This window comes from Melozone crissalis, unplaced genomic scaffold (genome assembly GCF_028551555.1).
Source record: "Melozone crissalis strain CALT ecotype California unplaced genomic scaffold, PUWL_Pcris_2 ptg000231l_1, whole genome shotgun sequence".
Taxonomy (NCBI): Eukaryota; Metazoa; Chordata; class Aves; order Passeriformes; family Passerellidae; genus Melozone; species Melozone crissalis.
Genome location: NW_026535993.1, coordinates 2,848,822 through 2,920,321, shown reverse-complemented (window position 1 = coordinate 2,920,321; position 71,500 = coordinate 2,848,822). Strand labels below are relative to the sequence as shown.

Below are 71,500 nucleotides of genomic sequence, written 5' to 3'. Positions count from 1 at the left end.
AAAATGGAGAATGGTGGACCCCTGATGGACAGCAAATTTTAAATAAAGCTCCAGCCCGAAAGGTGATGACAGAGTTATACGAGTTGACCCATTGGGGAATACAAGGATTATGTGACCACTTTCCAAGGGATCATATGTGCATGGGAGTATGTAACATAGCAAAGGCAGTTACCAAGGGATGTTTAATTTGCCAACAAATTAATCAGAAAGTAATGAGAAGAGTACTGTCGGATCTGGGGGAAGAGAGTTGGCCTTGCAGCCGTTCCAAAGTGTGCAGGTAGACTTCACAGAAATGCCCCCTGTCCAGGGATACAGACACTTATTAGTTACCGTGGATCACCTCATCCATTGGGTAGAGGCGTTCCCGACCAAAAGAGAGACAGCCCAAGCAGCCACAAAAGCAATCCTAGAAAACATCATTCCCCGATATGGGTTGATAAATAATGTTGATTCTGACTGAGGTCCACATTTTACTGCCCAAGTCTTACAACAAGTTGTTGAAGCCCTGGGAATGAAATGGAGGTTGCACAGCCCATTGGCATCCCCAGAGCTCCAGAGGAGTACAAAGAAGGAATAAAACCATCAAAAACGGGTTAACTAAATTAGTTACAGAAACCCAGATGAATTGGCTTAATGTTTACCCTTAGTACTGTTACAAATTAGAACAAGGCCTCAATCAGGCATAAGAGTCTCACCTTGTGAAATGATGTTTGGACTCCCCTTCTTGATAACCTCATATAGCAATGGAATTTATCCAGAAGGAGAGACAGCCACCGAAAAATAGGTAAAGGCCATAGGAAGGAGATTCAAAGATCTTAGGAAAAAGGACTATGTCCTTCAAACCTCTCCCTTAGACACTAAGGGACATAACATCAATCCAGGGGACTGGGTGTTAGTTAAATCATGGAAATCTGGACCTTTAGCCTCTAAGTTTGAAGGTCCTTTTCAGGTCCCACTCACCACCAATACAGCCATATGACCCAAGAGAGGGGGTGGACACATATAACCCAGATTAAAGGACCTGGACCACCTCCCACTGAAGAGTCAAAAACAGCCACATCCCCTACTAAAGTCTTCTAATGAATTTATACGTTAAATTGGATTCTGAGATTACAAGTAGCACTCGAGATGGTATCGAACCGAACCTCTCTGGCTTTAGACCACATAAATGACCAACTATCCCAGGCTAGAACTGTGAGGTATCAAATCAGACTAGCAGTAGATTATTTTTTAGCCCATGAAGGAAGCACATGTGGAAAATTTAACTCCTCGAGTGCTGCTTAGAAATGGATGACTGCAGTGAAGTCATTGGAAATATCTCAAAGGAAATCCGGAAGTTAGTTTATGTTGGAACACAAGAGTGGACCCCTTCATTTGATACCAGCTGGTGGGACAATTTCTGGTCATTAAAAGGAAACTGGTGGAAAAAAATGGCCTTTTTCATCATATGTGAAATTATTAGTTTAATCCTCCTACCTTGCATGCTCCCCTGTATAATCTGAGTTGTAACATCTGCTGTACAAGCAAGTTTAATGATACCAAAAGAGCTTAATAAGAAAGAAGTAAAAGTAATCATGGTAATGAATGATCAAGAACATCCAGATGCCAAGGAAATGTACAACCAATATTAAAAATTGTACTTTCAAGAAGAAGGAATTGCTAATTGAAGCAGGCTTGAGCCCAATTGAACAATTAGAGGGGGAATTGAAGAGAATCGATTGTTAAAGGAGTTGATATAAAGTTCATTGTTAAAGGAGTTAATATAAAGTCGCAATGTTAGTCATAGATTGTTTGTTGAATGTTTAATAGTTATGTCAAGTTCCAATGCTAGTTAAAGGATTTATAATTATGTAAATCCCCTCACTGTCAGGTGTTCCCCCCACTGCTCCTGTCAGCATTCAGAAGCACATAATCACGAGAATGATTCCATGCAGGTGCTTTTATTGAAGAGCTCTGGGTGTCAGGGGTACAAACCCAAATCTGTCTCTGACTTGCATTCGGGATCAACATGTTTTTATATTGTATCATTGTATAACTTTCATGTTAATTATTAAACTTTTATTGTTCTGTTGTATACATAGATTTCAGCCAAGCATGGGCTCCTTGTGGTCCCTCTCAAACTTCTAACATAGTTTCTCATGATTCTTATGATTATACAATAATTATATTTAATTACTAAACAATCATCACATCTAACAGTTATGTCATTTATCATATACTTCTTAAGTGAATGCAATTTCACATGATCTGGCAAACAAAAGCCTAACATTTGCAGAGTCCATTTTAAACATTTTTCCAGGGCTCGACGAAGTCTAGCTTCTTTCTAATTCCCAGAATTTTATGATTTTAAAACCTTTCACTCCCACTCTCATCTAATCTAAGATGGTGAACCACCTGACATCATAAAGAAGAGGATTATGTCATAATAACCAAATCCCATAAAATCCCATAAGACCTAACAGAAAAGAATGACCTAAAAAAAACCCCTAGAACAACAAGGCACCATGCAAATGAAGAATTAAAATAACACCTCTAACCAGAGAAAACATAAGACAACATCAGGACCGTGGTCAGAGCTTTTTGCCTTCCTCACCCAAACCAGAGCAGGCCAGGAGCAGCACAGGGACCATGGACCTGAAACCAACAGTGCCTACCCAGAGACTCTTGAAAGGAGAGAAAACCCAGCTCTGCCAGGCCTTGCTCAGCATTGCCGTTCCCTGCTCAGAGCCTTGGGCTCCCTGCAATCCTGCCCTCAAGGATCTGCTCTCACCAGGCCCTGGGCAGCCTTGGGCACTCCCTGCCCTCACTGGGGTCCAGCCATGCTCCAAGGCACTTGGAGTTTTGCTGCTGACTCCTTGAGCAGCTTCTCCATCCTTCTCTGTGTGCCTGAGGCTCCTGGAGCCAGCTCCAAATCCAGCGTGGTGCTGATTAAAATACAGAAAGGCCTCAGGATCTCTTTGTCTCCCTTCCATTGTCTTTGAGTCTCCAGGGCTTGTGCAGTGATTGGAGTCAGTTTGGAGTTGTCTTCAGGAGGAAGATTTCAAAGTGCACATCAGGATTTTTCTTTTCAGTCAACGGAATATTTTTCTTGTTTTCATTTCAGAGAAGAAGGGACAGAAGCATTTCCCAGGTGATCTTGATGCTGAATGTCTCCTTAGGAGGTCTGGGCAGGGAGAAGAATGAGCCCCTTTCATGCTGAGCCTGTTTAGACATGGTGCTCCTCACGCCCAACCTCACTATGTCTGACATGGCCCACCTGGGACTGACATCTCAAAACACGTAAAAAAATTCAAGTATTTTTCCCGATAAATAAAATTTAATTAAAAAATAAAGTTATAAACATATTATTCTAATTTATAGTAATTTTTTTATTATTTTTATTACATTATTTTTATATTTTTCTTTCAAAAGCTATACATTTTTAGCAGTAAAAACAAATCGTCTCTCATGCTAAGAAACACACTTCCTTTCAATAATTAATTAATATCTATGGGCTATTTCTTTCTTCCTCTTTATGGTAAGTAGTTATATTTGTAGTCTTTTTGTCATCTTTTTTATCATCTTTTTCTCACACAGGGTCAAGGGGCAGCACTTTGGGGTCCCTGGAGACATTTCTGGGACAGTTTTGGGGCATTTGGGAGGGAATTTGGGGGCAGTTTTGGGTCTGGGGAGGGAATTCAGAGGGAACTTGAGGGTCTCGAGGACACTTGGGGAAGCCGGGTGGGCACTTGGAGGGGCACTCAGGGATTCTGAGGGACAGTTCGGGGTGCATGGCAGCACTTGGGGGGTCCAGGGGGGCCCTTGGAGGTCAGGGAGGGGAATTTGGGGCCCTTCGGGGTCCGGGCGGGCCCTTGGCGGGGCTCGAACGGGGCTGTCTGGGGAGCAGGCGGAGATGGGAGTTGTAGGCGCGGGTATCAGACGGTTTAACGGCACCGCAGAGCATCACGGGAGTTCGAAGCGCACCTGCAATGGCTCTCGGGGTGGCGCGGGGCATGACGGGAGACGGCAGAGCAAGATGGGAGCTGTAGTCCCGAAAGTGGTTCGAACGCGATGTTTGGGGGTTCGGGGATGCCCTTGGGGGATACTTTTGTGTCCGAGCCGCGACTTGAGATCATCGGGGAAATTTAAACAGCTCGGGAGCCCATCGGGGGAGCTAGGGGAGCTCTAAACGGGCTCCTTAGGGCGCAGGGCATGGCAGGAGTTTTAGGCTCGGGACTGTGTTCTGAGGGGCTCTGGGGCTGTGGGAGATGAGAGGAGATGAATTCCCAGAAGTGGCTGTACCGGGCATCTGTGGGGTTGGGAGCACTCAGAGGATCCGGGGACGGTTTTGGGGGGTACCGAATGTGCGCTGAAGGGGCACTGAGGGATCCTGGAGGGTCTGAGGGACACTTTTGGGACAGATGGGGGCGGATGCCGGGGGTTCTGTGGAGCGCGGGGCATGACGGGTCTTGTAGTCCCGGCTCCAATGGAGCTGTAGCCGTCCGAGGGGCATGATGGGAGATGTAGGCAAAAATAAAAAAAGGTGCCTACCTAGGGACCGCCCTCAGGCCTAGATTCCTTGCGCTGATTGGCTGCGGCTGCTGATGGGCGGGAATCTCGGCAAATGGAATGAGGTGGAGGTAGGAACAGCCCTTTTACCCTCCTCCAGTCCATCCCATACAGCCCAGTTCATCACAAGAAGAGCCCAGTACAACCCCAGTGCCCCTCCAGTTCCTCCCAGTACAGCCCAGTCCCTCCCAATACACCTGAGTCGTTCCCAGTTCCTCCCAGTGTCATCCACAGGATGTCCCGGTGTCCCCAGTTTTCTCCGCAATGTCCCCAGTGTCCCCACGTTGTCCCGGTCCTCCCCAGTGTCACTCCCAGCATGTCCCAGTGTCTCCCACAGCGTTCCCAGTGTTCCCCAGTATGTCCCAGTCCTCCCCAGTGTTTCCAAGGACAGTTTAATTTCTCTCGGTGGCCGTGGCAGCCAAACCCAGCAGTGCGGTCAGTGCAGTGCCCATGGCCACAGCCCCTTGCAGTGGCCCCGTGCAGCTTGGGCTGATGATCCACCCTCACAGCTGGCCCAGGGCAGCTCTGCAGTGGCTTTGGTGGCACCTGAGGCTGGCACACACCTGAGCAGTGTGTCTGTTTGCAGTGGGGAAACTCAGGAGGTTCAGATTGCTTCAAAAAAACCCAAAAGTGAAAACCCCTCTTAGGCTGAGTGCAACCAGCTCTCAAAGCACAGCAGGTCCCAGGGCAGTGAGGACAGACAGGATGGGGCTGGGCAATGTGGAGGAAGGTTGTCCACGCTGGGTCAGAGCTCAAGGCACAGCTTCTGTGAGCAGGCCAGAGCTGCTGAGGAGAGACCCTGGGTCAATATCAATCACACAATGCTGCAGTCATCTCTGATCTAAAGAGAAATAAAATAAAATACATCATTTAAAATAGGAATGTGTATTTCTGACAAGTTCTTTGAAATCTTTCTCCATAACTGGACTAGGAAAATTTCAATGACCCTCTCAGGGCTTTGATGTTGTTTACATCAGACTCAGTGACTGGGAGTGTCTTCAAAAAACTTCTCAAGAACTCAAACTTAAATTTAGACTCCAAAGTTCCTTGAAGTTTTAATGGGTCCCACTGAGGGACACGACTGAGGAAGTGTCCCCAGGTTCCAGTTAGAGCAGAACACTGGAGGCAGTGATGACAGCTGGGGACAAACAAAGCCAAGGTGTCTCTGGTGCTGAGCAAAGCTGGATGTGTTTGAGGAATGCCAAGGCAGCCCCCCTCCCTGCCCTGTGTGCAGACTGTTCCATGTCTGCCCTTCCCAAGTGCCCAGGACCGTCTGGGATGGCTCTGGCCTTTCCAAGGGGTTTGAGAGAGGTCCCACAGTGACGCTGCCCAGCCTTCTCAACAGCCCTGACACCAAAGGCCTTTTCCACCTCCCTCAGTTCCAGGTCAGTGCCCAGAAAACAGCACAGCCCTGTCCAGGTCCCTGGGCTGGTTCAGAAGGAAGGCAGCTCTGATTTCACCCCACTGACCCTCACTCTATCCAATGTCTCTCTGTGCAGTCCATGGCTGCCCTGAGCATTTTTTTCCTGGAGCCTCCCTGCCTGGGATATTTCTCTCCATGCAGTCCTAACCACAACCCAACAAAGAATTCAGGTGTTTTCTCAGAGGACGTTACTCTCAGAGTGAAGCGGCCTCAAGGCCCTGTTTGTGCCACTGGAATTGTGCCAGCCCTGGGTGCTGCTGATGGTGTTTGTGCTCACTGGGGTTCATCTCCCCTCACACACACACAATGTACTGCTGCGATCTCCTCAGCACAGAGCAAACATGGCCTGCTGGCCTGGTCACTTGGTGTCCCTCCGTGCAGGGACAAACAACCTCCTGCAGGTGGGGAGAGGCCAGTGCTGGCAATGGTGGTTGCAGGGGTTGGTGTGGGACAATTGCCCTGGGGCACCTTCCCAGGCTGTCCCAGAACAGAGACACAGCCCAGGCCCTGCTCTGCTGCAGCCTCAGGTCCATGCCAGGAGCTCTGGCTGTGCCAGGACACTGCTGTGAGCCCCCCCTGCACACTCCCCTCCCACCCCAGGCCCTGGGCTTTGCTGTGCCAGGGCATTCCTGGAGCACATTGCTGACAGAGCTCTGGAGGGGAGCAAAGCCTCCCTGCCCTGCCCTCAGGAGATGCCCTTTGCTGCTGGAGCTGCTGTGCTGGAGCCCAGCTGTGTCCCAGCAGTGCCCATGGCCTGGCCCTGCCTGTGGCCACAGCAGGGACACGCAGCAGGACAGTGACCAAGCTGCCAGAGCGCTCCGGCCTTACAGCCACAGCAGGGCTGGCAAGGACAGGGTGCAGTTGGGCCGAGCAGATGTGGGAAGAGCCAGGGCCATTGTGCCTGGCTGTGCTGCTGTGCTGGGAGTCGCTTCCCTCCCCCTCTGCTCACAGGCACTCCCCCTGCAGAGACAGGGAAGGGCTGAGGAAATGCCTTGGACAGACAAGTGAGGGCATGCACTTGTTTTTATTTAAATGCCAAGGGAACAAGCCTCTTGCAAGTTTTTGTGTTTCAAAAGAAAGGTAGATATTCATGTAGAAATGCTAAGAGTAATACTACAGTATTTTCTCGGAAGCACTACAGCAATAGGAAAAGTTACCGTAGTAAAAAATAGACAAACAGGGGAAAAAAGAATGAGATGGTAAAGAGTTATATTCTGAAGACTGTGTAGCAGAGAAGAGAATTTATTGCTTCTGAAGTTGCAGTCACCAGTTTTCCCAAGGCATCCTTGAGCTCCTGGTTCCTCAGGCTGTAGATGAGGGGGTTCAGAGCTGGAGGCACCACTGAGTACAGAACTGACAGGGCCAGATCTAGGGATGGGGAGGAGATGGAGGGCGGCTTCAGGTAGGAAAATGTGCCAGTGCTGATAAACAGGGAGACCACAGCCAGGTGAGGGAGGCAGGTGGAAAAGGCTTTGTGCCGTCCCTGCTCAGAGGGGATCCTCAGCACAGCCCTGAAGATCTGCACATAGGAGAAAACAATGAACACAAAGCAAGCAAAAAATAGAACAGCACTTAGCACAGTGAGCCAAAGTTCCCTGAGTTTGGAGTGTGAGCAGGAGAGCTTGAGGAGCTGTGGGATTTCACAGAAGAACTGGCCCAGGGCATTGCCATGGCACAGGGGCAGGGAAAATGTATTTGCCGTGAGTAGCAGGGCATTGAGAAAGGCACTGGCCCAGGCAGCTGCTGCCATGTGGGCACAAGCTGTGCTGCACAGGAGGGTCCCGTAGTGCAGGGGTTTGCAGATGGACACGTAGCGGTCGTAGCACATGACTGTGAGAAGGGAAAACTCTGTTGTGATGAAGAAAAGAAAGAAAAACACCTGAGCAGCACATCCTGCGTAGGAAATGTCCCTGGTGTCCCAGAGGGAATTGTTCATGGCTTTGGGGACAGTGGTGCAGATGGAGCCCAGGTCGCTGAGGGCCAGGTTGAGCAGGAAGAAGAACATGGGCGTGTGCAGGTGGTGGCCGCAGGCTACGGCGCTGATGATGAGGCCGCTGCCCAGGAGGGCAGCCAGGGAGATGGCCAGCAAGAGGCAGAAGTGCAGGAGCTGCAGCTGCCGCGTGTCTGCCAATGCCAGCAGGAGGAAGTGCCTGGTGGAGCTGCTGTTGGACATTTGTTCATTCTGGGCATTGTAGACTGTTGAAAGAAGACACTGACAAGCTGGGACCAATTTCTTTGAGTCAACGCTATGGGATTGTTTTAGTTATTCCATCAAAACTACTTCTCATTCTGTGGGGCCACTTCACAAAACATTTTTATATTTTAGCTTGGCTTTGTGCTACTGAGTTATTGACTCATCTTCAGCATTGCTCTCAGGCTGATCACTGCGAAGCCAAGAGGGAAAACAGGGCTCCGAGTGCCCCAGCGCAGTCAGGCCTGCTCGTCCCACACAGATGCCCTTTACTCATTTCACCTCCCTTTAGTTCAAGGTGATAACACTTAAAATGTGCTTGAAAAATTACGTGGAGCTTTTCAAGACAGCAGTTTCAATTTCTCTAAGCCCTTCTCTCTTTCCCTGTGCAGCTGGACATTGAGGGATACCAAGGGTTGGCCTGGCTCTCTGCTGCCTGGAGTTGTGCCTACTGGGAGCTGTCTCTCTCTATCCAAGCCTTGTCCCTGCCAGTGCTGCCAGAGCCCAGCCCAGCCCTGGGGGCTCAGCTCTGCCCTGCAGACCCCTCCCAGCACAGGGCACTGCCCAGGGGCATCTCCCTGACAGCAGGGCCTTAAGAGCAGGCCAGACAAACAGAGATGCTGCAAGCCAAGGAGCTGCTGCTGCTGTCTGTAGGGAGAGGAGGCTGAGGAGGCACTTTCTGAGGGTGATCTGAGGCCCATCTGCTGATGCCCAGGGTGACAGTGCCGGAGTCTCAGTGACACAGACACAGCTGACAGCCCCTTTCCCTTCCCTTTAGGAGAAAGCTGAGAGCAGCCCTGGCCATGCAGCACCATCTCCAGAGCAGGAGGAATCTGCCCTGATGGGGGTGGCTCCTTCCACCTCCAACTTCTCCCCTGCAGCGTCCATGGGGAGCTGCCAGGCAGGCTGAGAGCTGCCCCTGTCAGGTGGCACATGCCCTGGGCTGGCCAAGAGCCCTGAGGGCTGCAGGAGCTGCTCTGCAGGACAGCCCTGGGCAGCCCTGGCTGCAGCCCCAGCTTCAGCACCTGCAGCCGTCCCTGGCAGCAGGAGCCGTCCTGCCCTGTCCCTCTGACAGTGCCCAGGGCAGCCCCACTCTGCAGCACATCCTCCTCCTCCTGTTCCTGTGCCCCAGAGAAACTGGGAGGGTCCTCCTGACACATCCCCCAGGCTGTGAGTTGTGCTGGCTTCAGGAGATCCCCCCAGGAGCACAGGGGACATTGCCCTGCACCCACACACTCACCATGCACAGGGCTGTGAAGAGCTTTCTCCAAGTGAAGTCTCAGCTCAATGTCTTCCCAATCCTGATTGCCTTCAGCCTGTCTCTGCCTGGCTCCTGTCCCCTCAGTGCCTGCAGACAGAGTCCTCAGCCCTGCTGGGCTGGGAGAAGAGCTGGTGCTGGGAAGAGCTGTTCCTTTAAAGCTCAGCAGCACAAATCCAGCACAAGGAATTTAATGAGCCTCTCAGGGATTTGGTGTTGTTTACATCAGACTCAGTCCCTCAGAGAGTGTTCAAAAAAGTTCTCAGGAACTCAAATTTAAAATGAAACTTTGAAGTTTCTTGAAGTTTTAATGGTTCCCACTGAGGGACACAACTCAGAAAGTGTCCCCAGGTTCCAGTTAGAGCAGAACACTGGAGGCAGTGATGACAGCTGGGATAAACAAGGCCAAGGTATCTCTGGTGCTGAGCAAAGCTGGGTGTGTTTGAGGAATGCCAAGGGCCAAGGCCTGAGCCCCAGCCCCTGGCGAGGCAGATGCTGTCCCTCCCTCCTTGCTCAGGGCTCTTGCCGGGATGGGCACTGGCATGTGGGGATGTGCAATGGCAAGGGCAGGAGCATGGGGCGGCCCCTGCCAGGCTGCTGAGCAGGGACAAGGAGGCAATGAGGCCCCAGGCCTGCAAGGGTCACTTGTCTCCTGCTCCTGCCTCAGGCCCAGGCCCAGCAGCCATGGCCAAAGTGCTGCCCAAGGTGGCTCTGGCAGGGCTGTCTTGCAGCTGCTGCACATGCCTGTGCCCTGTGCAGCCCAGGCTGTCCCACGGTGTCCCTGCCCTGCACAGCCCTCTGTTATAAATATGAAGCTTGACTAGGCCAATATTCAAGCAGCAATCAATTTATTATTTAATATGGTAAAGTATGAGCAATACAACGCTGGGTACAGTGGGGGAAGTTTTCCCTCCAACTGCACACCGAAAATTGAGGCTTACAGGTATTTATAGGGGTACACATAAGCTTTCTCAGCAGTTTCTATATCCAATTTGTACTCATCAGCAGATTCTATTCCCAATTTTTACGTCACATTTCCATACATTATTGGGATTTAGTTTTTCTCAGGATGTATCTGAAAAGGAGTATCCCCAGATGGTGGTGGTCCAGTTTCCGAAAGAAGAAAGATGCATCCCATCTGGTGGAGTCCAGCTCCCCAGATGTGGGTCCAGCTTTTAATTGCAGAGACTATAAATCTTATAATAGTGATGTCCAGCTTTCCTTGGTTGAAACTATAAATCTTTGAGTTGATGTTCATCTTCCTTTCTCAAGCTGTTTTTCTCTGCTTTATTAAAGTGTGAGATAAGCATATTTCCTTTTTATATATTCCAAAGCTATAGTTTCAAGGATACAAACAACAGTCTAAAATTATACTTCAAAAGGTTAATATTGCAGAACTCTTTAAGGCTTAACTAGAAGCAAAGAGCAACATCCTTAATGCTTTAATTCAAATGCTCCTCAATCAACCAAGGTTTATTGCAAACAAAAGATAGGTTCAAAGGCCTTCTTCCATGCTTTACTTTCCTCAGTTATTATTAGAATTTGCAACTGTCCCATTGTTGGTCTCCATATTGCAATCACAAATACTCACATTGCCTGTATGTACCTGACACGAAACACAGCTTTGTATCTCACAGTCCTCCCCCTACTTGTATAAATTTTCATTTATCTTTCTCATTCGTGTCTGGGCTTCAAATCTGGCCAAAACTTTGGAAGCTTTTCCCTTTTTGTCTTCTTTCTTTAATCTCATTATTTTGTATATCTTAGCTGTTGTCTCAAGTTTGCCAACCTCACCTGTAGCCAATTCCGGGTCTACCATAGCAATCTGCATGCTTTGAATGACTGAGTGGATTAGTCAGATAAAACATGGAAAAAGGCAAGGTAGAAAGAATAACCCAGCTAATGAACACAATATCATGAACCCTATTTTCTTCTACCAAGCTCCTGCTCCAAGCATCTGGTCCCACCATGAGGCTTGAAGGATGGAATTCCATTTTTGGACTGGGACACGAGCCAGCCTTTTGATCTCTGCTGCTAAACCTCTGATGATTTCTCCATAATCATTAATCTCAATGCAACACTCGGACTCATTGAATTTTCCACACACTCCCCCTTCTTCGGCCAGCAAATAGTCCAATGCTATTCTGTTCTGATACACAAAAGCCCGCACCTGAGTCTACTGCCAGCTTAACAAGTCCAGGGCCTCTGAGGAGTTATTTGAGACTATTTCTACCACTGTCTGTAGTCTAATCAATCGGTTCAGTAGGTAAATCGAGGTCATATATCCCCAGCTTCCATCTTGAGCCCAAGTGGCTGGCCCATAATAATCTATTATTCTTTCTGCTAGCCACTCTTCTTCTCCCCGTTTTTGGTCCCCTCCTGCCCTTGGAAACTCAAGTTTCAATTCTCTTTTTTCCCTGTTAAGGTTTTCATATAAGGGTGCTCCTAACAGGTTACTCTTGGACTTTGGTAGTCCAAAGAAGGAGGGTTGTATAATCCCTAAAGTACAGGATCCTTTCCATCTACGGGGCAGTTCACTGTAAGCTTTTTGCCCACAAATCCAATATATACCATTTGGGGCTTTCTATGTTCATTTACAGCCTCAGGTTTTTCCCAGTAAATTCTTAGGTTCTCCAGGGATTGGTAAGGGTTAGCTCCAGGACTTTTATGCCAGGACAACTTTATCTGGTTGTTCCATTTGCAATTTTTCTTCTTAATTAGGCTCCAGTATCCAGCAGGAGGCGTTGGCTGCCAAGTTCTAGTGTTATTCTTTGAATTTACTGCTAAAGTAGATGTGCAGGGAGTATACCCTACCACTTCAGTATATTTTCTCCCCTCTCTGCTGATGCAAAGTGTTCCAATTATTCGATGATTTGAAATGCATTCTTCAGGCTGTTTCAATCTTTTGGAAATTTGAGTATGGTTCTATTTTAGAAATTGCTCTGGAGCTAGACTCTCACCGCTCCATGGCCATTTTTCAGCTGATTTCTATCCCCCACAAATCCAATAATTGGATAACTCTAATTCCGTGGCAATTTCTTGCATTATATCTACAAAAACGTTCCTATTTGAAGTCAGAAAACCCCAATCACTATACTGCTGTTCTAACTGTTTGTACTGTTCACTAAATTTATTTAGCTTTTCTTGTTCTAGTCTTTACATTTTTGCTTCTGATTCTTGCTTTTGTAGTTTTTGAGTAATTTGTTTCATTCTACTCTCTGGGTCTCTTTCTTCTCTGTCCTTTGCTAAACAAAAGAATTTGGCGTATCGCAGACAAATTCGTTCATCATCATCTTTAGAAGGTTGATAAACAGAGGCCCATCCTTGGGAGAAACCTTCAGTCCGTGTTTTAAATTTTCTCCAACCCAGTATAATTTGCCACCCATAGTGCACATCTTTAATTGGTTATGGTCATAGCACACTTCACTAACATGGGAATGTGCCATGAACATTGATTCCATTTTTCCCCTGATCCAGACAGTATGATTGCATTTGTCACAGACAGCCGGAGCAATAGGCTCTGATCCTGCAGCTCATGGATTATGTGGAGTTCAGGAGTGAGGCTGTTAAGGCCCATTGCCTGGGATGCAATGATCAATGCAGTGAAAATAATCCTCAGAGGGTCTAACTCTCTACCTCTCTCAAGACCCCTTGGGTTGCATCCAAGGGCCGAGATGTAGATCTTCTCAGTAGCAGAGTTTATACCTTGGGATTTAGTCACTGATATCTTTTGTTTCATTTTTGCCTTTTGCCTCATGAGCCTTCAGATCTCTATTTATTTGGTTGTGGCCTGATTCTTTTTAATTTAGGCCAATTGGCCCCTAAGTTCGGGGGATGTGTGACTACAATAGGGTTGGTGTATGTGCCTCCCTTTCTTCCAGCAATACTTGGCTTTCTGCCACTCTTTTGCTGTAATTTGATATTCATAATGTGTCGGAGATTGCGGGGAGAACGACCATCCTATAATGCATCGAACTCCCCGTGGTGTTCGCAATCCCCAAAAGCGTTCGCTATCACGTGCAGGGGTCAACCATTTGTTGGAGATGAAGGGAGAACGACCATCCTATAATGCATTGAACTCAACTTTATTGATCAATCAATCACCTTAAATAACAAAGTTAACGAACTTCATGCATATTCTGTAATCCAATTTCATGATAGGCTAACAGAGAAATTTCTAACCACTCCTCTTGTTTTACAATACCTACAATTGTTTATTAAAAACAGAACCAGAGTTCCCAAAACTTCTTCATCAGTTCTCAGGGTGCCAGCTTTTCCCAGAGACGGTGTTCTTCTTGTTATGGGAAGACAGCTTGATAACTTTATTGTTTATAAAGAGAGTCTAATTGTTTATAGAAATCAGAAGGCTGAGAACTGTTAGGAACTGCTTTACTTTTCCCTTTTACTTTTCTCTCAATTGTATGTCTCATGGCCTTTTTCTTTAAGCCATTCTTGAACTAAACTCTCCAACAATAATGTATCCAATTGCCCTTGTCACACTCTGTTTCTTCTAATTTGGCCTTTGGTACTTCCTGCAAATCAATTCCTGCTCTTGTTCCATGTACCCAAGTTCTCCACCAATCTTTATCACCTGTTTTAATATATCCTTTCCTTACTACAGCCCACGACGTTCTATCAGTTTCTTTTTCTATTTATTTTGTACAATTACAGCAGAGAGCATTAGGGATCTGTCCCCTTGGTAGGTTTGTATACCAATATTCTTCGCACCCTATACACTTAAAACAACCTCATGGATAACACAGTCTGGAGTAGTACATTCTACCTCTCGTGAGTGCAACTGGTTTTGCAGCTTCAGGTAGAAGCATTTTCCTGACATACATCAGTCCCTTTTTAACTTCATTTTCAGTTCTCTGGGGGTAGATGCAATTCTCCACTGGGATTCCGTCTCTGTCTGTGGTTCTGCTGGTCCTTTGACCCACGACGTGTGGGTCCAGCCTTTTTCCACAGTTCGGACAGCTGTATCAGTGGTCAGCAGAGTTAAATAGGGACCTTCCCACCTAGGAGACAAACTTTTTTCTTTCTAGCTTTTAATCAGCACCCAGTCACCCGATTTTATTTGATGCATGCTAAATCCAAGAGGGGCTGATTGAGCAATTACCCCTTTCTCCCTTAGTTCTAGACATGTTGTCCCATCTTCTGGATGTATTTTTGAATAGTCATATCAGCTATGACTACTGATGTTTGGGGTACTTCCTGGGAATAGGGCATTCCATAAAGCATCTCATATGCAGAAAGCCCCGTATATGCATTTGGAAGGGTCCTTATATTAAGTAATCCTAAAGGTAAACATTTTGCCCATGACATTTGGGTCCTAATCATCAATTTTTTTAATTGCTGTTTTATAGTTTGGTTCATTCTTTCCACCCTCCCAGAGCTATGGGGGTGCCAAGGGGTGTGATATTCCCAGGAAATACCCATGGCTTGTGTTACTCCTTTTATGATGCTGGAAGTAAAGTGGGAGCCCTGATCAGAATCAATGGCCCTGATAACCCCAAATCGGGGAATAATTTGTTCCAACAAATTTTAACTATAAACTTCGCCGCGGGTCGGGCAGCTGAGTAGGCCTCCACCGAATGAGTTAGTTGATCTACTAATACTAAAAAGTATTTCCATCTGCCCACCCTTGGTTATTCAGTATAATCCACCTGAACCCTTTCCAATGGTCGGTAGGCTATTTTTCTACCGCCGGTTGAAGCTTGTCTCATTACCTTTTTGCTAGCTTTTTGACAAGTCAAACACCCCTGTGATATTTGTTTTGCTAGCTCAAAAATTCCAATACATCCATAATATTTTAAAAAATGATCACATAAGGGTCTTGTTCCCCAATGAGTACGTTGGTGTAACTGGCTTAGAATCCTTCTAACGTAAGCCTTAGGTAAAATCTCTCTCCCATCTGGTAGTACCCATTTTCCCAGCTCTTTCTTAGCTATTAATCTTTTTATAGCTTCCTCCTCTTGAGTACTACAGCTTTTTGGCAACTCCTCTTGAATTTCCACTATAGTGTTCAGTTGGATAGTTTCTTTTAATTTACATGCTGCCTCCTTTGCAGCTTGGTCAGCTGTGTTGTTTCCTCTCACTAAGCAGCTTGACCCACGTTGATGACCTCTTACATGTACTACTGCTATTCTCTTAGGTCTTTTCAGGGCTTCAAGCACTCTGATTATTAACTCCTGATGGATCAGTTTCTTCCCTTGAGTGTTTATCAAACCTCTTTCCATCCAGATTTTTCCAAATGTGTGTATAATTCCAAAAGCATATTTTGAGTCTGTGTAAATAGTCCCCACCTAATCTTTTAAAAGTTCTAAAGCTCAGTATAAAGCAAATAATTCACAAGCATGAGCTGACCACCTAGAACTTATTTTTCCTCCTTCTTTGCAGACATATTTTCTCCTTCTACAATAGTGTATCCTGAATTTCTTTTCCCTTCTATCACCCTTGACGAGCCATCGAAAAAATACTTTTCCCCACTAGAGCTTCATCTCACTTAAATCTGGTCTCACTTTTGTTTGTAATTCAATTAATTCCACACAGTTATGAGCAAGCTCTTCAGCTGGCTCCCCATAGAGAAACTGAGCAGGGTTCTGAGCCGGAGTGACTTTAAGTTCCAGTTCAGAGGAATGTGTCCAGATAGCTTCATACTTTAAAATCCGGCTATCAGTGAGCCACTTCTCTGCTTTTTGATGCAATATGCTTCTAACGTTGTGGGGGGGATATATATTAATATTAATAAAGGACCTCCAAATGTAACTTTCTTTGCTTCTTCTACCAGAAGGGCTGTTGCAACTATAGCTTGTAAACATATTGGCCATCCTCGACTAACAGGATCCAGTAACTTTGAATAATACCGCACCGGCTTTTTGTCTCCTCCTCGGTGCTGGGTAAGAACTCCATAAGCAGTTTGCTCAGCAGTATTTACAAATAATTGAAAAGGTTTATCGAAGTTAAGTAGGCGGAGTACTGGGGCTTGAATTAGAGCATCTTTCAAACTCTTAAATTGTTTTTCATCCTCCTGGTTCCATTTCACTGTATTGACTGTTAATTTTTCATACAAAATTTTCACATTGGCTATATCTATCTATCCATTGTCTACAATATCCCAATAACCCTAAGAGTTGTGGCACTTCCCTTTTGATATTAGGGGAAGGCAGACTCAGTATGCCCGATATTCTCTCAGGATCTAATTTCTATGTTCTTTTACTCAGCCAGTGACCTAGATATTTCACTTCCTCTTCAGCAAATTGTAACTTTGCCCTTGAAACCTTTAGGCCTTTCTTTCCCGAGAAATTCAACAGACTGATTGTTGCTTCTCTCACTTGCTTCTGATTCTCTCCTGCAATTAATAGATCATCTACATATTGTACTAGTTTAGTTCCTTCTGGTCTTTCAAAATCTTGTAAAATTCTTTCTAAAGCCTGGCCGAAATATTCTGGTATTCTGTAAAACCCTGTGGAAGTACCGCCCACCTTAATTGTTGTTTTCTCCCTGTATCTGGATCTTGCCACTCAAAGGCAAAATAGTCCCTGCATCCCTCCTCTAAAGGACAGGACCAAAAGGCTTTGTTCAAATCCACTACACCATGCCAGCTATAGTCAGAGGAAATCTGACTTAGTAATGTATACAGGTTAGCTACTACAGGAAACCTTGTGGCTGTTCGTTGACTGACAGCCCTTAGGTCTTGGACTAGACGGTAGCTGCCGTCACTTTTCTTCACAGGGATTATGGGGGTGTTGTGGGGTGACATACATTCTTCTAACTTGCCCTGCCCTGAGAGTTCTTCAATTATTGGCTTTAGCCCTCACCTCCCATCTAGTGGAATAGGGTATTGTTTCACCCTTATAGGAAGCTCAGGGTTTACAATGGCGATTTTTAAGGGCTCTATATCCAATTTACCCATCTCCCCAGGAGTGGACCAGATATCAGGACATATTTTACTCCCATCCTTGTCTGTCAATTTGTACAGCTGTACCATTAGTTGATCATTTTGTGGTTGAATACCAATTTTTAACGAAAGAATCAAGTCTCTCCCCAAAAGATTGCATTCTGCTTCTGAAACTAGTAATAGATCACTAATATCCACTTTTCCCTTTGATTCAATTAGTACTTCTTCAATAATGGGAACCTTAAAGGCCTTCCCTTTTGCTCCAATTACTTGAGCTGTTTTCCCGCTGATTTTGCATCCTTTTGGTAATCTTTGCACTGTTGATCTTTCAGCACCTGTATCTACTAAAAAGGTGACTTCTTCACCTTGGGGACCTACTTTTAATTTTATCAAGGGCTCTTGCGATGGTGTGATCCCTAATAAATAGAGCCCCTGACACCGCTAATCTTCTACAAACAGTTTTTGATCTGCCTCCCGCTTCTTGCAAAACATTTAACATCTCCTTCCATACCAAAAGCTGGTAGGTCTTTTAGAACCCTCACCTGTTATTTTTCTCGTGCTTTTAGCATCCCCTGAAGATGCACCACCATTCTGAACCGCTTTTACTGCAGTCACGAAAACCTTATCTTTAGCTTTCGCCTTTTCTTCATCTCTGCGGACATAAACTCTCTGTGCTTCCCTTAACAATTCTTGCAAACCTCTCTCCTGCCAGCCGTCTAACTTTCTAAGTTTCCTTCTAATATCCTCACAGGATTTAGCCACAAACGGAGTTTTGATTAATGCTTCCCCCACTGCTGTATCAGGATCTAATCCCGAATACATTTGTATACTCTTCCTTATTCTTTCTAACCAATCTATGGATGACTCATCTTTCCCCTGTCGTCATCCAGGGCCTTGTTAATATTTTGCCCTCTGGGGACTGCTTCTCGAATTCCCTGAATATTCCTGAGATCCACCATATTCTGCCTGTCCTGGTTGTTGTTATGGTCCCAGTTAGGGGCTGCTAGGGGCCATTTCATTTCTCCTAAAGGTCCCTGCTGGTGATCTCTATCCTAAATTCTCATGTCAGCCTGTCTTATCAACTGCCTCTCCTTTGATGTAAATAAAATACTTAAAATTGACTGAATCTCTGTCCAGGTGTAAATACTGGGTCCTAGAAACTGATCTAACCTTTCAGACACCCCCAGAGGACCTTCAAGTAACCTTCCCATTTCTTTTTTAAAAGCCCTTACATCCCCAGTGTTCAGGGGTGCTGACACATACCCGATCACTGGTCTCCCTTGAGTTCCTACTAATGGTACTTCCCTCAATGGGCACAGCTGCCCCCCCTTCCCTTCTTTATTGCTGTCCCCACTGCTTTCTGCTCGTGCCCTTTCCTGGCTTCTCGTTCTGTGTGCTGGTGGTGAATCAAGTACTGGGAGTGGAGCCACCGGGGCTTGTGGCAGTGGCAGCAGAGCCACCAGGGCTTGTGGCAGCAGCAGTGGAGCCACCGGGGCTTGTGGTGCAGGGGGTGCTGGAATGGGTGCAAAGGGTGCTGGATTAGGTGCTGGATGAGGCACCTCGGCCAGTGTAGCTGGCTGTGGTAGATAAGGGGTGGAGGAAGGTTATCTAAGGGGTCACACTGATCTCTTCTCTTTTTGGTTTTAATGCATACAGAGGAGTAGGCCAGGACCCATGCCATAAAGCAGCATAATCGCTTTCTTCTTCGTTAATAGGGTCCTTTTTATTTACATAGGCATTCAAGGCCTTACAGATCCACCCTTCGGATGACCCATGCATTGGTCAGTATAAATTATCAGGTCGTATCATTTCCTTAGTCCATTCTACCATACAATATTGTATCATTTTCTCTTTACTTTTTTCTCTCCTGGATTCACATTTGTCCCACAATTTTAACATTACCCCCAGGGGGCAGATATACCCTGGGGTATATCTGGCAAAATGCTCCCTCTTTTTCCAGTACCTTCAGTACCTTTATTTTCCTGCTGGTTTATACCAGCTCCTGGGTTTTTGCTCTGGCATTTACCAGTTTTTTTTTTCCCCAGAACGGGTGTACCCTCATTTGCTCTGATCTCACTCGTTCAGACCTTAGTCCTTTCTTGTCAGGAATTTCCCTAATAACAAGTCCCTTCTAACACCTCCCACCTCTGATTCTCTACCAGGAAAAGAAGACAAATTCCTCTCCGTAATTATTATCTTATCTCACCACCCTCGACCTTTTACATACAGAGAATCCTTTTCCCCAAGCTTCGTTCCTTCACCTGCCGCTCCCCTCACGGAGTAGCAAAACCGAGGTTAGAAGAACGCCTCACTCATGTCATGACTAGGTCACGTCTCATACACACAGGATTCACACTCTTACACACCTACACCCGTTCTTATCCCACCTACCCAAGTGACACTTACAGTCTCCTTTTCTAGCCTGGGTCTTCGTGCACGAGTTTTTACAGGGGAATTTACTGCAGTCTACTCCGGGAGCTCAAAATTCTTTGCTCATAATTTACCTTATGGATTTCCTCTTCCCTGAGAGATTCCCCCATCACTCAGGGCCCCGGAGGCAGAAGCCTCCAAGGTGAGGCGCCTCCCCGAGATCAGGAGTCTCCCTCAATGGATTTGGAAATTCCCGGCCAATGCACAGCCCTCTGTTAAGAATAAGAAGCTTGACGAAGCCAATATTCAAGTAGCAATCAATTTATTATTTAATATGGTAAAGTATGAGCAATGCAGCGCTGGGTACAGTGGGGGAAGTTCTCCCTCCAACTGCACACTGATAATTGAGTGTTACAGGTATTTATAGGGATACCTATCAGGGTTTTTCCAGCAGTTTCTATTTCCAATCTTTCACTCATCAGCAATTTTTATTCCAAATTTTTACATCACAATTCTATACACTATTGCTATTTTAATTTCTCAGGATGTATTTTCAAAGGAGTATCTCCAGATGGTGACGGTCCAGTTTCCAAAAGAAGAAAGTCAAATCCCATCTGATGGAGTCCAGCTCCCCAGATGTGGGTCCACCTTTTAATTGCAGAGACTATAAATCTCATAAACAGTGATGTCCAGCTTCCCTTTGTTCGAAACCATAAATCCTTGAGGTGATGTTCATCTTCCTTTCTCAAGCTGTTTTTCTCTGCTTCAAATTTCCTTTATATATATTCCAAAGCTATAGTTTCAAGGATACAAGTAATATTCTAAAATTAGACTTCAAAAGGTTATTATTGCAGAGCTTTTTATGGATCAAATGCGAGCAAAAAGCAACATTTTTAACACCTTAATTCCAATGCTCCTAAATCAACTAGGGTTAATTGCAAACAAAAGATAGGTTCAAAGGCCTTTTTCTATGCTTTATTTTCCTCAGTTATTATTAGAATTCACAACTCTCCCATTGTCGGGGTCCACACATTTCGCATTCACAAATACACACATCACTTGTTTGTACCTGACACGAAACACAGCTTTGCATCTCACAAAGGTTGTCCACACTGGGTCAGAGCTTAAGACACAGCTTCTGTGAGCAGGCCAGAGCTGCTGAGGAGAGACCCTGGGTCAATATCAATCACACAATGCTGCAGTCATCTCTGATCTAAAGAGAAATAAAATAAAATACATCATTTAAAATAGGAATGTGTATTTCTGACAAGTTCTTTGAAATCTTTCTCCATAACTGGACTAGGAAAATTTCAATGACCCTCTCAGGGCTTTGCTGTTGTTTACATCAGACTCAGTCCCTCAGAGAGTGTTCAAAAAACTTCTCAAGAACTCAAACTTAAATTTAGACTCCAAAGTTTCTTGAAGTTTTAATGGGTCCCACTGAGGGACACGACTGAGGAAGTGTCCCCAGGTTCCAGGAACAGCAGAACACTGGAGGCAGTGATGACAGCTGGGGACAAACAAGGCCAAGGTGTCTCTGGTGCTGAGCAATGCTGGATGTGTTTGAGGAATGCCAAGGGCCAAGGGCTGAGCCCCAGCCCCTGGCCAGGCAGATGCTGTCCCTCCCTCCTTGCTCAGGGCTCTTGCCGGGATGGGCACTGGCATGTGGGGATGTGCAATGGCAAGGGCAGGAGCATGGGGCGGCCCCTGCCAGGCTGCTGAGCAGGAACAAGGAGGCAATGAGGCCCCAGGCCTGCAAGGGTCACTTGTCTCCTGCTCCTGCCTCAGGCCCAGGCCCAGCAGCCATGGCCAAAGTGCTGCCCAAGTTGGCTCTGGCAGGGCTGTCTTGCAGCTGCTGCACATGCCTGTGCCCTGTGCAGCCCAGGCTGTGCTACGGTGTCCCTGCCCTGCGCCTCTGTCCCTGCAGGCTGTCAGCATCCCCCAGCTGCCCCTTCTTTTTACTGCCAGCTCTGCCTCCTGCCTGCCTCCGCCTGCCCACACAAAGCCTGGGGCTGACTAAGGCTCCTTCTGGGGATGTGTTGTGCCCCAGCCCTGCCAAAATGGAAATTAATCTCTCCTCATTTCCATTCTGGGTCATTACAGCTGCACTTGGTGACAATATTTCTATCTCAGGCTCATTTCCACTATGAAGGAGAGGTCCATTATATTTGAATCCACCTCTGTAGTCATCACAGGCTGTTCTTGTTCTGTCCTCAGTCTCCACACTTTTGAACCCAGGACTTCCAGCTCCCATATCGTGATCAAGTTCTTGGGGCCTCCAAAGCACATCCTGGGAGATCTCTGGGCCCTCTCAAAGGTGCTCAGCCGTGGAGATGTGATTTAAGTCCAGGAATGGCTTTTTGCCCAGAGATTGTACTGGGGAATATAATACAGAATAATACACTGTATCTTTAAACTGACTGAGGGCAGATTTAGATTTTATGTAAGGTGAAATATTTTATGATGATGATGGCAGGACACTGGCACTGGTTGCCCGTAGAATAGAAGCCCAATCCCTGGAAGTGCTTAAGGTCAGGGGCTTTGTACAACCCAAACAAGGGAAGGTGTCCCTGGGTAATGGAAGGGGAGTTTTACCAGAGACTCTTTTAGGTCTCTTCTAACTCAAACCATTTTACAATTCTTTGATTCTGATTTCCCAACTGCTTCTCCACAGGGCTGCAAGTACCTATGCACACCATGCCAGCATTTTAATCTGGCCTAATTCCCAACATTTCCTTAAAAAGGAAAGAATTGCTATATCAGGGACATGAATTGCCGTGTTTATGGAGGAGCCATTAAAAGCCCCAAAAGTAAAGAAACGGAAAGGAAGAACCAACATCTCAGTGTGAAAGATCACCAAGTGAGACTCTGATGATGAGCTCCCAGCTGAGGATGGGGGTTTCTGGCTTGGGGTCTGAGTATCAGGATGGAAGGTCACTCCCAGGAGGAGTCCCTGTGCATTTCCCTGCCCCATGGCTCTGCCCTTCCTGATCCAGCAGCTGTGGGGCAGCAGAGCTGGGGCAATGCAGGGACAGGGCTGGCTCTGACAGGGCTGTTGTGGTTTAGGAATGGTGCTCTCCAATTTCTTACTCCCACTACAAAGACCACGTGTCTCTCCAGATTTATATTCCCACCATTGTCCCCCACACCACAGGGGCTTTACTTGCCTGCCTGGCCCTGCTTGATCTCAGCCCACGTCTCACGGTCAGGGATAACCTGGAGATGGTGTCCATGGTTAAATCCACCCCTTGCTCATGAGCTCACCTGGAGGTTGCATCTTTTCACTGATAATCTGAGGTGTCCAGAAATAACTCACCCTTGTGTGGCCAGTCCAGACCCCCCTGAGACACTTTAATCCTGGCAGCCCCATCCTCCTGTCCGTTGTTGTGATGCTCTTCAGTGCCCGACTCTTGGGCACATGAGCATCCACACGAGGGACTTTCACAGCCAGGTTCTCCCTTGGACAGAGATGTCTTGCCCCAGTCCAGCAGCCCAACTGGGTTTCCCTCTGCACTGCCAATTGCCCTTTTTCCATGGTTCCAGCCACCCCACAGAGCATTTCCCACCATCCCCGAGTCAGTGCAGAGGTGCAGTGCTGGCCATTTCTCTCACTCAGAGCTCCAGGTACGGTCCCAGTGCTACAGTGACTGCAGGAAAGGGGACCCCACAATGGGACATTTCTTGGTCAAATACAGACAGGAAGAGTGACAAACTGTCTGTGACTCAGGTTTCGGCCTCGCAGCCCCCGCCGTGGTTTGCAGGGAGCTGCAGTGTGGCCCGGCCCTGGCTGTGCCCAGCAGTGCTGGCCTGGGAGAAGGTGTCAGTGCCAGCTGGCCCAGGGAGCTGCAGCGTGTGGGGAACAAATCCCCCCTGGCTTCTTGCCCCAGGGTGACACTGCAGGGCCAATGGAACCAAGGGGCCATTGTAGCACTTCAGGGCCCCATGGAATTAAGGGGACTCTTTGGACATTGTGGGGCCTTGTGGGACTGACGCCATTGTGACACTTCAGAACCAAGGGGCCGCTGTGAAACTACAGGGCCTTGTGGAACTGATACTGAAATCACCCAAATAGAAACTTTCTAACACAGTTGGAGTATTAAAAAGCAGCCATTCTTTATTGCAGCACTGATCACTTGGAGGATCCTTCCTTCATTTGAGTACACCGAGCATCAGGTGAGCAGAGGTTTTATCACACACACTATTTACATATTCATGAGTTGTTCCTCTGTGGTGGCCTACAGCTGGCCTGTATGCCTCACAGTATAAATAATTCCAGCTTTATAACTGAAATAAGTGATTTATTATATAATTCCCTTACTTATGTAATTTGACCATTAAGAGCATGCCCAGGCCTTTGGGGACTCAGGCTGCTATTGGCTGGTTAGCTGAATAGTAACTGGCTCAGCCAATGAGGATTAACCTCACGGGCCTTTTCATTTATATAAGGGTGATCTCAATAAAGCTGCCTGTTGCTGCATGAACATGGAGTGTCTAGGCCCCTGTCTCCTGTCACTATAGGGCACAAAAGAACAGAAGTGCACACTGCTGCTCTCAAGGTGAAGAAAAAAGGGAAGATTATTTTCTAACTCCAACATTTATCGTTTTCCAAAAGTGATAGTGGATTGGAGGGTGACAGTGCCACCTCTCCAATGACACTGGATAAACCAACAGTCCATGAAATTTCTCCTCCTCCATAAAAGAATGGAAAAGAAAGTGCATGAGAAAGTTCACTACAAGAATGTCAACATCAGAAGGCTTAGAAAATGTTGAAAAATAAGGGCGACATCTCACCCTTTTCTGTTTAAAAAAAGAAAAAGAGAAAAGAAAATGAACAATGTGAAAAAGAATACATGAACAATAGTCAGTGTTCATTTGTGGAGGAATCATTGGAGTGATCACTCGCGTCGTCTGCATCCGAGTCATCACTCAATGATTCACCCGCTTGATGCCTTTCAGGTTGGTCACAGTTTCCATCTTGCCCGTCAGCTGGATTCTGTCTCTGCGGTCCAGGTCAGGGCGAACACACTTTGAGGTACCCAGTGTACTCCAGTATCTGTGGACCCGCGCCCCAAAGTGATAAGTTCATAGGGACCTTCCCCCTGTTTAGTGACTAAATTCTGCGCCCGAACCTTTGCTCGAGGCTGATGTGCCTCATCCAGAGGCTGCAACGAGAGATGGTGATTCAAAATGAAAGGATTATTTGAGTTCTGCGGCACAGTGAGATGATTGATTGCACACAAAGTTTTTGTTAACTGACTCTGCGGGGTTTCACACTGCATTCCCCTTTTTTGTTTTTGAAGAACCTGCTTCAGAGTACCATGAGTGCTTTCTACAATAGCTTGACCAGTCAGAGAATGAGGGATACCAAACCTGTGAGAGACACCCCACAACTGCAGGAACTGCCGCACCTTTTGCGATGCGTAAGCAGGACCATTGTCAGTTTTCACAGCAGAAGGTATGCCCAGAATGGCAAAGGTCTGCCTCCAGTGGGCAAGGACATCACGGGCCTTCTCCCCAGTGTGAGCAGAAGCCCACATCACAGATGAGAACGTGTCCACAGTGACATGCACATACCTGAGCCAGCCAAACTTGGCAATCTGGGTGACATCGGTCTGCCAAAGCTCCAAGGCCCTAAGGTATCTGGGGTTTGCCCCTACCGGCAAAGGCAGACCAAGTGCGTAGCAGTCATCACATGACTCAACAATGTCACGAGCCTCAGTTGGCGTCAGCTGAAACTGCTTCTGCAGGGTATGTACGTTTTGGTGGAAAAACCCATGCGATGCTTCGGCCTGCGCGAGTGTATCAGGCTGAGGCGCTACCCACGTTGGGTTAGCCAACTTGTCAGCCCTCGCGTTACCTTCCACTATAAAGCCTGGCAAATTGGTGTGACTCCTCACATGCAGAACATAGAATGGATGAACCCGGGCCTGAATGGCACACCACAAGGTCTTCAGTAAATGAAACAAGGCAGGATTACTGACCTCCTTCAAAACCAAATGACCCAACCACTGCGTGATGTCAGCCACATAGGCGGAATCCATGACCAAGTTGAAAGGTTCCTGCGAAAATTTCTCAAATGCCATGACAGCAGCCCTCAATTCAACGAATTGGGCTGACCCATCGTCATGACCACCCAGAACCTGCTACTCTGATCTGTCCCTCCAAGTAACAATGGCCTTTCCTGTTTTCCCTGAACCATCAGTGAAGACAGTGGCTCCTTGCACGGGTTGCTGACTATTTTTGGGCTGCAAAGGGATTTGTGTGAATTTTGCCATATGCAGTAGCCTATGGCTGGGCAGATGATAAGTGATCTGCCCTGAAAAGTTTTCCGGAGCACTCTGCGGGGACACACTGTTTGCAAAGCTCCAGTCAAAATCCTTCCATTGTACTGGGAATATGATCTTTGCGGGATCCACACCCATCAATTGCAAACATTGTTGGCGGCATTTGATTATCAAGCAAGCAATTAGCTCAAACAATGCAGTTGCCGTCTTTTGCAGCTGATGGGCCAGGAAAACCCATTCCAAAATGAGCAAGGAATCGGAACATTTGTCACTCCACTGGTCAATGATGCCTGTGGGATGCGAATCTGGAGTGGTGATGAATACAGTGACATCAACAGAGGGATCAATGTGATGAACTTGGCAAGCTGAAACAGCTTGCTGAACCACCTCCAGCACCTGACGTGCCTCAGGGGTCAATGTGCGAGGTGAGTTTAAATCAGAGTCCCCTTTCAACAAATCATACAGAGGAGACAGCTGTGCATCGGTTAGTCCCAAGTACGGACGTAACCAAGTGATGACACCCACCAATTTCTGAGCATCATTCAGTGTCTTCACACAATGCACAAATTGCACCTCCATGTCAAAATTGTCATTTTGACCCCCAAATACTTCCTAGGAGGTTGCTGTTGAACCTTTCCTGGAGCCACCTGCAGTCCATGAGCATGCAAAGCATGGAGCAACCGAGGCTGAATCCTCTGCAGCTCATCCTGGGTGGACGCAGCCACCAAAATGTCATCCATATAATGATACAGACGTGAATCAGGAAACTGCTTGCAAACTCCACACAAGGCACAGGCCACATACCATTGCCATATGGCAGGGAAGTTCTCCATGCCCTGAGGCAATGTCCTCCATTGGTATCTCTACGCGGGCTCAGCATTGTTAATTGCTGGCATTGAGAAGGCAAATTTTGTTCTGTCATCGGGATGCAAAGGAATCGTAAAGAAACAATCCTTCAGATCCACAATGAGGACTGGCCAGTCGGTGGGAAGTGTGGCAGGCGATGGCATGACCGCCTGCAATGTTCCCATGCTTTCCATCACGGCATTGACCTTTCGGAGATCTTGTAACAACTGCCATTCCCCAGATTTCTTTTTGATGCAGAAGACAGGAGTGTTCCAGGGACTGGTAGAAGGCTCCAGATGATCCTGGTCCAACTGCTCCGGCACCAGATTCTAAAGGGTGACCAATTTATCTTGAGGGAGGGGCCACTGGTTCTCCCAGACGGGTTTGTCCACCAGCCACCGTATAGGAGGCATAGGACACTCTGCGCCCTTCATCGCAGTGGCCCCCATCAAAAACCCGTCCCGATGCGCACCCCCCAGGCAGACAGAACACCCCTCCCCCAGAGGTTTTCAGAAATGGAAGCAACACGAGGCCTAACCCAAGCCGTCTGTCCATCCGGGTTCGTGACCAGCACGGGCCACTGGCTCACCTGGCACTTCATTCTCCCTCCCACGCCCACGATAAACGTCTCCACCGGATCCAGGGGCCACTCCCAGGGCCAGGCAGCATGGGAGAGAACCGTGATGCCAGCACCACTGTCAAGAAGCCCATGGAGGTGAATCTCTGATGGCGTCGCACCGGGAACGGACAGGGTACGCAGCATCTCGGGAGGGTCCTTGGCCAGGACAGTGGTCCACTTGAGGCGGCCCAGTGGATCCAAAGCCGCCCGCTCCACGTGACCGGTCAGCTGTCCTGGGAACAGAATAGGACTTAAAAGGCACAAGCTGAGCAAGTCGCGTCCCTTTCAGGATCGTGACGGGGAGGGTGGGTGTGGAGACCATGGCACAAATCTGCCCTGTGAAATCTGCACCTATGAGCCCCAGGTGCACAATGATGCCCTGAAGAATGGCACTAGACCTTCCCACCAGGAGAGCACTCATGCCCCCACCCAAGGGACCAAAGGCATCCAGGGGAACCTTGTGTATTTGACAAGATTCTAAAACAACTGTTGCTATGGTGCAGACATCCACACCTGCTGAGCCACGGGTGCTGACTGCAAGCCAGCAAAGCAAACTTCCATCGGCTCTGGGGTCTGGGGAGAAGCTTGTGTCTGCACGCGCTCCTCCTGCGTGCTCCGCCTGACATTTCCTGAGCCCAGTAAAGCCTGGCCATTAACATGAACAGTCACCTTGCAGACATTGGACATGGGATTTGGCCTACCGCACTGACCACACAAGAACATGGGAAATCTGACCTTCTGTGCTTTCTTCCCCTGCTTCTTGCCAGCCTGCGCAGTCCCCTGCTGTGGCCGCCTGCCCTGCAGTGATGCCCAGACCAGCTGCACAGTAGCAGCCACAGCAGCTAACTTTCAACCCAGGGGGACGATGTCTGCACAGTCCTCTGCCATCTGGGAGACAGTAGGAAAACCAGGCAGAGCCACTATGACCCTCCTACAAGCATCATTGCAATTGTACCTCACAAGGTTTGCAATCACAATCCTCCTGGCAACAGGATCAGGCACCTGCCTCTCCACAAATGCAGTCAGCCTTGCCGCAAATGCCATGAAAGGCTCATCAACCCCCTGGACAATGGTCGCAAACGGCTTCTTTGGAGCAGCCATTTCCAGGGTCTGAACAATTGCTGCCATGCCCGGCATGTGGCACTGGTCAAGCACAAGGGGATCGAATCCAACCTGCCCCCGAACATCGGCATAAAGCCCCACATCCAACAGCACGTCAGCGACAGCCCCACACCTGGGGTCCTGCGGCGCCAGCGCAGCATTCTGCACCACTGCCTTGGCCGCCAAACAAACCCACTTGGGTCTCAAAAGCATCATATTGCAAAGGGTCAAAAAGAGAATGTGCCACACAACGGAGGTCATGAGGCATCAGCACATCTGTAGCAACCCTCCGGAGAGTCTGCATAACCTCAGTAGACCCCAAACCATGCTGAGCAACCGCATCATGGACTTCTCTCTCCAGCTTATATGAAAGGGGATGATGGGTGTTATGAGTAACACCCCTGAGCACCAGGAAAGCCTGGGAACCCCCTGGCAAAGCCACAGCACCTGCTGTGTCCGGTCCTTGGGCCCCACAGGAACAAGAGTAGATGATTGACTGGGAGCCAGCTGAACACCACTCGCCCCCGCGCCACCTGCAGCACCAGCAGAGTCAGAGGACCCCACTCCACAACCCTGCAGATGCCGTGAGGAGGCAGGCTCACACACCTCGTCAGACTTAGTTTTGGCTTCTCACCAGAAACACACGGGGTCCCTCAGATGCATGGTCACCTGGCATGAGGGAAGCATCCACAAATTTGACGAGGAGGTGCCACAGCCCCGGACACCCACCAGCCTCCCACTGGCCGTGTCAGCATTTGCGCTAAAGGTGAGCACCTCAGCGCCCTGTCAGGCCACAGCCCCGGCAGGGGGGCACCACGGCAGGCACAGGTGCCAGCACAGCTCGCAAACCTGGTGTGGACTGGGATGAGACCGGTGCGGGGTGCCCGGTCCCTGACATGGGGGAGGGGCGGGGTGCCAAGAGAGGCGCGGCCCGCGGAGCCGAGTCACTGACAGGTGGCACAAGGGAGTCTGGCACAGCCCCTGTGAGCGTCCAACCTGAGATGCTAGACTCTACAGCGGGCACCATCCCCACTGAGCGGAGTGGCGTGGACTGCCCACCCACTGGAGTGGGGCCTGACAGAACGCCGACCACCGCCCCACTCCCGGCTGCTTCCACCGACTGCGCATGCCCAGCAGGCTGTGCAGGCCCAGAGACGGGCGAAGTCGCCCCCCCTGCTGTGCTGCCCGACTTGCAGGCAGGTGAACCTGCCCTTGCCGCACTCAGGGGGAGTTTCGTGGAAACACGGCAGTTCGGACAAAGAGTCATCACCGAATTAGGCTCAATCCGAGGCAGAGGCTGACCCTCAAGCACCGGGAAGGGACAAAGAGAGGGCAGCACGCCCCCCGCCCCACCGCCTGTGCGGGGCAGGGCGAGGCGAGGACGTCCAGCTGACTCCACAGAGTCCCCAGAAGCCCACGGGGCTTCACCTCCCGGACTCAGGACCAGCTGGCCAGGACCCCAATCCACCCCAGGGGAACAATCATCACCCACCAGCACACCGTCCCGGGGTGGGAGGGAGGGCTCCACAGAAATTCAAACTCCCCCTCGTCCTCGTCCGAGACTGAAGGGCTCCCCTGGGAACTCCGAGGGCTACAAGAACCAGACTCCCGCCAAATCTCCTCACACTTTTTCCACTACACCAGCACCAATCTCACGTCTATGGTGCAATCATCAAAGAGGGCCTCTATGAAGCGGACCCCCACGAGAGACCACTCCTCCCTGGAGAACGCTTTCGCAGGGTCCGAAAAGAGCCCTCGCTCTCGGGCCCACAGAAACAATCTCTCAAAATCACTCCAGGAAACAGAAACCTGTTTCCACTCCAGGACCTCCATCCAGAGGTTCAAAAAGAGGGAATCCTTCTCGAAACCCACAGAGGTTGCCATCACCATCAGAACAGGCAAAGCACCAAAGAGGGGGGCGGACAACACGACCTCACCACGATCCGGACTCTGTGTCTCAGCCTAGGCTGCAGTTCACTGCGGCGGTCACCAGATGTCGCTATAGGACACGAAACAACACACGCGCACACCGCTGCTCTCAAGGTGAAGAAAAAAGGGAAGTTTATTTTCTGACTCCAACATTTATTGTTTTCCAAGAGTGACAGTGGATTGGAGGGTGACAGTGCCACCTCTCTAATGACACTGGACAAACCAACCATCAACTTTCTCCTTCTCCATAAAGGAATGCAAAACAATGAGTTATTTACAGAAAGTGTGTGAGAAAGTTCGATACAAGAATGTCAACATCAGAAGGCTTAGTTAAAATCCTAAAAAAGCAAACAGAAACCTACTCCCAATGTTACTGCCTGGAACATCATCCTGGGCCTGGGAAAGCAAATCCTGTGAAGACATGGCATCCCTGAGAGAATCGAATTGGAAAACAGGACTCATTTCAAAAACAGCCTTTAAACACCTGGGAACACAGCATTGAGTGGATGTACCATATCCCCTACCATGCACCAGCAGCTATAAAAGCTGAACGGTGCAATGGCCTACTTAAAACTACCTTAAAGACACTGGGTGGGGGGACTTTCAATAACTGGGAGATTAATTTAGCAAAGGCCACGTGGTTAGTGAACAGCCAAGGTTCCACTAATCGAGCAGATTCTGCCCAGTCTGAGCCCTTGAAAACAACAGATGAAAATAAGGTTCCAGGGGTACATATGAGAGCTATGCTGGGAAAAACTGTTTGGTTAATTCGGCCTCCAGCAAAGACAATCCCATCTGTGGCATTGTCTTTGCCCAGGGACCAGGTTGCACCTGGTGGTTGATGCAAAAGGATGGAGAAACCCAATGTATACCTCAAGGGGACCTTGTATTAGGGTGAACTACCCATGATGCCATGCTTGTATCTGTATCTACATGTATATATGTATATAATTTTTAAAGGTTTAAATTTGATGTAACATGTTGGTATGGGAAAAAATTCGGGGTGGATAATGTTGGGGGCTGACTTTTGGTTGTTTTCTTTCTTTCCTGTTCTCTCCTTATCACCTGTAGAATTTCTTCCCGTTGAGTGGCTAATGGGAGCTGATGGCTTGAGCTGGGTGGGGAGGGGGAACTCTTGTTTTTTTAGGAGTTTCTCTGGGAGGCGCAGGGGGGATGTGAGACTCTGTCCAAAGTTCCTCTTATCTGCCTCACATCGTTATTGGGCACCACTGAAGAAAAGACCCTCCTCTGAAATTTCTGGCCCTGTTGGAGAAAGTCCCTTTCCGAGAACTCTGAGACCTGAGCATAGCCCCTGACTTGCTGAGCTATTGTTCACAGATGTGTTTGCTGTATGCTACATTAAACCCAATGATAGAAGGAGGAAGCACCTTGCCCTTTTTGCAACAATAGCCTTGGATGTTGTCCCACCTCTTGGCCTGGCTGGACTTCTCCGGAGTTTTGGGTGGTCCCCACAGAAGACCCCTCTGACTCGTTTGTAACCACCATGACAGACAAACTGAGATGTAAGGAGCCTCTCCATAAAAAACCAAGACATGAAACCTGTATGTGAAAAGGGCTCCCCCCCTCACACTTTCCAGGGACTGGGACTGAAATACCCAGCCTGGGGGAGGTGTGTGAGGGGAGGCAAACTGACCAAAGCAAGATGGATGTTGCAGGTGTGAGCAGTGGACCAAGAAGACAATGGCTCTTGCCCACTGCTGAGAACATGGGACTGTGCGTACCCTTCTCTAAACACCATTCTTTCCCCCGAAGATACAATAGACTACCTTTCATTCAGTTTCAAGATTCATCCCCTTCCCCCATCAAAAAAAGAGTATAATTAGAGTCTGGGTGAACTGCACACCTGAGATCTCCCTGGACATGACCTGGTGAACTCCATCGGCTGGACATCAAAGGACTTTGCCACCCTACGTTTGGTAGCTATGTACCTTTCTTTCTCTTCCTCCCTCTTTTCCTTATTTTTCCCCGTTTTCCCCAATTCCTCCCCAACGCATTTTGCTGTGGTTATTCAATAAAGGTGCATTTGTTTTAATTATCACTGCAAACCCCCCTTATACCGTGTTGGTATTTTTTGCACCCTGAGATCAAATCCACGAATGATCATGAAACCATTCATAAGAACGGATCATGACAGGGGGCAGGGATACTGGGAGATTTGGGCTGGGGGCAGTTCCTAGCTTGCTCTCGCTCTCTTGGCACTGGAGGGGACACAGGCTGGGGTGAGAATTTACCACCACTGCGAGACCCCGTCCCTGCTGCCTTCTCCTACCACGATTGTGACCCAGCAAGGAACCTTTCTTCTGCTGCTGGGCTCTGCATCCCCTGCCCTGCAAAGGCATTCCACAGGTTGCAGCTATTTGCCCTGGAGTTTTGGGACATTCTCTTTCACTGTCCCGGAATTTTCTGCTCATCCCTGCCATTTTATCCGGCTGGTTCTGAGAGTCCTGTTGGGGCACAGGGCTCGGCTGCCCCGGGGCTTGTGGAGCAAGGCCTCTCCTCCACCCCTCCCTGTCTGGGCCAAGCCGCCATTGCCGCGCGCTCCCCGCGCCGGCCCACAGCGCCTCCTGCAGCCCCACGGGAATCACTGCACCTGGCCCGCCCACCGGGAGCCACCAGCGCCCCTGCTGGCCATCCCGGGAACTGCACCAGAGGGGAAAGTGCCGCAGCCCCAAGGCTGGGACTGGGCTCCTGCTCTATGATCAGTGATGCTGCAGGGGCTGGGGTTCTGTGTGCCTTGTTATACACACTAGGAAAGAACTGTGGGACTGGACTCCTGCTCTGTGATCGGTGATGCTGCAGGGGCTAGGGTTCTGTGTGCCTTGTTATACACACTAGGAAAGAACTGTGGGACTGGGCTCCTGCTCTGTGATCGGTGATGCTGCAGGGGCTGGTGCTCTCTGTGCCTTGTTATACACACTAGGAAAGAACTGTGGGACTGGGCTCCTGCTCTGTGATCGGTGATGCTGCAGGGGCTGGTGCTCTCTGTGCCTTGTTATACACACTAGGAAAGAACTGTGGGACTGGGCTCCTGCTCTGTGATTGGTGATGCTGCAGGGGCTGGTGCTCTCTGTGCCTTGTTATACACGCTAAGAAAGAACTGTGGGACTGGGCTCCTGCTCTGTGATCGGTGATGCTGCAGGGGCTGGTGCTCTCTGTGCCTTGTTATACGCACTAGGAAAGAACTGTGGGACTGGGCTCCTGCTCTGTGATTGGTGATGCTGCAGGGGCTGGTGCTGTGTGTGCCTTGTTGTACATACAGATAAAGAACTCTTACTGCTATTCCCATTCCCATAGTTTTGCCTGAGAGACCCTATTTTCAAAATTATAATAATTCAAAGGGGGGAGGTTTACATTCTCCATTCCAAGGGACGCTTTTCTGCCTTCCCTAGCAGACACCTGTCTTGTAAATCAAGACAAGGTGTTTCAGTGCCATGGTCAACAGAATAGTCCCCATTGAAGGACTGTCCCTCCCCATCCCCTCTAAGGAGCTGAGCAGGAGGAGCTCACAGGGTGGATGGATGTAGAGCAGCTTTTTTTCAGATGGATGAAAGTCTGCTTGGCAATAGCCCTGCTCACCTGGGTTCTTCTTCAGTTACGCTCTGCAAGGCTGAAGCTAATCCTTTGTGGGCTCCAGACTTTGCATTACATCTTCTTCCCAAGTTCAAGTTGGATTTCAGGACCCTTGCAATTTCCACCTCTTTGTTTTGTGTGAAGAAAGAACAAGGCCACAGGGTTACTGCTGTTTCCTCCTTGAGCAGCAGACCAGCTATCTGACACAAGCAGGCCCAAAGGCTCTGATTTAACTTCCCTGACAGAGGGTCTCTCCTCAGGGCTCTTCTGTGGGTGGTTTTTACCTTCCTCATTCCCCCTTAGAAATCCTCACCTCACAGGAATTCCATTTGGTCATGAAGACCCTGCGCTCACACACATGTCCAGGCTCTGCTTAGGGCAGCTCCTCTCCCTGCTGAGCATCCACAGGGAAACAAGGCTGAGCTCACGTGTGCCTCAGCATGGGACCAGGAGTGGGGCAGCAGGAGAAGGGCAGGGGGAAAGGGAGAGAGATGGGGACAGGGCTTCAAGGGGGGACCCTTCGCAAGTATCAGGCAGTGAGAGAACTCCCAGCACACACCCCATGCAAAGGTGAGGGACAGAAGAGGGACTCAGACCACGTGCACCTGCAGAGAACACTTCAGCATGGAGGTGTGTCAGTGCCATGTGTCACAGAAGCTGGGCCCCATGGAAGGACTGTCCCACCCCATCCCCGCTGAGGAGCTGAGCAGAAGGAGCTCACAGGGTGGTTGGCTTGAAGAGCAGCATTTGTCCTCAGATTGTAGAAGGTCTGCTTGGCAATGGCCCTGCTCACCTTTGTTCATCTGCAGGTATGCTCTGAGAAGCCTAAGCTCATCCTTTGTGGCTGCTGGCCATTCCTCTACATCTTCTGCCAGGGTTTGAATTCTTTGGGAGAGTTGCCGGAGGTCCTTCTTCAACATGGATTTCAGGACCCTTGCAATTCCCTGCTCTTTGTTTCCTGTGATGAAAGAACAAGGTCAGAGGGTCACTGGTGTTTCCTCCTTGAGCAGCAGACCAGCTATCTGACACAAGCAGGCCCAAAGGCTCTGATTTAACCTCCATGCTGCTCCCCATGGAAGGACTGTCCCTTCCCCATCCCCTCTGAGGAGCCGAGCAGGAGGAGCTCACAGGGTGGTTGGCCCGTAGAGCAGCTTCTGCCTTCAGAGGGATGAAAGCCTGCTTGGCAAAGGCCCTGCTCACCTGGGATCTTCTCCAGGTCTTTTTTGATCTCCTGTAATTTTTTTAAGTCTTAACGCAGAGCTTCCATTTTATCGTCAAGGTCCTGGAAGGCCTCGTTTATTTTGGATTCCAGGGCCTTGTTGGTCTTCTCCCTCTCCCTCCTTCCTGCAGGAAATGACTGGTGTTAGTGGGAAACTGACATTTCTTCCTTGAGTGGGAGATCACCCATTCTCTCTGAGGATGCTCATATCCTCTTTTCTGAAGTCTCTTCTTGAGGGTCTCTTCTTAGATCTTGCTGTGGGTTGGTTTTTTCTTCCACTCTCTGGAGAAATAATCACTTCAGGGGAATTAAGCATTGTGCTCAATGTGCAATCCAGAAATAGATTCTTTTTTTTTGCTTTATTTCTTTATTCAGAGGACAAACAAAAAGCTCAGACTTAGTTCCCTCATGTCCTGCCTGTTTATCAATTTGTTTTCTCCAGACCTCTTTTTCTTAGATAATCTTTTCTAACTCAGCACCCTTGGAAATGAATTCACTCATCCCTGAGAAAAAGAGATGTGGAATTCACAGGCTGATGCACCTGTGGGCACCACATACCACTATCCTGGCTTTCAAATCCTATTCCAACAGGATTTTGGTGTGGGAAGAACCTGGGCCTCCCTACTGTAGCCCCAGTTTTCTTTCTGACATGGAGACTTTTTCTCTAACAGCTTTTGCCTGTTGAAAGGTGTCTTGGCACCACTGAGAGCCCTTCTAAACTTGGGCTTGGAGCTCCTGTGCAGCTGGTGAGGAATACTGAGAGGAACCTCATGGCCACCTCACTGCCCAAAGGCCTGGACATGGGGGAAAGCCCAGGCCATGCTACATTCCAAGTGTCCCCTGAGGGAATGACATTCCTCTGCCAGCATCCCGTCTGGAAAGGGCAGGGGCAGGAAAACAGCTGGTCTTAGAATCCAGGGGGTGGGATCCAGCAGAGGCCAGGCTGTGCTGGTCTGTGCTGGGAAAAGCCCACTGCAGGGACATCTGTGCACCCTGGGATCCCGGGGTCCTGGGCAGCTGCATGGCGATGGGCAACATAACAAAGGACTGGCTGGAGGCCTTTGGAAATGGGAATTCATGGACAGGTGGGATTGCTCGATCTGACTGCACTGGGCCCTCACCTCTGGATCTCCTTCCTGCTTGGCAGGGTTCAGTTTCCAGGTAGTGTGGGCAAGGACTGGATCACCTGCACGGAAAGGCTTCTCCTGTTGCTCCCTGTAGCTAAACCCACAGTCAGAGTCCTCCTTTCCTGTTCAAAGAAAGGAAAGGATATCCCAGAAGGGATTTGCTATGTCTTTGAAACTGTTACCAATTGCAAGGAACATCCACTGTTAGAGTAGGACATGTCCCTGGTCAAAGAAGGTCACTCCTCTGACCAAACTGATCCCACCCCAAAGGCCAGGCTTCTGCTGTGCTCTGGAAGGGGTTCTGCAGGCAACGTGCTCAGGGGAGAGACCTCCACTGGTCTCACATCTCTCAGGGATAACACTTCCCATCCCATCCCATCCCATCCCATCCCATCCCATCCCATCCCATCCCATCCCATTCCATCCCATGGGTTCCCATGGATGGCCACAGAAAAGAGCAATGGGATCCAGCACACTTACTGATTATTTTGATAATCCAGTCTATCCATTCCTTAGCTGTATCCGATGCCAGGGATCATCAGGTACATATGAAAATAAAATCAAAAAGAAAACCAGGACATTTAACAAGGACCCTTCCTCAAAGAACTCCAGGACTGCACTGAGCAGGTTCTGGGGCAGAACACATCCCACAGCTGGCCCAGGAGCTGTGAGCTCCTGTGGACCAGGAGCCGTGAGCTCCTGTGGACCAGGAGCCCCTCAGCAGGGCTGGGGGTTCCTGACCCTCGGGCCCACTGAGGCTCTCCTGGGCCAGGGAGCTGCCTCAGCTGCCACAGCACTAGGGCACCAAACAGGTGCCCTAGTCCCACCACAGCTCAGCCATCCACGAGAGGGTGGGTGAGACTCTTCTGCCTCACACCAGGAGTGGGGAGGAACCTCCCAAGCCTCACTGTCCCTTGGCACATTCATTTCAGCCTGACCCTCAAAGCCCTGCTCAGCAACACCTCGTGTGGAATCCTCTGAATCCCCATGCCTCACCAGGAGGGAAGCTAATTAAAAAACATCCAGCTTAAAGACGAAAGACTCCAAACACTGACTGCTCCCCAGCTGGATTTCCTGTGTTCATGCTAGCACATCTATTTCCTCTTCAGAGGACAGTGATACCTCAGATTCAGACAGTGAATTTCAGAATCATTGGGCAAAAGTCCAAAGAGAAGCAGCTTTGGACAGTAATTGGGATTTGGCTCAAAAGCTAATAGTCCTAGCAGCCCCAGCTATATACGAAAGAGGGAGAGTCCCTAAATGGGAATCTATTCCATACAAGAAACTTAAAGAACTGTGCAAAGCATCTAAAGATTATGGACGTAAATCTCCGTATTTTAAATATCTATTACAAGTAACTTTCTCAGCTCATGTGCTCATCGCCCATGGTCTTCGTTATGTTATGTCCCTCCTCCTATCACCTACAGAGCTTTTTCTGTGGGAATCAATTTGGAAAAAATAAGTAAAAGCATTAGTAAAAAATTACAAACTGAGGATGGGCGAGCTTACTTTACAGTAGAGCACTTGAATGGGGAAGGACCATTTGAAAATACGTAAGACCAAGCCTTAAATCTACCCCCAGCTGTTTTAGAGGACATTAAAAATGCTGCCCAGAATGCTTTATTCCAAACATGGGATGGTACCACTCCACAACAAAGTTTCACTGACATTTGTCAGAGCATTGATGAGACATTGAATTCAGACAGACTAAAAGACACTATTGATAAACAAGTCGACTGCCCAAGGGCTAGAGAAGAAGAGCTGCTCAGCAAACTAGCAGTGTCCAACACAAATGAGGAATGCAAAAAAATTATAAGAGCACTCCCTCCAGACCCTGAACCCACCACTCAGCAAATGGTGGAAGCCTGTACCCGTCTCACAACTACAGAACATATGGTAGCCCTGGCAGCCAGCAAAGGAGTAGCTGAAGTCTTTGTGGCACAAAATAAACAAAATATGAGCTGTTATAGGTGTGGGGAACAAGGCCACCTCAAGGTGGAATGTGACAAAGACTTTTTGCAGAGACATCCCTCCACTGGTTTTTCCCTCCGCTGTACGCTTAGACTGTAAAGAACATTTTAATCACAATCCCCAGTTTCAGTATCATGAGCAGATCCAGCATCAGCTGTCTCAACAGCAACACCTGGCCCAGGGAAACTTCCAGCAAAGTGCAGGGTGGCCCTGTGCAATGACACCAAATGCCAAGACATTCCATCCCTCTTTCCCCACCACCCTGGAATGTCAAGGCACCGACAGACTGTGATGACAAGAAAGAGAACCAACCCTCCGAGACCTCCTAATACATTCAGGCAAGGACAGAAAGCACGCTGGTAAGGGCCCTTTCCATCCAGTTTAAGGATGAGGCAAGCTACCAAATTCCAACTGGTGAATTTGGACCTTCTGATGGACCAAGGGACATTTTAATCATAGGGGATTCCATTAACAGACCAGACAGTTTACAAGTACTTCCAGAAGTCCAAACTGTGGGACCAAGGGATAAAATTGCTGTGACTGTCTCATTTGTAGACCCACCCTGGTATTTATCTAAGGGCACACCCATAGCCCAAGGTTTCCTCATACTCAAATAGACTGACATTATGCCAAAAAACCCTAAAGTTTTTTGGGCAGAGATTGTGGGCCAAGACAGACCTCTTATAGAGTGTGGCTTAGTTAACAAAGGGGACAAAGTTTATCTTACAGGTGCAGCAGATACCAGAAAGGATGTGACCATCATTGCCCACTCCGATGGCCACAGGACTGGGAACTGGTGCCAGCCAATCGAGACATCTCTGGGACTGGAGGAGCTGCCACCTCCATGTGGAGCAAACAGACAATCCTTATTCAAAGACTTGAGGGTCAGGTAGCCACAGTAAGACCTTTTGTGGTAAGGGCACCTTTTACCTTATGGAGCAGAGACCTGTTGTCCCAGTGGGGAGCAAGGCTAGAAATCCCCTCACCACCACAGGATTTCTAGCTGGGGCCACTGTGCAGTGCCCTACCACACCGCTCAGATGGAAAACTGATGAACCAGTGTGGCTTGATCAGTGGCCCCTTTCAGAAGTAAAGTTAAAGGTGCTCGAATCCCTTGTGCAGGAGCAGTTTTCCAAAGGCCACATAGTACCATCCAGTAGCCTTTGGAACACCCCTGTCTTTGTCATTCGTAAACCAGTCAAAGACAAGTGGAGGTTCCTGCAAGACCTTGGGAAGGTCAATGAGGTCATTGAAGACACAGGCCCTCTGCAACCCAGCCTACCCTCAATCTCAATGCTCCCTAGAGATTGGAAATTGGCAGTCATTGATATCAGAGATTGCTTTTTTAACATCCCTCTCCATCCCAGAGATGCCCCAAAGAGTTGCATTTTCCATGCTATCAATTAATAGACAAGCCCCTCTCAAAAGGTATCAAAGGAAAGTTCTTCCCCAAAGAATCAAAAATTCAACAGCTATCTGCCAAATGTTTGTTGGTCGCATTCTCTCACCCATTTAAGAAAAACTTCCTGATGCCATAATTTTTCACTCTATGGATGATATTTTAAATATGCACTGAGACTGACTATTATTTGGAGGCTGTTCTCAAAAAGACTATTCAAGCCATTGAAGGAGCAGGATTTGAAACTGCTGTAGAGAAGATTCAGCGCACGTGCCCATGGACCTACCTAGGACTGTGGATCAGCGAAAGAACCATCGTACCCCAGCAGCTCACCATCGTGGACAACCCGAGAATCCTGAGGGACTTTCATCAGCTATGCGGGAGCATCAAATGGGTTTGTTCACTGCTGGGGATCACAATCAAGGACCTTACACCCCTTTTCAAACTCCTGAGAGGCTGCAATGACCTCAACTCACCACAAACAATCACAATGAAAACCCAGGTAGTGATCCAAAAGGTATCAGAGGCATAGTCCATGAGACAAGCCCTCCACACTGACTCTACCCTGCCTTACCAATTTGTCATCTTGGGTAAGCCACTCAAGTTTCATGGGCCCTTTTTCCTGTGGGACCTCACTCTGAAGGATCAGCTTTTAATCACAAAGTGGGTGTTCTGATCGCACCAACCACATAAGATTAAGACAATCACTACACCCCAGGCTCAGCTCATTATAAAAGCCAGATCACACCTCAAAACCCTAGCAGGGTGTGAGTTCAATGCATTTACCTCCCAGTGACATCAAGTGAACTGGAAGCTTTTCTTCAGACCAATGAACACCTCCAGTTTGCTCTTGACAGCTACCCAGGTCAAATCTCTATCCGCTTACAGAAACATAAACTATTTAATGATTGTTTTAATTTCGTCCCAAAATCATTAAAGAGTTGTACTCTTTTAAAGGCAGGGACTGTTTTTACTGATGGCTCCAGAAAATCCCATAAGTCAGTTATGACTTGGAAAAATCCTGACACTCTGTCGGATTTTCGGCTGTTTAGATGGTCTGGGAAGGCCCGAGGTGGCCTTGGGCCGCCCGCGCTCCAAAGGACGAGAAGGGACTTCAGATCTTTTCTCGGTCTCGGTGTTTATTAAATGCTTATCTAAAAGATTTTCTCTGGGCCTGACAGAGTTCTGCTCAGCAGTCAGCCATGGGCACACACATGGGCCTGGGGCGGCCACCTATCTTTATACTCGGAGTTACGTATACAATATTTATCATTTTTCTCCAATACCTTTCACCCTTATTAACCAGTACACTTTTAGTAAGGTCCAATCCCAAAGTGCCAACATCACCACAGAAGATGGAGGCCAAGAAGAAGAAGAAGAAGGAGAAGGGCACGCCCCAATTCCTCCATCTTACTTCTCTAGACCCCCCTGCACAGAAATCTTAAACCCTGTATCTCACACTCCAATTAACTTATCCCTTCACCATTCACCCCAGTGAAATCCTCCTATCCTCATACTGATGTCGTCTCTCCTGTGGGATCAAAGTCCAGCCACCAGACATTTCTGGCAGCATTCCAGGACTCCCGAGCCCCCCAGGGGTGGTCTTGGTCACCCTGCACCCAGTCCTGAGAGGCTGAGATCCCACAACACTCAGGAGTAGGAGTCTGATGTTCAAATTGTTCAGGGATCCCCACAAATTGCAGAATTAGCAGCTGTTCTCAGAGCCTTTGAGAAGTTCAAACAGCCCTTGAATCTGGTTACTGATTTGGCTTATGTTGCTGGAATAGCTGAAAGAGCAGAACATTCCTTGTTGATGGAAGTGCCAAATCCAGATTTATACAGCTTGCTTTCAAAGTTAACATATCTCCTCTCCCACTGAGAGCAACCATATCACATTAGGCATGTGAGGTCACACACTGATCTCCCAGGACTGATTACAGAAGGCAGTTGGAGAGCAGCTATCTTAGCCATGGCAGTGCAGACCACCCTCCCACACATTTTTAATCAGGCTAAATTGAACCAACCATTTTTTTTGCCAAAATGCACCAGCCCTTATCCATATGTTTAAAACCACAAGGGAACAGGTGAGAGCAATTGTGGGCTCCTGCCCCAATTGCCAGGAGTTTGCTTTGCCTTCCATGGGGGCTGGGATTAACCCCCGAGGCCTCAAAAGTTTACAATTGTGGCAAACAGATATTACACACTATGCACCCTTTGGGAGACAGGAATATATTCATGTGTCCATAGATACATTCTCCAGGGCTATATTCACATCTTCCCACACAGGAGAAAAGGCCAAAGACATTATCAAACATTTTCTTCCAGTGTCTTCCATCCTAGGCATTCTGCAAGCCATCAAAACAGATAATGGTCCTGTTTACCCCTCCAAAAATTTCCAATAATTCTTAGATCAGTGGAGGGTGAAACACACCACTGGCATATCCCATTCCCCAATGGGGCCATCTGTTGTAGAGAGGGCTCACTGTACATTCAAGAGAGTCCTTTGTCAGCAGCGTAGAGGAGTTGTAACACTACCAAATGTAGAAAGATTATATAAGGCTCTTGATGTCATCAGTTTTCTTAATAATTCATTCATGGAGCCAAACCCTCCCATGGTCCGGCACATCTCAAAGTGCCTTGAGCTCAGCTCACAGAGAAACCCCCTGTGCTGACCAAAGACCCCGAATCCAAGAGAATAATGGGCCCATTCCCATTAGTAACTTGGGGCAGAGGTTGTGCCTACATGTGCACAGAATCTGGCCCAAGGTGGATTCACGGCAAGAATGTCATGCTGTTCATCGAATCACCAAGTGCAGCTCCCAGAGACACTTCCCTGGAACTCCAGAAACAGCATAGAGATCAAGCCTGGGAGGCATGGAGGAGAAGAAGGAAAAAGACTGTAAACACAGATGTTTGTCACAGAGGAAGATGACTCTCCACTACTCCAGAAGATCATAAGACTCTCTGTTGCATTTTATTTGCTCTTTGTTTTGGACTGTTACCCCTCTTTAGCTGGTTTTACTGCTATCTCTCTTGAGTTTGTTGCACTGTTACCCCCTCTTGTTTTCCCACCTCTTTTCTACTCATTAAAAACTGAGGGGATAAGAAGAGAAGATTTGAGGGACTGTTAAAATTATGTAAGTCTAAAAATCCATTTTTTCAAACTCACAGATCAACTCATCACCCCCAAGCATCCTACCATGTTTCTGGCAACAGGGAATCCCCAACTATTCCAGACAGGATTTTGGATGCTCCTCGCCTTTCCATCAGCTGGTGCGTGGACTGTCCTTTAGCCCAGTCAGAACATCTGGGTCACACTAGCCAAGACTTTACAGCAAGACAATCTGTGCCTGTCCATGGGTAGTGTGGACAACCCCCTGTCGACGTGCCTGGTAGGGGTTCCTTTAGCAGCAAATGAAAACCCATATACAGATATGAAACCCAATCTGGCAGACACTTGGGATGGGTGGACCAAGACCCTACCTCGAGCACCAGAGGAACCCCAAGAATTAGAGCTGTTGGGGTCCTCTAAAGCTCATTACTGTGTCCAATTTCAGTCTCAAGCTCCCAACCAACACTTGACCCGCCTTGAACTTATTAAGTCTACCCACAGGAAAGGGGTAACCCCATTTAATAAAAATTATACCCCTCCAAATTGGTGCCATTACACCAGTCCCACACTTTCTTCATCCTCACTCCATCCCAAAGTGCTGCTCCGGGGAGTGTTCCTTATCTCTGGAGACCAACTATGGGCCAGGATCCCCTCATGCCTTCAAGGGAGTCCCTGCAGCCTTAGCCAGCTCACTACCCTCACCCCAAATGTAACTTTCCTCCAAAATTGGAAACAAAAAGGGAAATTGGCACGCCAAAAGAGATCATATATGAATTTGATGAAAATTGCCACAGCCAAGTTTACAACTGGAACAAAGTAAAGAGAGCCATGGTCTCACCTTTTTTACCTTGCGAGGCCACAGCTGAGGCTGTCAGTGAGCTTTCTCACCTAGAGTGTTGGCTTAGTAAGCCGGCAAACGCTACCTCCACTGCAGTCAGTGACCTGCCTAGTGACACTGAGACTACGAGGCGCACAACATTGCAAAATCAAGCAGCAGTAGACTTTTTACTGCTTGTCCATGGAGACAGCTGCCAAGATTTTGAAGGGATGTGCGGCCTCAACCTTTCTTCATACTCAAAATCTACCCATGCAAGCATCCAGAAGCCGAGGGAACAAATAAAGGACTTACAGGTGGAAAAGAATCCAGACTGGATCAATGAATTTTTCTGACAATGGGGGTTGACGAGATGGGTTTCATCTTTTGTTAAAGGAACTTTTTAGATTGTAATAATTGTTTTTATCATTTTACACGTTTCCCTGTTTATTTAAGTGTCTGCAGAAGTCCATTGGGGAAGTCTTCATATTAAGAAAAACAGGGGAGTTGTGGAATCCTCTGAATCCTTCTACCTTAGGGAAATCCCCACAGCATTGCCTTGGAGAGACTTACCATAGAGTTTTCCTCACCTGGGAAAGAAAGGACAGAAAGGACTTCCCCATGGACTCTTGCTTAACACTGATGCTTCCCACTTCCCAGTATGTCCCAACTTCCCCTGTTTCTCCTTTCCCTGTTTCCTCATTGGTTTGGTACCCCTGGTGGCTGGCCCCGTCTTCCCTTAAGTCCAATGCCCTTTGCCCTGCCCTTTGTACCACCCCCGTGCCCCCCCATACTTAAGAGTGTGCACAGCACAGGGCCAGGTCTTTTTGCCCCTGGTTTCCCTTCAGTGTGCCACAATAAACCTCGCTGGAACTGACCATACAAAAAGGCCCTTCTGCCTTTCTTTGCTGAGCTAGTGGTGGTGAGTGTGGTGTGTGGACTTGACTGCTTTCCCTGAATGCCAACCCAAGTGGCCTTTCCACAGGAGATGCTTATTGGGAATAGATATAGGTAGAAGCAACCACCATCTAAACCTGTGTCGCTACACCCATGCTAGAGTAGGATGTGTCTCTGGTAAAATAAGGTCACCCCTCTGACCAAACTGATCCCAGCCCAAAGGCCAGGCCTTCTGCTGTGCTTTGGAAGGGGTTCTGCAGGCAACGTGCTCAGGGGAGAGACCTCCACTGGCCTCACATCTCTCAGGGATAACACTTCCCATCCCATCCCACCCCATCCCATCCCATCGGTTCCAAAGGATGGCCACAGACAAGAGCAATGGGATCCAGCACACTTACCGATTGCATTGAATATCACTTCTATGTGCTCCTCAGCTATATCCCATGCTGTTTCTGGACATCAGATACATATGAAAATAAAAAAGAAAATCAGGACATTTAACAAGGACCTTTCCCCAAGGAACTCCAGGACTGCACTGAGCAGGTTCTGGGGCAGAACACATCCCACAGCTGGCCCAGGAGCTGTGAGCTCCTGTGGACCAGGAGCCCCTCAGCAGTGCTGGAAGGTTCCTGACCCTCGGGCCCACTGAGGCTCTCCTGGGCCAGGGAGCTGCCTCAGCTGCCACAGCACTCAGGCACCACACAGGTGCCCCAGTCCCACCACAGCTCAGCCACCCACGAGAGGGTGGGTGAGACTCTTCTGCCTCACACCAGGAGTGGGGAGAGACTTCTCAGGCCCCTTCACTGTCCCTTGGCACATTCATTTCAACCTGACCCTCAAAGCCCTTCTCAGCAACACCCCCTGCTAGCGTAGGACATGTCTCTGGTTAAAGGAGGTCACCCCCCTGACCAAACTGATCCCACTCCAGAGGCCAGGCCTTCTGCTGTGCTCTGGAAGGGGTTCTGCAGGCAACGTGTTCAGGGGAGAGACCTCCACTGGCCTCACTTCTCTCAGGGATAACACTTCCCATCCCATCCCTCCCATGGGTTCCCAAGGATGGCCACAGACAAGAGCAATGGGATCCATGAGTCCACTCTTACTTATGGACTCAAATTGGCTTCCTTGGACATGCTGCTATGAATTCTTTTTTTTGTTTTTTTGGGTTTTGTTTGTTTGTTTGGTTGGTTTTTTGTTTTGTTTTGGTTTGGTTTTGGGTTTTTTGGTTTTTTTTGGTTTGGTTTTTTTTTTTTTTTTTGTGGCCAGTAGGTTCACATGAGAAGAAAAAGAAAAATGAAAAAGATGAATATAGGAAAATATCACTTTGATATTTCCCTAAGGATTTAAAAAATGCATTGAAGAGCTTTTTTGGGACACATATATCTTTTATACTACTCAAACCTCTGATCTACTAAGGGTTTTAATTTACTGGTTTTCCCTTCCATCACTGTCTAAACAGAATACAGCTCTTACCAAGAAATTCAGCCATGTCCTTGTTTCTTGTCTCCCACCATCCTGTTCTCAAGGTTCACTCTGCAATGCAGGGGAAAATAGGGGCAAAAACCTCTGTGGTGGGCACAGCACTGGAGAAGATAATGCAGTTGGTAAGATGTTCTGTTGTATTCCCAGCTGGTCCCTAACCCATCTTGTCTGCCTTGGAGCTCTGAGAATTCTCACAGACACATACATCATCTTCCAAAATTAAGGCCTTCTGCTTTTGCAGAGTGCAGAACCTGCTGTTCAACCCCAGCCACAATTTTCCACAAAGGAAAGGGACCATTTTCCATTCCTTCAGACTCAAATCCTGGAGGGTATCCTAACCAGCTATGAAGAAATCTATGGAGAAAGGACAAGTGACCTTGGATGGCTGCCACTTGCCCACCAAACTTCTCTCACTCCCCCTCCTCAACTGGACAGGAGGAAAAAATACAACTGAAGAGCTCACATAAAGCCTGGGACTTCCCTCTGCAGCTGCCACCATGGGCAAACCGACTCGACTTTGGGACAATTGCTTTGCCTTCTCAGCAATTCCCAGTACAGCAGCAAGCCGGGTAACAAAGACAAAACTGAAACCACCTCACTCCCACTCTCCCCTCTCCTGGCTGTGAACACACCTGGTGCAGGTGCCTGGGGCAGTTGCAGTGCCTGATGCAAGCCGAGCTCCAGGTGGGAGTCCCAGACAAGAGCTCGTGAATGGCCAACAGAGCCCAACAAAGGGCACCAAGAGTGGTGGCACTGCTGGGGAAGGGACACCAAGAGACCCAGCAGGAGCTGAGGGCCCGGGAGGAAGAGCCAGACTCGAACCTTGGGCATGCAGACTGTGAGGGGATAAAACTGAGGGGCTCCCTTGCTGGGGGAACAGCTCAGGCTGTTCCTGTGTCACTGCACTGGGAATAAATGGCTTTATGGAATCAAACAGCTGAGACTGCTCTGGGAAACCTGGGCTGGAACCAGGGAGGACACAGGGGCAGGGTGTGGGGAGTCCAGCAGGGCCCATTGGGGCACTGCAGCCACTGCTGTGGAGGGGCTCCTCCCAACACTGAACACCTCTGGTGGCTGGAGTGTGACAGCCAGAGAGCCTTGGGAAGGGTCAGACTGGGAAGTTTCCCAAATATCCTCTTCTGTAAGCTGGCTGCAGAAAGCAGGGTCCTGCTGACCCTTCCAACAAAGCCACCTGTCCCTCCTGAGCACATCCATCAGAGCAGCAGGGATGAGGTGAAGGCAGAAACAGGGACTGCTCAGGAGTGAGGAAAGGCCTGCTCAGGGCACCTCTCCCTCTTTCTTGCACTCCGTTTCCCTGGGCTGTCTGCTCCTTGTGACTTTCTGTTTTCTTTGGCCGTGTTCCAGAGAAGGAGGAGGACCTGGACTGAATTAAGGAGCCCCTTGCCAAAGCTGCTGCATGTCAAGAAAGCTTTCCTGGTGTTCAAGGGGAGGATAGACCTGGGTGAGGAAAAGAGCTCCACTGAGGATTAGAAATAGAGAAATGCCAGCAGGAACCCAAGAGAAGTCACAGCCCCAGGGTGCCTATGGCTGTCCCACAGGTCGATCTGAAAGCATCAGACAGGAAATGCAAGGGGTGCTTTCCCAGGATTGAACCCTGCTCCATCTCCTCCTTTTTGCTCTGGTCTGAAAGGAGGGAAAGCATAGAAATGGCATAAAATGCTCAGAGTTTGAGGGGTTTTCTCCTGAAAGCAGAGTAATAGCAAGATGGCTTCTGAAACAGTAACACTGAGGAGATGATGTGCACATGGAGCTGTCCTGTCATTGATAACTGATGAACACAGACATTAGCTCAGACCACCTCTCATGGAAAGATGGTTGTGCTTCCAGGAATGGGTCACCCCACTTCTCACAGTCAGAGACAATTTGTTCTCTCTGTCTCTGTCTCATATTTAGAATGAGCCCTGAGAACTGCTTTAGACAGAAAAAATATTTTATACAGGGCCATAGCTGCAATCCTGAGCTAAAGTTGGAGCTTGGAGGGGGAAAAATTAAGGGGGAAAGACAGGAGAGGGGAGGAGAAGGAAAAACAAAATGAAGGGGAGGGAGAGAGGAGAAAGAAAAAGTATGGCCAGAAAAAAAAAAAAAAAGAGAAAAGGAAGAAACTTTCACTTCTGCATTGCCAGTGATGGCTCTGTCACCCAGAGACCAACAGAGTCTGGTCTGCCAACAGAGGCCCAATAAATTAGACTTTTTGAATTATGCATTGAATCAAATACAACATTAGTACCAGTATTTGAGCTAAAGCCTGGAGGATTGTACAAGTGGTGGTGAAATCTCATTATGCGTTGTCTGGGGTGCTAAGGTGAGCTACTGTTTTCATTTTTATAATTTGTAGTATTAAGTTATACTCACTCCATGAAATAATTATTCATTATATATTCAGACTAAAAATTTTTCTAATCAGCCAAGATGAAAGAAACAAACAAATCTTCCATAATGTATTCATGGCATTCAGGCTGTGCCTAATCAATATGCTACTTACTTTTTACTTTTCTCCCATTTAATGTGTAGCAAAAGTCACAGCAACAATTTTTGGTGTCAGACAAAATAACTATTAAATAAATAAGTAAGGCCTGAATTGATGATTTTTTCTCTTTGTCTGTAGACAGTGGGTGGGAAGGGACAATGGACTTTGAATGGGAGTTCTATGAAATATTAACTTTGTGGTCTCCCTCCAACCCTTCCTGACTTCCCCCACTCTCTGCAGCACAGCAGGGCCTTGATGAGACAAAGACACTGAAAGCCCTGGGGGCCCTGGAGGGCAGCAGGGCTCCTTCAGGCCTCAGCAAAGCCCAGTGAAGGCCCCAGGATGGTCCAGGGAGCTTTTCACACTCAATCCCCTGTGGCAGAACTGGACTCAGCACTTGAGGGCCCTCAGCAGTGCCCAGCCCAGGGATGGTCACTGCCCGGGAAGCCTTGAGAGGAGGGGGTGGCACTGCTGTGCATGGCCAACAGTGATTGCACTGGCCTTGCCCACAGGGGCGGCTGCAGATTGCTGATTGCTCTGCTGCAGACAGCTCTGTTTGGGCAGGGTCACACTTTTGTTGTTGGCTTTGTTGCTGCAGACGCCGATATTCTTAAGGAAATCCCACCAGGACTGAAGGACAGCTGGAGGAGGATTGCCACCCCAGTGACCCCAGGGCAGTGGTTCCTGAGTGCCACAGGCCCCTGTGGCTGGGCAGGTGTGGTGTGAATGTGCTGGGCCGGGGGGTCAGCCCTTCCCCTGGCTGGGCTCCTGCTCACACAGCCGCGGGTGCTGCTGCCTTGCTTGGCTGCTGGCCCGTGTGCTCAACTTCCCAGTGCTGCCTTTTCACCCTGGAGCTCGTTCAGTTCAGCCGAGAGCCTCAGGAGAGGCGTGCTTTACTCCTGGCTCTTGGAGAGACCATTCCTGCCCCCTCTCAGATTTCCTGACAGGCATTTACGGGAAATCAGCGTCAAACCGAGAAAGGAGCCGCTGGGGGAGAGGGAGGAGCCCATGGGGCGGGAAACCTCTGGAGCTGCTGCCCCGGCCACCACCTGGTTCAGCCCATCAAAGCCGCCTCCTCTGGAGCTCTGTGCTCTGGTGCCGGCCTCAGTCCCTGCCCCTCGGTGCCTGGACCCCGCTATTTCCCGGCTGTGACAGCCCAGGCTGGCACTGAGGAGCTCATCCCTGGCCAGCCCTTCCCTGTGGGGCAGGAGCAGCTCCCCGTGAGCACCCCCCATTCACGCACAGGGCAGCTCTGCTGAGCCATCGCTCCCGGATCCCCGCGCTGCTGGGGCCCTTTGCTTTGCCTGGCCATGGATGCCAGGGCAGCTGCCATTCCCATGGGAACCTGCTCACTGGCCTGAGACCCTCCAGGCTGCCCCCAGAGCTCTTCCGCCCACTCTCCCTGATGATCAGGGGGTTTCTGAGCTGCCAAGGCAGCGTCCCCCCTTTCTAACCCTCCACTGCTCACTCACACAATTCAGCCTCTGCCCATCCTGTCGAGGCTCTCCAGGTATCCCAACTGCCCTTCACACCTCCCATCCTCATCCTCCCTGACCCTCCTCTGGCAGAGCCTCTCCAGTTCCACTGCATTCCACCAGCACTCAGGCACAGCCTTCCAAACCACCCACGGATGGGTTTGGCTCCGAAAAATAGATGTAGGCAGCTTCTGAGATCAAAACAAGCAATTTTGGGTTCTCAGGGGTTCAGAAACTCCCATTAAGGAGCATTTGGGCTAAGAAACTGCAAGTTTGGGATCCCTGGGACTCAGTGATTTAGAGAGCTTTGGAGTCCCAAACACTGATTTAGAGAGATTTTGGGCTCTGAACAAACCCAAACTTCAGGCAGCACTGGGGTTGAGAAACACCAATTTAGGGACTTGCTGGCCTACAAAATCCTGATTTGGGGAGTTCAAGCCTGAGAAAAAAACACATCGGGAGATCTGGAAATCAGGGAGATTGATTTGGGGATATTTTCAGATCAGCAAGAACAATTTAGAGAGCTTTTGGGCTCTAAAGAACCAATTTAAACCGATTTTGGGCTCTGTAGTCCCCATTTAGGAAGCTTTGGAGCTCCAAAGCAGCGACTTCAGGAACTTTTGGGCTGAGAAGCATCAATTTCAGGAGCAGAAGGAGAAGCCCTGGGTGTCGGATTTTCGGCTGTTTAGATGGTCTGGGAAGGCCCGAGGTGGCCTTGGGCCGCCCGCGCTCCAAAGGATGAGAAGGGACTTCAGATCTTTTCTCGGTCTCGGTGTTTATTAAATGCTTATCTAAAAGATTTTCTCTGGGCCTGACAGAGTTCTGCTCAGCAGTCAGCCATGGGCACACACTGAGAGCCCCTGGGGCGGTCACTTATCTTTATACTTGGAGTTACGTATACAATATTTATCATTTTTCTCCAATACCTTTCACCCTTATTAACCAGTACACTTTTAGTAAGGTCCAATCCCAAAGTGCCAGCATCACCACAGAAGATGGAGGCCAAGAAGAAGAAGAAGAAGGAGAAGGGCACGCCCCAATTCCTCCATCTTACTTCTCTAGACCCCCCTGTACAGAAATCTTAAACCCTGTATCTCACACTCCAATTAACTTATCCCTTCACCATTCACCCCAGTGAAATCCTCCCATCCTCATACTGATGTCATCTCCCCTGTGGGATCAAAGTCCAGCCACCAGACATTTCTGGCAGCATTCCAGGACTCCCGAGCCCCCCAGGGGTGGTCTTGGTCACCCTGCACCCCAGTCCTGAGAGCTGAGATCCCACACCTGGGGAAACACGGGAGGGGCTGGCACCTACCTGGGACAAGGCCGGGCAGAAGCAGCTCCGTGCTGGGGTGTGAGTACTGGGGGCTCCTCATCCCGGTTATATCTCACCCTGCCTACCCCCGTTCCCACCCCCACGGGCTCCTCCCTCTCCCCCCACAGTTCCTTTCTCGGTTTTACACTAATTTCTTGTAAATCAGTTCTCAGCCTGGAAAGGGAAAGTGAAAATGCCCCGATCGGGGGCGGCTCCTTGGCTGGGGTGGGAAATGTGCGCAGCCAGCGGCCCCTCCGTGCTCCTGGAGCCTCCGAGGGTACCGGGAATGCCCCGGGAGGGCACCGGGAGCGCTGGGATGAACCCCAGGGGCTGATGGCAGACAGGGCACAGGGCTTGAGTTAGTGGCGTCAGAGCTCTGGAACACTGATTTTGGGAACTTTGTGGCTTAGAAATCTAATCTATTTCAGCAGCTTCGGGGCCATAACGGCGATTTCAGGAGCTTTGGAACCGAGAAAATGCAATTTTGGGGGCTTTGGGGCTCCAAAACACCGATTTTGGGAGGTTTCTAGCTCTGGAAAAATAAAAATTTAAAAAATAGGGAGCATCAAGTCTCAAAGAAAGCAATTTAGGGATATTTTGAGCTCAGAAACAACAATTTAGACAGATTTTGGGCTTAGAAACACCCATTTAAGGATATTTTGGTGTTTGAAACACCTATTTAGGGAGCTGAGAAACACTCATTAAGGGAGGATTTGAGCTCAGAAATATCAAATTAAAGAGTTTTTGATCTCCCAAAACAAAAACCTATTTAGGGCATTTCTCACAGGGAGTGTTTTGCTCACGAGGGCTGGAATACAAGTATGGGGAGGTCTGGCAGACTGACTATATGCCAAACCCACCCCGGCAAGTGCCACGTGCCTGTGGTGGTGAGAACAACCACTGGATGACTGCGGACAGACCCTGTGTCCAATGTCACTGCCTGGGACACTGTCCTGGGATTCGAAACGAGTGCTATGGGCACACCGTGCCCCATGAAAGAATTTAATGAGACAATGGTACTCACTGCCAAAACAACCTTACAGACACCTGGCCAAGAAGGCGGCACTGAGTAGATTTATGACATCCACTGTGATGGACCAGCCTCTGGAATGATGGAGTAGGCTGGTGACGATGACAGCGAGCAATGGGTCCTTTCGGGACTACAGCGCCCATCATGCACCGCGGCACCCACTGAGCGCCATTGCAGCCGAGACTTCATCTCCCGTGACGCTCTGCGCACCGTAGAGCGTCTTTATAGCCGGGCCACCCTCTCCAACATGCCCCGCGACCCCAGAGCTCCAGCATAACCCAGTTCCACCCCTACGAGTCCCGTCATGTTCTGTGCCCCAAGGAGACCCATAATGGCTCCCCATATGCCCCTCAAGGGCTTTCCAGCACCAGAGAATCCCTGCAGGTGTCACCTTCTCCTTCTTCTTTATGGGGTCGATCTCAAAACAGCGCCAGATCCGCAGTGTTTCATCAGCAGCTGCTGAGGCCACTGCTGTACCATCAGGGCTCATGGTCAGGTTCAAGATTCTATCAGTATGACCTGAGGAGGAGAAGGAATGTGCAATCAGGGCTGAGCTGATCAGCACATGCACATTTACTCCTGTATGTTCCCATGAGCCCTGCCAGCTTGCATAGCTGTCTCCCCACTGGCTGTGGCAGCATGATTTCAGACCCCAAGCATACACTTGGATCAATGGTATCTCTTCCACAGCCCCGTGGGCATGCCTTACTCCTAGCAGCATGGCCCCGGATACTGTCCTGTATCAGTGATGCTGCAGGCTCAAACCAAGGAGTGCAGCTGTCTTCAACCTCTAACAGCCCCCCCCCCACCCAGGCCCTGTCCACCTACCTTGCAGCTCTGCAACCTTGGTCATTGTTGGATACTTCCATATAACCAGCTGGTTCTGTGCAAAGCCATGGCCTGAAATGAACTCCTTGTAGTTTGTTGACCATAGGATAGAAGAGACCTGCAAAGAGGCAGTAACACAGGTGAGACAAGGTGCATGTGCTGATGCTCACCACTCGGAGGCGAGCATGGTCCCCCTCCTTCCCTGTGCCTCTGGGCCTGAGGAGCCAGCAGCTCTGTGGAGGTGTGCTGCCAGAAGGTGTTTGTCTCCAAGCTGATGTTCATCTCTCACCTGGGAACGGGTATCAACAGCACTGAGGCAGGCGCCAGAACACATGTTCCAGATGCGGATATGTCTGTCACTAGCGCCACCTCCAGTGGCTAGAACATTCATCTGCCATGGGCACCACACCATAGCCTGAGAGAGGAGAGTTCATTTTAAAACATTCAAGAGGCAACCTGCACCCAGCCAGTGCTGCATGCCTGCCTTGCACACACATATCCGCCCTCTGGCAGCTCTGTGCTCACCTTGACAGCACCCTGGTGCTGAGTGAAGGTCTGTACAGGAGAAAAGTTGCCACCCCCACCTTGGGTGCATGGCCAGACGTTCGCCAGACTGTCATTGCCACCACTGGCCAGGTAGCGGCCATCCAGAGACCATTTGAGTCCGCACACCTCGTGTGTGTGGCCAGCAAGGGTGGCCACGTGATGCTCAGCCACTCGGACATCGTGGTGATGGATGTGCCCAGTCCGTGCACCACTGCAGAGAGAAGAGAAGGCTTGCAGGGTCAGGCTGCACATTTTCACCCAAATCCATTTTTGTTGTTGCAAGACTGCTATACCTGCCACTGGGTTTCAACCACTGTTACCAGCAACACAGGTCTGTTGGTGTGAGTGAAACACCCACACAAGCTCTTTACAACTTCAGCACAAATTGCAATACAGGAAAGAGGCCTTCTCCTCACAGCCCCAACAGATAAGGCTGAGTAAGAATCCCAAGCCAGGACAAACTTCTCTCTGCCATCCCTAACCCATGCCACACATAGATTGAGGGATAGAAGTTTGCAACAGCTGGAAACTGCCCTTGACCCACTGCTTTACCTGGAGAGGATGTAGCTGTTCCAGCTGAGGGTTCCCACACGGACACAATGGCTGGTAATGGTTCGGAAACGTTTCTGCTGCTCAACGTCCCATAGCTGGAGAGGCAAAGCAAAAAGTTCTTCAGAAGAAACCCAATCCTGTTTCTATGCCCTAGGAACCTCACTGCACAGGCTCTGGCATTCAGCTTTCTCAGTAAGGGAACAGAGAAAGTGTGTCTCTCATGACTATAGCACAGAAGGTAACGCTACTTATCAGAAAACCCCCAACCCAAACCCTGCCTTGCACACTGGGCAGTTCCACCCCACACCAGGGAAGACAAGTCAGGTGCATGGCATCCTTCCTCTGTCAGCCAAGGTTTTGTCCCCAGTTCTGTCAATGCCTAGAAAACACCTCTAGTTTTACTCCTGCATTCACCTGAACCTCAGCACTACTTGTGCCAACAGCAAGGTAGTCTCCATCTTTAATCCATGACACAGAGGAAATGTAAACATCTGGATGCTCCATCTGCAGCAGGGGGATAATCTCCCTAGTAGCGTGATTCCACAGATAAACAGTGTTGTCCAGAGCCACTGCCAGGAAGTTCTGGGAGCTCCAGTCTATGAGATTCAGATCTACAATTTGAAAGAGCAATGCAGGTCACACCATGCTTGGCTAGAGAGCCCTGCCCTTCACCGGTGCTGCTGCAGCAGGTGTGGGTGCACATGTGCACATACACACGTACAGGCGAGGGGCAGCCTTCTGAGTGTCACTATGCCCAGCTGCTGGGGCCAGGTACCCTGCTCCAAGGCATCTGCACAGTGCCCTAGACCACTGTCCCTGTAAGGCCACACAGGGACACTCCAGAAGTGGTCTGTGCTAGCCTGGGTACACAAAATAATACAGACAGCCCAGTTACACTCTCCTAGGAACAGCAATCCAGTGCAGAATGTTCTGGATGCCCAGCACTCAACCCTGTAGCCTACTTGCAGTAGTTGTCGCAGATCTCTGGTGCATCCAAGACCTGGTCTGACTTTGAGGGAATATATCTGCTCTTCTTCCTGCTGAATCCATTTTCTGACTGTAGAGCACTTTCAGGTTATTCTGATAGCCTGTGTGCAGGGGAACAGGTTTGTTACCCTGAGTTGGTTTCCTCCCAGCTGAGTGCTGCTCACCCAACTAAGAATCCCTTGGAGTGAAAAGAAAGTCCTAAGAGAAACACTCACAAGCCTGCAGTGCACTAAAATCACTGGCAGTATGAACTGCTGAACAGGGATGAGCTACAATTTCCTCATTCATGGAAAAAAATTTAACAAACACTTGGGTTTTTAATCCCATTATATTTAGTTGCAGTTTAAGCTAGAAAGTGCACAGCAGAGAGTTTGATGCTCTTACAGACTTCATGAAGGTTTGGAACCTGCAGTACAGGTGACTGTCACCGACATCTATTCATAAAAAGCCTTTCTTTAGGATTTTTCCCCCTTCTGAGAAGCTGGGGCCTAGCAACAAAATGTAAATAATGGTTATCTGCTGCTGTGGAATGCAGCACGTGGATGTGTGATTGGTCTCCTGTGGATGTTTGGATTTACTGACCACTCACGGCAGCGCTGTGTCTCACTCTCTGCTGAGACACAGCCCTTTGTTTATTCATTCTTTTTCTATTCTTAGCTTAGCTAGCTTCTGAGAACTTTCCTTCTATTTCTTTTAGTATAATAATAATGTAATATATATCATAAAATAATAAATCAAGCCTTCTGAACATGAGGTCAAGATTCTCATCTCTCTCTTCACCCTGAAGACCCTTGCAAGCCCTGTAACAGGTGACCAACTGGCAGTCATAACAATTTTGCTAAATAAATTCACTGTAACTGTTATGCCCTCTCTCGACCTCAGGAACTTTAAGAAAGGAGACTCCAGCCTGTACAGCTCTCAGAAACCAGTTGATTTCTCCTGTGACCACACACAGAGCCTCTGTGTTGCTGTTCCCCTGACCTGATCTCTCCTGCTGCTTCAGCCCATACAGACCCTGTATCATACCTTCTGGAGCATTCTGTGGTTTTCCTCTGAGGTGGAGGATCTTTGCCTCTTATACATCAAAACCATTCAGATTCACTTCCCAGGCTTTCTGTTGCAAAATCACCCTCAGTGCAATGCAATTAAAACAACTCCCACACTGCAATTTAAACAGACACCTAAGTCCCCTTCTCTTAGAATCTGAAGATGTTTGACTGTGCTGCAAGGGTCAGTCACACAGAGGCAGGTCAAAGCAGTTTTTCCTCAGACTTTCATACATCGTCCTCCTCACATTTTCACACAATGGCAAATTCAGTGTCATTGCCAGTGGGAAAAGCCACAGCCACAAAGCGACCAAATACTCCATAAACAGATTTCAGAACACAGTGTAAAACATTCCAGAAGTGTTCCCTGTGGAGACATTGTCCTAGAATAGCTGCCACCAGCAGTTTCACTTTGCATAGGCTCACAGCTTTGTGTTTTTGTTGCCTGCTACATTTTAAAGCCTCATTAGTCAAAAGCTAAATTTTGCTACCAGAAGCAGCATAGGCTTGGAGTGCATGGCAGTCTCTACAGCTTCAATCTCATCCTAGCGTCTTGAAGCCCAGAGCTGCAAGTAGTGATGGCTGGGACTTGTCAGTCCCGTGTGCCCACTTGATAGAACCTATAGTTTACTGCTCTGTAAAGGGGCAGGAAGGAGTAGCGGTTGTTGAAGTAATTGTAACTTAGCAACATGCTCACCTTCTTGGTAGGGGAATCCTCAGCAGGGTCATTCTCTTTGGTTAGGAGGAAATTTGCCGTCTCCATCTGCATAGTGCTGCGGTTGGGAATGTAGCGATCCCCCCCAGCCTTTGTGGGGTAGCTTTGAATTTTGGATCCAGATTTACCTGCATTCACATATGCTAATATTGTCTTACAGCTATTTAACAGCCTGTATTAGAGCTTTCACAGGAGCAAACCCAACACTCTTCCACATCACACCCACCAGACAAGTAGGACTCTGAGGTCTCATGCCACCCAGTCACAACTAACTTATATTTTCCTCCCTGACACCAAGTTGGTTGGGGACTGTGTGGTGCAACTCCTTGGGTCTAGTGAAACAATTCCAGAGTCCAGAGAAAAGGGGAAGATACAAAAATGCTCACAGGATGTAAAGCTGTCAGCTGACAGTCCCGCCCACACTCGTCCTAGCATACAGCTGTGCCAGCAAGGCTCAGCTGGGCGAACAGCAGCTCGCCAGCCCCAGTGCTCAGAGCTCTGCCCCTCATGCTGGCAAGGAGGTGGGTGGCTGTCAGGGGCACAGCCCACCTCCTCCTGCCTGAGCAGCAGCCGGTAGGGCAGCGTGGCAGGGAGCCCAGAGCCCCATGGCTGCGGACAAGCAGCCTGGGCGAGGCTCCCGCACTCAACCTCTGCCGCTGGTGGCCGGCGCTCACCGGGTGTCTTGGACGGCGTCTTGCTGGAGCTTGTGGGAGCGATTGGCCGGCTTCATGGGCGACACGCCGACGGGACTTGGCCCGGGGCCGCTCTCCTTGGCTTTGCGCTGCCATCGCGCAGGCGGCGCGTTCGGGATCAGCGTGTCCAGCTTCAGCAGCCCGTGCACGTCCGCCTCGAACAGGAACTGCGCCATGGTCCTGCGGGCGGGCGGCGTTAGCCGTGCCCACCGGCCGGGCTGAGCCTACTCCGACAGGCCCCGCCGGCCTCCCCACCACCGGACCGGCAACCGCTCCGGCCGCTCCTCCTCACCAACAGACACCCCCACTCTCCCCAGCCGCTCCTCGGGACACTCCATCAGCCGATACGCTCACCCTCCGCTCCTCTGGGGTCCTTGATCAGCCGGCATCCCTTCCAGCCGCTCTTTGGGGCTCCCTCCGATAAGCGACATTCTCCCTTCCCCTGCCCGCCTCACCACAGCCTCCCCGCTCGGGACTGCGCCTCCAGGCTGCCTCTCCGTCCCTGTGGCACACTCACCTCCGCGGCGCCGCCGCCGCTCGCCCGCCCCACAGCATTTTAAACGGCGGGCGGATGGGGCCCCGCTTGGCCGCTTCACACCCAACGGCTGCGCGCTGCCCGGCGACGGCCGCGCGACGCAACGCGATTGGCTGAGCCGCGGGACGGGGCAGGGCGCTCCGCGCGTGCAGTGAGGGGGCGGGACCAGGAGCGGGACCAGGGCGGGGCGTTCTTGCTGGGGCGGGGCGATCCGGACAGGGGGCGGGGCGGCGCAGGAGGGACCAGGCGGGGGCTCGGGGGGAGCAGGAGTTTATGGCGGGGTGCAGGCGGTCGTGGCTGCCCGCGGCTCCCAGCCACTCATGAGCAGGTAGGACTGGCTGGCGATGTCGGTGCTGGACAGGCGGCCCCCGGCGTGCTCCGGCGGCGGGCCCGCCTCACGCCGCGGACCAGGCAGCACCTCCAGCAGGCAGGGCAGGACGGCCTCCTCCGGCGGCTGCTTGTTGAAGGCGCTGGCCTGGGGGGAAACACGGAGTGGACGGGGTAGGGGCTGCCCTTCGAGCTGCCCCCGGGAGCAGCTGAGCCGCCCTGCCCATCCACTCACCTGGCCGTGCTTGCTGCTTTCCTGGAGGAAGCTGCCCAGAGCATGGTGCAGGTCAGAAACGGGCGGCCAGAGTTTCTGCTTCACATTGCTGGGTACGGAGGAAGGGGCATCGAATTTACCCTCAGACTTGAGGTGCCCTAATGCCCCGTGCAAGGTGCCCAGGCTTGGTGCTGGACCTCCCCGCCTGCCCCCCGGTACAGCCCTTTATCTGTAGAGGGAGGGGAAGGTGCAGCGCAGCCCCAGGAGCACTGCTGAGAAGAGCAGCGGCACCACTGTAACACTGGGGATGAGCCAGCCTGCATCGGTGGACGAACGCCGGAACTGTAGCCCTTCCCAGACCCACCATCTCTGAGCCCCTCGCAGCCCCCTGCCCCGTGCTCCCTTCCCCATTTCCAGCACTCTCCGCCTCTTGCCGTCAGCCGTGTGGCTCCTGCGGCCGCAGCCTCCAGCCCTGCCCCTTACCTGCATTGGCCACGGCATCAACCACAACGGGTTTGGACCCGGCGCTCCAGCTGCCCCGGTACCACGGCCCGCTGGGCTGGGCCCGCACCTGCGCAGGGTAGCGGGAGCCTGGCCGCAGGTCCAGGACCTCTTTCCTCGCTGCTCGGGGAACCTGCAGGACCTGCGCGGCAGAGCCGAGCTGAAGCATGGCTGCTGTGGGCTGGCACCAAGGGGCGGGTCCCGCTTGGCCCGACCCCGCACCTGCCATGTGTCAGCAGCGGAGGGGGGCAGCGCTGCTCGGGGTATCCTGGGCAGGCCTTACCTTCCAGTCATGGCTGTTCTCCATGGCATAGCGGACCTGGTAGTCCAGCTGCTCTGCCAGCAGCTCCAGGGGCGGCAGCCACTGCAGGCTCAGCCGGCCCAGCGACACTGTTGCCTGCACAAGCTGTGGGGCATCTGTGAGCACTGCTGGTGTTGGGGATAGGCATTTGTCGCTCCTGTGAAACGGGACACGGGACACTGTGTCCCCTGTGAGCCAGGCAGGGGCTGTGGTGGCACTGGGACTCACCGGCCTGGTGCAGCCAAAAGGGCTCCTTGAAGTAGCTGAGTGTGGGCAGCATGTGGGTCCTGGTGACATTCACCAGGACAGAGATGGCACTGCCAGCCTTGGGCTGGAAGGTGCAGGCATAGATGCTCTGTGCCCCCCCGCTCACCTCCTCGCACTGTTGCCATGCATCTCCCCTGTAGGAGGAATTTAGGAAATACAGGGATCAACTTTTAAGGATTATGGAACATAGATAGCTTAGATAATAAAAGATTGTTTAGCTTAGAATAGAGTGTTGTTAATTTAGGGAAGCTTTTAAGTAGAAATGAAAGAACTGTCATAATAAGAATGAAGCTGTGAGAGGAAAAGCTGGGCTGCAGCCCAACTGGAGCCTGCAGGCGCTCCAAGCTGTCAGCCTGAAGAGGCCACCTGCAGGACAGAAGGATGAAGATGGAGAAGTAGTGAGGGGATACTTTGTTTCAGCCCGAGTGCCAATAAAAGTCTAAAATATCCAGAGTGTTGTAAGACTTCCTTCCTTGCCAGGCTGTAGCTGAGTGGACAGTCCCTTTCAGAGGCCCAAAGAACATAGTGAGGTAAGCAGCTTTGCTTACCTGAAGTGTGGAATGTTATAGGTAAAAGTTAAATTAAGTTAAAATAGGATATAGTTCAATTATATTGTATTAATTATGTTATATTATTTGTATTATGTTAAAGGGGGGGGGGGCTTATAAGAATGTGCTAGAAGGGTCCAGGGTTTGGTGAAACAGGGGTCTGATGGGGCAAGGAAAGGTCGAAGAGAGATTGGATGAAAGATCTGACCAATCATTCGAAGCCCTGCAGAAACGATTGGTCCAGAATGAGCAGCGGTAAAGACCAATGAGAAGCCTGGAAGTGGACCAATCATCATGAGGATCCAAAATGCACCAATCCTGGACTCAAGGGGAGTATAAATGTGGGGAGTTCATTTGGGTTAGGGTTCTTCTTCTTTTAGGGTACTTGTTGTTTGGGAGAACCCAGTGCACTTGGGGTGAGCGCACTGTTTTAGTTTTTGGCTTGCTGTGTGAGTGCCTGGGCTTATCCTGGGCACTCCGTTCCTTGTAGCTATTTTAATAAACGAGAACCTCTTTCTCTGGAGAAAGTTTGGCCTCGTTCATATCCGTAACATGGAATGCCCGTGGGAAGCTGTGAGGCTTCCGGGTAATGAATGCCAGGAGATGAGCTCACATTCAGGACAACACTAGGAGGCAGATGTGAAGTCCTTTCTGGGCCTCTTGTCTTGAAGATGTCAGGGTGATCAGCAGCAATCACCATTTGGTTCCCACCCTCCTCTCACTATGTCACCTGTGGTATGGAATGGCATTCTCACAGCAGCATCTGGCCCTTCCTCCCTGTTTCTCTTTTCCCCACTTTTCAGCCCAGAGCCCCAGGGCTCATCTGGGCCAGCTTCATCCCCCACGGGTGTATGCAACCACCAGGGCCTCCTGCAGAGCCCCATTCCCACTCTGCTGCCTCCTTGGCCTTTTCCCACATCTGGGCCAGCCTGCTGTTGCCAGCTGTTGGGCACACACCCACAGCATATCACACCTGTCAGGGAGCAATTTAATGGAGGAGCCCCTGCTAATCACGGCTCACCAGCCCGGCACTTTTCCCACCCAGCTGGGGCTCCATTTGGACTCCATCTGCTGGGATAGCCACTGTGAGGGACTGCTCAGGGCCTGGATGCTCCTTGAATGGTGCCCACGGGCCTGATTTCCACGCCTCCCCATTCCTCCTACCCCTAAGGCTGCCTCAGCCTTCTAAACACAATTTTTCTTACTCTAATGGCTTCCTGTGCTTTACTTCATACTGTAAGCAGGAGTACACAGTTTGGATTGTCTTTATTGTAGAATTAATAAAAAGAAGTTGGAAGTGCTGCTAGAGTTTGTCATTTCAAACTTGAAGCAGCTGCAAAAAGTAGAGAAGCTTTCTGTGCAGCTTTTCAGTGAATTTGAAGTCTCCTTCCTCTTCACTCAGTTTCAGCATATCTGTTGATTTTCCTTTGCTGTCATCTTTTAAGCTTCATCACTTGTCTGTCGATCTGTAAAAAACCCTGTAAACCCAACACAAATTTACTATCCTTTGTATTTTTGTATTTTTCCTCTTCTGGAAAAGCTGAGACTCCTGTGATCTTCTCCTGTGATCTAGACTTTGATTCCCACCTTGGCTCTGGCTAAGAACAGAACAAATGGAATTTATTACCTGCTAGTAAGATCTGCTAGCAAAGATCGCAGTTAGAACTAAGCATGATGCTTCTCTCCCTCTGTTGAATACACATCTTTGTGTCTAAGCCTGGGGATTTCCAGGAGCACCTGGGAACTACTGCCAAGGACAAAAGTCTCACTCTTGCTGGTTTGGACATGGATGTTTGGTAGGATTTTGATCTACATCTTCAGTGACCTACAGGAACTGGATCTTTGACACAAAGTGCCTTCAAGCAACATTTCTAAGTATAGTGGGCAATGAAGTCCAGATACTAATGAGTTGTGGTTTGCTTGAACTCTGTGTAACATATGGTACAATATCCCAAAACATGTTATTTTTGAGTGTTTCAGGCATTTAAAACTCAGGCTTATTCTTGTCAACGCTTTTCTTTCCTCCCTTCAGAAATCTGCATGCCCAGGTACTAATTTCTTTCTCAGTTTGTTGACAAGTTACCACTCAGACAATACTTGTTTCTTGACCCAGAGATGGGGCAACTGTCACCATTAGGCCGGACGTGACATACACACGTGATCAGGGTGCAAGAAGAAAAAGGGTTTTTTTATTCTGCGTGTTCTCCCGCTTATACACTCTTACCAAAGCGTGATCTTAAGTCCGCCGCTGGCCTTGGCTCGCAGGTGGCCATCAAGCGAGTGTCCCGGGAGCGCATCTCGGAGTGGGCGCAGCTGGTGAGTGAGCGGGGCCAGCGGGAGGAGCCGGCGGGGCGTGCCGGGCGGGGCTGAGGCGAGGCCCAGCAGGGCGGCAGCCGGAACGCTGTGAGGGCAGCGAGCGTGGAGTGAGCGGGGGCCGCGCAGTGCCCCGGGCCGGGCCATGGCAAGCCGCGGCGGGGCCGGGCAGGGGCTGCCCGAGGCACGGCGCAGCATCGGCCCCGCTGGCGGCATCGCCGTCCCCCCCGTGCCACTGGCCACTATATACATTCATGAATGAGATGGGGCATCCGAACCAGTGTCGTGAGCTATTTATTCAACACATCAGTCTCAGTACATTGTTAGGACAATGGAGACAGATTATGTTAACAGCTCTCTGATCCAAAGGAAATGCCAAGGGGGTGTTACATTACAGCACAGCATAAAGCCATCTCAGCCTAGGTTTCAGCTAATGACACATAGAGCAAAACATATTGACAAAAATTCTATCCAATCATATGAAACACACGTAATGGTAGTTAACACAATAGCTCATTCATGAGAGACAAAGCACAGAGACTCATTCATACTAACCTTCTAAAGATATCCATTAAATAACCTTGTTGCAATCTATAAAGACAGATTACAGAAGTCTATTGTGCTATTTCTCACGTCTGCTCTACTGCTTAGAAAACTTTTTGCTGTATTAGCAATGTTCACAATTCTACTGTCAAAAGCCTGCCTTTTTAACCACTTTTCTAAAAACCCTCTAATTTTATGAATCCCAGCACCCCCGCAGCGCAAGGGCGCCCTTTTGCCCCTGGAACCGGCGCTGCTGTGGAAGGTGTCGCAGCCTGGCTTCCGCGGCATCGTGCAGCTCCTGGACCAGTTCGAGGTGCCCGAGGGCTTCGTGCTGCTCATGGAGCGTCCGCAGCGCTGTCAGGACCTCTGGTACTTCCTGCACGAGCGGCGGTTCCTGACGGAGCCCGTCGCGTGGGGTCTGCTCCGCCAGGTGCCGGAGGCCGTGCGGCGCTGCAGCAGGTGCGGCGTCCTGCACTGCCACATCAAGGCTGAGAACCTCCTCGTCACCTGGCTACAGGTGAGGCAAAGCTCATCAACTTTGGCTGCAGCACGATCCTCCAGGACACGTTCTACACCCGGATGTCAGGTGAGCCCAAAGCCCCAGCCGGGCAGCAGAGGTTCCCCCTTTGCTGGAAGAGGGAGGGAAGGAGGGAGGGAAGGAGGGGGAATCCTTCTTCAGCCAGCTGCAGCCAAGTTGCTTTTTGGCAGGGCAGGGGCTGGCTATTGTGGAACGGGAGCTGGCTGGGAGGGAGGGAGCAGCATGGGCCTGATGAGCTGCCCCCGTGTCCCATAGGAACGCCGGAGTACAGCCCACCGGAGTGGATCCTTTTTGGCTGCTCCCATGGCCAGCCAGCCACCATCTGGCCCCTGGGTATCCTGCTCTATGAGCTGGTCTGAGGGCACCTTCCTTTCCCCACCAACGAGGACATTGTCCGGGGCCAGCTCTTCTTCCCGCCACAGGTGTCTCAAGGTGGGGATGTGCCTTCAAGGCACGAGGGGAAGAACGGGGTTGGGAGGGGCAGCTGGCACATAAGTGTCCTGCTCTTGCAGCTGGTGAGGAGGTGGATCTCATGGGCTTAGCTGGAGGAGATGGCACCTGTGCCTCTGTGCTGGTGTCCTCCGCAAGAGAGGATCGATAGAAAGCTTTTGGGTGCAGCTCTGAGCACTCCTGGTGTGTCCTGGGCACTGTGGAATGTGGGAGAGCATGGACAGGAGCCTTGTCCCGCTGAGCGGCGGTTTCTGGTTTCTCTCCGCAGAAGGCCAGCACCTCATCAGGTGGTGTATCTGCATGGGCCTCACAGACAGGCCATCACTGGAGGACCTTTTTGAGCATTCTTGGCTGCAGGAGCCCTTCCTGTACCAGGAGACAGCAGAGATGCATCCCTGTGCACAGTAGGATCCAGGAGCCCAGCAAGTAGCAGCGGCACATGACTCATGGCGCTGGAAGAAAACCCCTGAGCGTTTCCCTGCAGCCGCGGCGCGGAGGAGAGAGTGCAGCCAAGGAGATGCTTCCGCTGGTCCCCACGAGCTGTGGAGGGAACTGCTCCGTGCTGCCTGTCCCATTGGAGAAGTGGTGGCAGTGCGGTGAAGGTGCCACGGACTGGGACAGGGGAAACGTTCCCCTGCAGCTCAATGGCATCGTGATGTCCCCGCAAGCTGAGGCACAGCTGGCGTGTTCTTCTAGAGCAGGACGTGGAGCTGGGAACACCATCCTGGAGCTGGGAACACCATCCTGGAGCTGGCCGCTGGTGGGGCAGAGCCCAGTGGCTTTGGCTGCGGCCCCTGCCTGGAGGACATGCTTTGCACCCCGATGCAATCAAGATGAGTCCCCAGCCGGCGCAGGGGCGGGGGGATGCTGGTGCTTCCAGGCAGGGCAGGGCTCTGCCTGGCCACATGCCGGAGGTTCCCTGCTTGGCGGCGCTGGGGAATATTAATTTTCCCGCCGGCAGCCAAGCTGCTTTTTGGCGGGACACGGGACCAATATTGTGGAAGGGGAGCCGGCTCCTGGCCTTGTTGACAGCTTCTGCCAGCCAGCCTGGCACGGGCTGAGGCAAGGGCAGCCAGCCTGACAGGAGCATCCATCCATGTGGATGGGGGGCGGCACAGGGGACGGGTTCCGAAGCCATGCCCCAGCTTTATGGGTGGGAAAGGTGGGGATTTTCCCCACCCGTGGACAGATTTAATTCTCCCATGGAGTGGTCAGACCACTCAGGCCCGTGAAACAGTGACAGGCTTTGTACTTTTTCTTGTTTCCAGGTCTCGTTTTGAATTGACTTCCATGCAATTGTTCTTTGTTTTTCCCAGGAGGATTACACCTGGTGCCCAGATGGGGAAGCACCTGCAGCGTCTGTGGAGCGCGTCCAGTGCCAGCGCTGCCCCAGGGGCCACGGTCTGCGGGGACAGCCCCTTCCAGAAGGATGAGGACCTGGTGCGGGATGGGCTCCTCCCCTGGCAGCAGCTCTCCAGAGGTGGGCACCCGGCTCCACAGCTGGGCTGGCAGAAGGGATCCGGGCAGGCGGCAGCAGGCACATGGGCATCCCGCTCCTGCAGCTGCTGAGGAGGTTGCTGTGCCGTGATTAAGCAGAGGAGGTGGAATGTGGCCTGCCCCGCTGCCCTTCTCTAAAAACAGAGAATGGGTCGGGAGGTTTGGGCTCTGAGCACAGCCAGCAGCCTGGCCCAGGCACAGCCATGATGGGACAGGGGCACAGGAGCCTGCTGCGACTGACCGTGGCTCTCTGGTTTCTCTCCGCAGGCTGCCAGCACCTCATGCCATGGGAACGGCCCCGCTCAGCCTGCCAGGCTGGGAGGGCTGGAGGGCAGCCGGTGTTCATTTGCTGTCAAAAATAAATTGGGATTTTTTTGTCATCGTCATCCTCGGAGCATTTCTTTCATCCTTTTCCAAGCTTTGGCCTCCTGTGATAAATGGATGTGATTAGTTCTAACAAAATTGTAATTATTTCAATATTTTTGGAAAATAATTGGAAAGGTATATGTGATTAATGTTATGAAACAAATGAGTTTCTTTGTAGATGATACCTGTGGGAAACAGGATACAGGAGATTGGAATGGCCTTGATGAGCAAAATTTAGGAAGCCTTCCAAGTCAGAATTGGCATCAAGACAAAGTTAAGACAACTCCTAGGACAGGATCGGCCATGACATGAATAACGCTGGGACAATTCCAGACAGAGAGTCTAAAATAGTGCTCTTATCTATAAAATAATGAGGCTTAATTGGAGCATAGTGCTCACTTACATAACACAGGATTTGGGGCACAGGCACAACCTGTCAGGTTATTCAGAGGACAGCGAGGAAGACTGTCGGCCTTCCTCCAAGAAGAGCACCAAAGAGCCAGAAGCCCCCTTAGCCCCAGGGGGAGCATGCGCTGTGTGTGTGTGGTGATGCAGATTTCAGGAATTGGAAATAGGAGGAGATTTACAGGAAAATATTGATGAATATGTATTAGCACACAGTATATAAGTTGTGTTTGGATCCTTTTGCCTTTTGCATGTGAGGCAGGGTTGGAAGACATCCCCATACCCCGATCGATTGGTTTTGCTTATGCTTTATCTGAACCACTGCCAAATTTCTTTTTGTAACTACTGGATTCTATTTGATTGTATTATTTTATCTCAGTAAAACTGCTGCTAAATTTTAAGTTTCTGGTTTATTAAATTAGACATATGGGACCCCATATATAACATCAGGAATATGACTTAATCGTTTACAAAACCAAAATGAATATTATTCATCTAAATTAACAAGGAATAGAAAAGCATTCCAGACCTAATCACAAAGGATAAAGTAACAGAAATTATGATACTTGATGAAATGAATACATTTTTGCTTAGTTAATAGCTCAATCTCCTCTGGCTTTTGATCTCCTTCCTAGAAGGGGTGCAGTTCTTTGATCTCCTCTTCACGAGGGGCACAGTCCTTAGGGTTTGGTCTTGCCTTTGGCATGGCGTGTTGTGTTTTGCATGATGATGACTACCAAAAACACCCCTAAAATCCCCCCCAAAACCCCCAAATCTCTTCAACTCCCACCCCCCTGCCCCAAACCTCCCCCCAACCCCCTCAGGATGAACTTTTGAGTTAATTTCAGGTAATTTTGGGTGATTTTGGTACCTTGTGGATGCCGAAGTGGGCGTAGGATTCAAACCCACCCAAAATTGCCCCTAAAATTCCCCTAAAATCCCTCCAAGTCTTCCCCAAACCTCCTCAGGATAGATTTGGACATAATTTTGGGTTAATTTCTGGTAATTTTGGGTCGATTCTGGGTGGATTTTGGATGGTTTTGGTACCTTCTGGACAACAAATTTGACGTAGGGTTCAAACCCAGCCAAAATCTCCCCAGATTCTCTCAAAACCCCCCTAAAATTCCCCCAGAGCTCCTCAGGATGGGCTCTGAGGTAATTTTGGGTGGATTTGGGATAATTTTGGGTCCTTTTGTGAAGCGGAGAGGGCCCCGGGTGCAGGGCTTGGAGGGGGCTGAGCAGTGGGGCAGGAAGGGGGGGAGGGATGGAGGTGTGAAACCCCCCCGAGAATCCACTGATGGGGACACCCCTAAAAAGTTCTGTGCCAGGACTGAGAAACGAACGGGACTTTTGGTTTTTTTGGTCTTTAGGTTGTTGTTTATTTTTCTCTTATCAACAGTTCAGCATGCCAGCTGCACGCCAGACTTAGCGTACAAAGAGAAGGCACCAAAAGTCACAAGACACACAGGTTCAAGGTCTTTTAAAATGATTTTGTCCAATTAAATCTTAGAATGCATTTTATTTCTACCTTTCAGCCAGTAACTAATTCTTTGTCTGCCACTCATCATCTGCATTGCAGCTCTTTCCAACCAATCACTCTGTGCTCCCAACACAGCAGAAAATGGAGTAGATGAAGGACAAGGAGATCAGACAATGCCCAAAATCCTCCATCCTGTCTTCTGTTCACCCTCATACTAAAATCCCAAAGCTCTCGGTTTTTCACCCTGTGATAAACTACACTACTATCTATTTCACACACTCGTAGATTCCAGTTCATCCCAAAGCCTTGGAATTTTTCTCCATGGACAAAGGCCAAAAGCAGTGCTCTCCAGGGAATCAGGGCTTCTCAGGACAGGCAGGGAGACACACATACTAACTTTTAGTGATTGGAGAATAGTAACATCAATATGGTAATTACAGGAGTTATGATAGGCTATAGGTAAAACTAAAGGTATAGATCGATTCTTCTGTGTGAAGATGCTCAGCAAAGAAGAGTATATAATGCACTGTAACCAAAGCTAAAGGGTCTCCAGGCTTGTGTGCAGCTGGAGCTGACAGCTGTAGGCACAGGCACTGCCACCCACAACCCTGGACTGCTGTGACATCTTGGATCCAATAAACTGTATTTTGAAGAGCTGCCTCGAGTCCCACATCTCTCATTCAGGTTCTTACAGGAGAGGGACACGGGGTGATGGAGAGACAGCAGCAACTCCGTGCCGTGCTGGCAGTTCCCGCTCCTTGCTGCACTCAGGAGAACCAAAGGGTAAGGAAAGATATGGGCAATGTTAAAGATACATATTAAAACATTCGCTTTTTGCAAATATTAAAACGGATTTTATATGTGTGGTGTTAAAGTAACTTTGTTGTAAAGATACAGTTTTTATTTCTGTTGTTAATTAAGCTCAGTGGAATAGCTGCTTGTGTTAAACTGCCTACTTGGATGGGATCACATCCAATGCACACAGGATGAGGACACCTGTACAGATCTGCCAACTATCAGCACTCCCCGTCTGAAGGCAGAGTGGACCAAGGCCCAAAAACTGGCGGTGATAAAGAGAAGGAGCCAAAACCACAGCCAACAAACACACATGCTCTGAAAAGGCAGACCCAAGAGGGGCCATGTAAAATCTTTCCTGGAATATGTAAAGTAGTTTATGGATATGCATGAGGGTCTGTGAATATGCAACAGGCATATGTAAGGGAAAGGTATTTCAGGGGGATCCCCGAAGGTAACAGGGTGCTCTTGGCTGAGTGCCAAGATGCACCCGGCCATAATAACCTTTGCTCCATGGTCCTGGTCTCCCATTGTCCATTATTAAACTTTGTACATTTTAACAGGAGAGTGAACGTGTTTTTCACTGTAAAAAACGCCAATCATTTGTTTTTACAATTTTAAAGTTTAATAGTAATAAAATGGTTATAAAAATAGTAACACAATTAGAGTAATAACAATTTGGACAAATTGAATTTGGACAATATGAGGCAATAAAAACAAAGACTTACGGACGTCCGGGTACATTTTCTGGGCATCACGAGCCCGAAAAAGGACACCCGTTAACAAAGCATTAACCCTTAAAAACAATAGCCGGTTACATATTCATGCACTTCATACATGATGCATAAATTCTATTCAAACACAGCATTCTGTCTGGTCAGTGTCAACTTCTTCCCTCTAATCCTAATAGCACATTCGAGGCAGGAAGAAGTTCGTTTCTTCTGATAAGAAGGCAATAAATTCTTTTTCTCTGAAAGATCTAGGTGTCCTGTGGCTGCTATCTTGCTGCAAGTCCTTTCTTTTAAACAAAGCATCTTACATAGCATAGTTTCTATTTTAGCAAATTTTATAAACTAAAACTATATTTAACACAGTACTTAAGAAAATTAATACAGCATTGCTTTCTAACACAATATGTATAATATTCATTTTAATATTTGCGAAAAGCCAATCATAAAATATATGCATTTTTCACATGGGGGATGACCCAATGAGACAGCCGGGGGTGGGAGGGATTTTGACATTGGCATCCCGTCCCAGTGGAGGGACTCGATTTTGTGAGCTATCTGAAGGGCATACAGGGAGAAGAGTTACTGGAGAATGGGTTAGGGTAGAATCCAGGCCGATGTGTTCAGTACAGACCTGGGCAGAAGGTAGAGAAGGAGGGGAGATGGCAGACAGCAGGTGGCTCATCTGTGCTTTGGAGCAGTTTCTGTCTCTCATCCTAATCTTGGTGTCAGTGGGTTCAGGAATGCTGGGGGCAGAGCACAAATTCTGGGTTGAATATTAGAACTTTGAACCCTTGAGAAAACTTCATAAATCATGTGAAAAATTGGGAAAAATTTTGTGAATCTTACCACCCCCTGAGTTTGCAAAAGCCAGAGTGTTCCCCTAACTGAGTCCCAAAATGCTCCATGAAGAACTGAATCAACAGAAATGTCTGGGAACTCCTTAAAGAGCCAATGAACAAAAGGCTTCCAACTTCCCTTAGTAAAAGTCTTCCTCTCTGAAAGGAGAACCTCCCTAACTGGAACATATATGCCCCTCTCAGCTTTGGATAATTTGTTACCCATAGCTGCTCCTGATGTACAGGGTCGCTCACCCACAGGACTAAACTATCACCCAAGGATCCTGCACTGTAGGCAGCTGTTCCCCAACTCACTGCTCTGGCGGCTCTGGATGCAGATGTTTCAAAATGTCCCATGGGCTTCACCAGCTGAGCCGGCCCTCCTGCTCCTTGAGGGTTCCGACGCTGCCTTCAGCAAGCCCTGATAAAACTCAGGTCCCACTCCAGGGCGGAAGCTGAACCGAGGCATTTTCTGTCCGGTGACGGTAGCGCAGCCGGATCATCACTGGAGTCGCTCTCAGGAATTCTCAAAGAAGGTCCCTGTTTGGGCACCACTTGTTGTGGCATGTCCACAGCCAGCCTCTGTGAGAGACCTGCACTTCCAGAGCTGGGAGCAGGCTTGCTTAAACTGCTGATGAATGAGGCAAGAGAGGGGTCTTTCTGTGGAACTCCAAACACTGTGGATTGTGCTGAAGAGGCTCCAGGGCCAGAGACAAAATATGGCTGGGCACACATGGTTTTATATGGGGGATAAGAGGGTCTTATATGCAGCAACCCAGGACCAACAGGGGAAAAGAGAGGGGAGAACATCCTAGGTGGAGTACATATAAGGAAAAAATGAAGTTCATGATACCAGTAAACACCTTCAAATCCCCATAAGCCTGCAAAAGCCATTGGGCAAGACCATTGCATTCAGAGGAGTGTCTCACTTTAATTCATTGTCTTTGCCCTGAGGTATTGCAGTTCCAGTTGTAGGCCCCTGGACCTCCACAAAACTACTACTTCCTGAGATATCATTGCTGGGTGAGGAGCTCAGTAGTGCTGAAAGCAGAGGCCGGTCCTTTGTGTTCCATTTGGGATGGCAGTGGAATTTCCCTG

General features: G+C 49.5%; 2 protein-coding genes and 1 pseudogene across 2 annotated transcripts; 1 reads left to right on the top strand and 2 right to left on the bottom strand.

Moving 5' to 3' along the window:
* Nucleotides 1-7,178: 7,178 nt before the first annotated feature.
* LOC128949416 (olfactory receptor 14J1-like) lies at nt 7,179-7,976 on the bottom strand (the record flags this gene model as incomplete). Its single annotated transcript, XM_054294277.1, has 1 exon — nt 7,179-7,976. A coding segment is annotated over one exon (798 nt), but the record flags the coding sequence as incomplete, so codon positions are not given.
* A 16,640-nt stretch (nt 7,977-24,616) lies between these two features.
* On the bottom strand, nt 24,617-57,931 carry LOC128949415 (cell division cycle protein 20 homolog; annotated as a pseudogene).
* Nucleotides 57,932-61,657: 3,726 nt separating this feature from the next.
* On the top strand, nt 61,658-66,705 carry LOC128949413 (serine/threonine-protein kinase pim-1-like). The gene is given in 8 exon segments (XM_054294276.1): nt 61,658-61,684; nt 62,678-62,764; nt 63,522-63,807; nt 63,810-63,890; nt 64,098-64,274; nt 64,561-64,696; nt 65,609-65,732; nt 66,568-66,705. Coding segments are annotated over 8 exon segments (1,056 nt in total).
* Nucleotides 66,706-71,500: the final 4,795 nt, after the last annotated feature.